Genomic DNA, 60,948 nt, shown 5'->3' with positions numbered 1-60,948 from the left:
GCAGCCCACGAGCGAGCCACCCATCTCCACGTACCCACCCATGCACGTGGGGATGGACCGGTGTGAGGCCGGGGCTCTTTCGGCCCTCCACCACACCTGACCTCGCCCGGGCCTAGCGCGGAGCGAAGGTCCCCACCCCCTGCTCACGCCCCCTCCTCGCCCTCCCTCCCCCCTCCGTCACCTCGGGCCGGGGCCTGAGCCCCGCGGGCCGAGGCGCCGGGGGGTGGGGGGGGGGAGAGGACATCTTTCTGGCGGGCGTGTGTGGACTCGATCTCAGCTGGGCGCAGCTATTTCGCTGTGTTTCCTGATGCTCTGGCCGGCAGTCTCTGAGCCTCAGGCCCGGCGGACCCCTGACTTGTATGGTGGGGATTCTACTGCCATAGAAGTGAAACTGAAAAGCCTGGGCCGTGGCGGGAAGGTTGTTTTGTGTGAGTGTGTGTGCGTGTGTGTGTGTGTGTTTTCTTTCCCTCGGCAAAGGGAGTCTCTGAGGCATTTGTTGGGAGAGGGCCCGGGCGCTGTAGGCAGCCTGCAAGGGGAATAGTGTGGAGAAACTGCGAGATCTTTCCCTCTCCTCGCCCGCCCTCTGCCTTGGAACAGTTTTCTGGAGGGACAAGGCCTAGGGACTGTGGGTCAAAGGCCAAGTGAAAAGTCCAGAGGTGGGGATGGGGGTGGGACCTCTCCTCCTCTGCCTCGGGCTGCCGCTCTCCGTGGCGTCCTCGCGTGGCCTCGGAAGTTGAGCCGGCTGTCTACCCTCCACCTTCCACGCTGCAGCCACACCGGAGGCCCGAGGTCGCCCCTTCAGAGGCCCAGGCTGAGGAAGGGTGTTGAATGTCCAGTGCCAGGGGCTCGGAGTTGGGTGAACCACGCGTTCTGGAGCTGCCTGGCCGGGCATGAAGGGCAGAGCCGAGGGTGCAGCTCCCAGGGCGGGGTGGCGGTGGTGGTGGTGGTATCACAGGAGACATGGTAGGAATCCAAGGCCGGGGCTCCCTGCCTGGTCCACCCTGGGTCCGGCCCCCCGCAGTCCTAAGCGAGGGGTTTATCTGTGTGTGACTAGGAATCGAGGGGGTCGCTGCTGGGGGCAGTAGGAATAGGGGAGGAGCGAAGCCAGCTGGCTGCTTCTACCAAAGTGGGGGCAGGGGACTCTGCCTCGCGCTCCTCTCGGTGATGCTGGAGGGAGGACCCCAGAGTTGGCCCCGGCTGGGCTAGGGTGCCTGCGCGAGACCTGGTGGGGCCCGAGCCTTACGGGCAGCGTGCGCAGGAGGGACGCGGCCCAGGCTGAGTGAGTGGGACGAGGGATCCGGGGGGGGGGGTGCGCGCCCGGCCGTGCGGAGGGTGCGGGCGGAGTGGGTGTGTGTCCGCGCGCTCGCGGCGGGGAGCCCCGCGGCTCGGGCTGTGCGTGAAGCGCGGGAGGGGACCCACAGCCCGTCTGGAGGGCGCGCCAGAGAAAAGGGCGAACGTGGAGGGGCCACGCGTGCCAGTGCGGGGCGAGTGTGCCAGCGGGGGGTAGGGCGCGTGCCTGCGCTGGGCGAGTGTGTGTGTGTGTGTGTGTGCGCGCGGGGGGGGGGCTCCCAGGCCTGGCGCAGGCACGCGTGCCCTCCCGAGCGGGCTGCGCGTGCCAGGCGCGGGAGCGTGCCCCGGCGGGGGCGCGCGGGGGCCGTGGAGGGGAGGGGGTCGTGGCGCGCGGCCGCGGAGAGACAAGGCGAGCGGGGGAGGGGAGCCGGGGCGCGCGCGGCCGAGCGGGCGCCCGCGGTCACATGGGCGAGGGAAGGAGGGAGGGAGCGCGCGAGGGAGGGAGGAGGATGGGGGGGGTTAAAGCCTCCGAGAGCCGAGGAGCCGGTGCAGAGCGGGCGGCGGCGGCGGCGGCGGCGGCAGCGGCAGCGGAGGCGGTGGCTCCAGCCGGCGCGGCGCGGCGCGGCGCGGGGTTCGGCTGTGGGATCCGACCGCGGTGCTAGCTCCGCGCTCGGGGCTTCGCTCCCTACCCAGGGGCGGACGAAGGGCGCGGCGCGGAGCCTTGGTGGCCCGAGGGCGCGGTGAGTACCCCGCGGCGGGCTGCGCGAAGCTTGGACCCTCGAACCCTTCCAGGCGGACAGACCCGCGGATCCGCAGCCCTCGCTTGCACGACAAGAGTGAGGGGAACACGCGTGGGCCCCTGGCCGGGGGGGGGAGGCAGGAAAGTTCATGAGAAACTTTGCCCGCAAACTCGGGGGCGGGGGCGCAGGAGAAGCGGCCCCCCACGTCCGCGCGCGCCAGGGGTTGGGCGTGGTGGTGCTGCTGGTGCTGGTGGGGCTAGACAATCGGCTCGAGGGAGGTTCGTCCTAGGGTCCCTCTTCTTCCTCCCCTTCAGCCACACGCTCAAAGGTCTGCGAACATTCCAGAGCTTGGTGGGTCGCCGAGGCCCCCCGCGCACCCAAAGGCGGCTTCTTTCTCGGCCACGGTCTGGACTTCAAAGCGCCCCGGGGTGTGAACGGAGGGCTGCGCGTCTGCTGGTGTTGTGTGTCCGTGCTGATTCGGCTCTGTGTGTGTGTGTGTGTGTGTGTGTGTGTGTGTGTGTGTGTGTGTGTGTTGGTGTGAGCCTGCCTATGGTTTCCTCCTGAGTCCGCCTGGATGTATCTCCACGCAGTGGGTCTCCTCCGGCGTGTCTCTTTGTAAGTCCTCTGGCGAGTGTGATTCCGCCTGTGTTGTGTTCCCAAGTGTCTCTTTGTGAGTGTGCCCCTGTTGTGCCTCCTCCGGTGCGGATCCGTGTGAGCCGCCCTGAGTGTCCCCGTGTTGCTCCGAGTAGTGGATCTCCCCGTGCGTGGGGGGCTGGGCCGCGCGGAGGTCACCAGACGGACAGCTCTCCTGCTCCGCTGCTCTCCTCTCCTCGCCCGAGCCTCCCATCCAGCGTCTCGCCCGCTTGCTCGGCTCGCTCGCTCGCTCCCTCGCTTCTCTGGGCCCCCTCCCCCTCCAGTAGCTTCAGGCGGGCAGGACTATTTCACGCCTTGTTGAAAATTCAGGATTTTCTTTCTCTTTCCGTCTAGTCTCTCTCTTTGAGAATCGGCTGTGTGTGTCTGTGTGGCTAGCAGCTTGTCTGCAACCCTGGGTGCGAGTCTACATGCTGTTGTAAGGAGTGTGTCTGAAACACCAGTTGTGTTTTGCATGTGCTACGTGGTATATTTGTGACTCTGTGACTGGGGGGTGTTTCTGAAGCTGTAATCACCGAGGTGGTGAAAGTCTGAAATGCTGGGCGTGTTTGTCCATCTGTACTTGTTAGGAGTCTAGGGGGGCCTAAAACCGGGTGTAGTTTTCTGTGTCTAACCCGGCATGGGATGCTGTGCCCTTGCATGTGTGGGGATGGGGCTGGAACAATTGGATATTCCTAGGGAAGTAGGGATGATCTGAACTTGAGGAATGCCCTTGTCTATCCTTACAACCCACACAGATCCTTTCAGCTGGCTCCTGGGGCTCTGGTTGGGATTGGTGAGATGGTTCATACTCTGTCAGAACTGATACTCCAACGGGGACCCTGAACCTACACAAAGCCTAGGAGTTTAAAGCTCATATTCAGTACTGGGGGTTGGGGGGCTGGGAGCCTGGCTTAACTGGTAAAGCATTTGCCTAGCAAACATGGGGTTCTGAGTTCAATCCTCAGCAACTCTCCCCTCCCCGAAAAAAGACATCTTGGGGCTCTGGGAATTCATACTCAAGATTCACAGTGAGGCAGACACTTAAACTCATTCCAAAATCTTGGGGTTTATACGCATAGTTACATGTGCATGTGTTCAGAATTACACCAGGACAGTGAGGCTAACACGTGGATTCACATTTACATTCTGGGGTTCACATTCAGATTGGGGTTCTGTCATCACACTTGGACTCACACTATAGGATCACATGTAGACATTTCTGTTCTTTAACTTACAGATTTACAGTGTGACTTAGAAGCTCATTGGGGTTCTAGGCTGGATTTGCAGACCTGAGAGCTTCCCAAGTTCATATTTACATTCTGTGACTGAGAAGCTCCCACTCAGACTCACAAAAGCAATGTTGGGTTCATATTTGAACCGAGGACTCCTACAGGATACTGCTGCTACTCATCAAACTCATGCTCCTATTTGACATGCACACTCACTTTTCCCCACTGAGTCTCAGGTTCAAAGTTCACAGGGACTCTGGTACTCATTCAGATTCATATTAGACCTTTTGGGTTACACATATATGCAGAGACTAGGAGTCAAGTGATTTAGAGCTCACACTTAGACTCCTGTCAGGATCTGGAGGATTCCAACAGATCCGGAAGTGCTGTGACACACTCATATTCACATGAAGGTCTTGGACTCACACTCTGACATTTGAGTGTTCACACCCAAAATTCTGATTCTATCTAGGATCATGTAGCTGTCCACTAGAGTTCTCGTGTTCACACTCAGACTTACATTGGTACAGTGGAGCTCACACTTAGACTCAACAATATAATTCATATGGGACAGTTAGTTCATAATCATAATGTCCTCAAGCTAAGGGCTCACTCTCTGACTATAATTCTAATACTTCACACTTACTTGTTTGGGTATCCTGGAACTCACAGCTATATTCATACTTCTGTCTTTGAGGAGTCACATTCAGACCCACACTAAGATTGTGACACAACCCCAGAGGAACTTAAGGCTCAGTCAATGTACCCATGATTGCCTTTGATTTGTGGCATATGTTAGAGTAATCGAGGTAAGGAACCAGACTGGAATAAGAACTGTCCCCTCTAACAATGGAGAGGAGATGGGATACATATTTAGTCATATTCTTCACTTGGGCAGATGGAGGGGGTGGGGAAACAATCCATCAAATCTTCTTGACTTGCCTTCCACATGAAGACTTGGCACTTGGCAGGAAGTTCTGAGCGCCTTGTTGTACAGTGTCACAAGCCCTCAGAGTCCTCTGTGTGTCACACACATCCCCTTAAGTAGTTTCTGGACACCCCTTCTGAAGAAGAGAGGGAAAGGTGTAAGGAAATCAAGCACATATCCTCCCAAACATCTCCCCATCTTCCTTAGAATGAAGAAGTGTGAGGCTGACCTCTGGGCTCCAGAGAGCATTCCTAGATACTGAAGTTGTGATTCTAAAAGCGATGGTAGGCAGCCTTGTCTATGTGAGAAGGTAGTTGAGAGGGGAGACTGGACAAGAACACATTCTCTCTTATCTCTCCTGTCCAGACTGGAGAGAGGTAGGGGCCATGTTATGTTATGTTATGTCTCACAGTATTCCTGGAATGTCTGTTGAGCCCTTACCCAGCTCCAGGGCTTGCCCAGGGATCTGCCTTCTACTTTCCAGAAGAGAAGTATTCTGGAGGGAGGAGGAGCTAGACTGCAGCCAGCCTTGGACTCCACCTGCCTTAGGGACCTGGGCTTGGACTTCACATACCCTCGTGCTATGGAGACAGGAGGGTGAGGCCACCTGAGCTATCCTATACCTCCCATGGGGGCTCACACAGTAGTAACCTGGCCTATAGCCTCCCACCCGCAAGCTGAGATGGCTGGGCTTTAACTGCTCCTGGTCCCTGAAGGGGACACATGCTCTCCAGCCCCCCTATGGGGGTGAGGGACTTGGAGGCAAGTTGCTCTGCTCTCTGCCCCCCCATGGTGAGTTGAAGTGTAAATGAATCGGAAACATATGGAGTAGATTTTCTTTGAAATGCAGATGGGTTGGGGGGGACCATGTGTGCCTGGTTTTGAGGGGGGGGTCCTGGGAAGCAAAGAGGCTGAGAAGAGAGAGCTGACCCCTCCTCCAGATCCACTGTGGGTTGGGGGAGTGAGGGAGAACTCAGCTGTGTAAACTCCTGTGGCCCTGGCTGACCACACCCACAGGGACTCCAGCTCCCCATAGGGAGAGGCTGGGGAGGCAAGTGGTCCACGTGAGTGGAGAGCTCGCTCTTGTCTCCCTTCACCTCTGCAAACCAGCAAAGGGAGCTCCTAAAGCACAGCAGTGTTCTGGGTTGGGGGGTCACCAGAGCCAGGAACTCTCAGGGCCGAGGACTAGAAGGAGGAGCTAGAGTAGATGGGGTGGGAGGCGGGAGAGAAGAGTTCAACTCTGCTCTTGTGAGGAAACAGCTTCCAGAAGATGGAGGCAGGGACAACTCAAGTTAGACAGTGAGGGTGACTGTCAGCGCGAGGACCCATCTGGGGTTTAGGAAGGGACCAAAGAGTCCTCAGTTCTGCAAGAGAACAAAATATTCTCTTTCTCTCCCTCTTACACACACACACACACACACACACACACACACACACTTTCTCTCTCTTTCCTCTTCTCTCCTCCTCCTCCTTCTTTGTGCCAGTATGGGGCTTGAACTCAGGGGCCTTGTGCTTACTTGCTTGCCTGGTTGGTATCCTACTACTTGCATCACCTCCAGTCCAAGAGAACAGATTTCTGTAGGCCTAGGGCACCCCAACACCCTACTTACTCATTCCTCAACTAACACTCAGCAGGGTGCATAGTTGTCTGTGAGGTTGGTAGGCCCCCTCTCCCCTGATCCTGAGCCTGCCTTCTTCACCACTGACCTTTGATCTGGACACAGACCTGGTACAAAGTAGGAGGGCAGTGTTTGAGTGGGTAATATCCCTTTTCCCCTTCCATCAGACACAGTGCTCCATTTGGGCTGTGTCCTGAGTTCCCTGTACAGTGCATGGCAGGGAATAGATGCCGTGAAGAATGAATACAAGGAGAGAGGAGACTCAACGGCTCCTCTTGTACACCTCTGTTGGCTCAAAGGAGTCATGTTCAGGCTGGATACAAAAAAGATTTTTCCCTTCATGCAAGAAAGGAGTGCAAAGGATAGACAGACACCCTCTTCCTTGGGAAGGTCAGGGTGGGGGAAAAATGGCAGAGAAGTAACCGGATTCTGTGGCAGAAGATGGAGCTCATTCTGCCTTCTCATCAGCTTTAGAATTTTTCCGAAAGTGGGAAAACCTTCATTCCTCTGAGGTGGTGCGCGTGCCCCTCATTCTCTCTAAATCTTACTAAAGTGCAAGAACTCTGGGCCTTGGAGGCTGTGTAGCTGCTGAGGGCAGCATGGACTGTCTGGATTGGTTATTAATGTTGTCTGAGAACACAGGGTTCAGATCCTAAAAATACTCTATCCTGCCAAAACTCAAGAGTTGCTGGTGGGGGCTCATATAGCATTAGAGAGAGAGCAAAAGAGTGTGTGTGGAGCAGGGGGGGAGAGACATCCAGATTATATCTCTGGGAAGTACTGTGTGTGAGCCTGGGAAACTGAGGCAAGAATCGATGGGGAATGCACAGGAGACAGATTTTTATTTATATAGAGCAAAGATCGACAAAATTAGTGGTGCCAATTAGTCAAATTATGGCAATATTGAGGGTAATTGGTGATCATCCTACACTGCAGAAAATTTCCTTCTTAGAGAGTCTGGAGACACATCTGATACTAGACATAAAAATCAAGTAGTCGGTAGGAACCCTTTCAAGTCTAGCTTCAGTGTGTTCCAAATAAGTATGTGGCAAAGAAACCAAAATCTTCCTTAAGTGCTTTTTTCTGAGCCACTGCCCCATTCTAGCCTCTTCTTTACAGCTAGAATCCCAGTGAGGGCTTTCAGACCCTCTTCTGTAGACCTCCACCTTACTTCTGATCCCAGGCACCTCTTTTCCAAGAGAAGGGACTGCATGGTGGTCCTAAAATGCAAGAGGAGCCCAGCATCAGAGGGCAGATGCCATGTGACCTTGGCCCATGAGTTGACCTTTCTGGGCCCCTCCATGAAATCGAAGGATGGGGGGTGGCAGGGGGCTGAGCCCTGGCCCAGGCCTGCAGAGAAGGCGGTTTTGGCACCCATCCAGGCCCCTGACGTCAATGACTCTCCAAATAATGGAATCAATATTGGGGGGGGGCGTGAACCAGGCCCCAGCGATTAGAAACAGATCAGCACAAACCCGCAGCTGATTCTGATAGAGCTGGTTTGGAGCTCTAGGGTGGGAGGCCTGGAAGGGATGTAGACCTGAGGGGGTAAGGGAGGGGGGCCCCTCAGGAATGGGGAGGTGGAGCCATCCAGTGTCCAAAGTAGGGTCTTAGCCAAGGCAGACACCAGTCTGTCTGGGATTGATGTGATGGGGTAGAACGCCACCCCCCACCCCTTCCCACCCCCCTTCCAGTTCTGGTTCCATCCTCTTTTGAACCGGTGAGATTCCAAGGCTAGGTGGTTTGTACATGGAGATTTCTTTCAGCCAGTGAATGGTAAAGACGGGGCAATGGGAATTCATCTCCCTGCAGCCCAGGCCTGGGCCTGTAGGCCTTGTTAGGGGTTATACCCAGATAGGGGGAGAGGGTTTCGAGTGAGTCCTAAGTGAGATGGAGCCAAAGGGCATTTTCACTTCGTGTAGAGAAATGAATATCTGACCTCAGACTGGGAGCGTTACATCCAGTCAGCTCACATTCTCTGGGCCTCCTAGAAGGCAGCAGGTGAGAATGGAGTAGGTCATGGGGTCCATGGGGGGCTGGCCTGGCGGCAGCTGACAAAAAACACAGGAAGAAGGGCTGGGGGGAACTGCTGTAATTACGGAGCATTTATTATTAATCAGATGAAATTGCTGGAAGCAGCTGGTGTAATGTGCGTAGCAATACTGCATGCTTCCCCTCAACATGCACACACACACACACACACACACACACACACACACATGCCACACACACAGCCTGAGCCTGGCTTGTTTTCACAATTTTTTTTCCTTGTGAAGGTCAGATGGATCTATAGGGGTCTCTGTGTCTGTGCTTATTGCCTCTGCTTACCAAGTGTGTGTCTGTGTTTTCATGTCAGCCTGTAGCTTCTTCTACCTCTGTTGTCTCATTTTCCATCTACTTGTCATTCTTGGATTGATATGTGTCTTTGTCTTCTCTGTCTCCTGGCTTTGGGCCTGTGTCTTGATGTGTGTGCGTATCCCTCACTACTAGCCAGCCTGTTTCTTACATTGTTTTAGCTTTGAGCTCTCTTTTCCTGATTTGAAGTATCTGCATATCTGGGCAGGTTTCTCGTTGGTATGTGGTTAGCACCTAATCACCTTTGCTGATACATCTAGGACCTGTTGAAGAGCAGCGGAATCCTCAAGATTTCCTGGGGACTTGGAGAAGGCGAGGGGCCTGTTGAGTGGTCGGATTTTGTTGATGTGTTAAGATGCTACTGAGTTCAATGCTAGCTCATTTAGTTGTGTGACTTTGGGAAAACTGATTATCTCAGTGTCCTCATCTGTAAAATGGAAGCAGGATTACCTCTGAGGGAATGATTCAGTATAAAAATCTAAGTAAAGGGCTTATTACAATGGCTGACTTACAAAGGACCTGAATAATTACTACCTGTTGGGACTGGGGTATATCTCTATGGTAGAGTGCTTTCCTAGCACGGGTTTGGTCTCCAGCATGATTTTTAACATGATTTTTTTTAAAGCAATTCTTTTTTTTGGGGGGGGGGTCCGGTTGTGGGGCCTGAACTCTGGGCCTGGGCGCTGTCCCTCTGCTCTTCAGCTCAAGGCTAGCGCTCTACCACTTGAGCCACAGCACCACTTCCGGATGTTTTTCTTTTTGCTTATGTGGTGCTGAGGAATTGAACCCAGGGCCTCAGGCATGCAAGGCAAGCGCTCTACCACTGAGACACCTTCGCAGCCCTTAACATGATTTTTTTAACTTCTTTTGATTGTGGGACTTGAACTTTAGGGCCTGGTCACTGTCCCTGAGCTTTTTTGCTCAATGCTAGCACTCTATACTTGGAGCCACAGTGCCACTTCTGGTTTTCTGGTGGTTAATTGGAGATAAGACTCTCATACTGCCTGGGCTGGCTTTGAACTGTGACCCTCAGATCTCAGTCTCCTGAGTAGCTAGAATTACAGGTGTGAGCCACCAGCGCCCAGCTTGGGATTTTTTTCAGAAAATGCTGTCTGTTATTGGAAAGGCACTGTGCAGTGGGCAAAGTGCACTGTGAGTGCTCCAGGGGCAAATTGGTACTATGGAAGGCTTTGGAGTTAGCTCCGGATTGCAGTGTGGGCTCTAGGATTGATTTGGGCATGTTACTTCTTTGAATTTTAGTTTGTATGGCTTTCACATGGGCAGAATAGCAGAATCTACTTCATGAGGAAGTCAAAAGGATTAATTAAGATAACATATAACTTGCCTAACCGTCACGGCTCATGACAGATGCTCAGTAAGTCATAGTTGTGACAGGGAAAAGGATGTTATGATGGCGGATGTTGACGCCCTGCCTCTGACCCTGTCTCTCTGTGAGTGTGAGTGTGAGGAAGTGTGTGATATGGTGGTGCTTGACTCTGCAAACTGCTTGTGTGAGGATTTTGGATTGTATGCAAGGGGTGTCAGGCCACTGACTTCTAGCCTTTGACCTTGTGCTTCGAAACTGAAATGGGGGTGTGGGAAGGAATCTGTACCATCCTAACTTCTCTTCCACCTCAGCCTCCCCTTCTTGCAGTGGGTTTGTAAGCTTGGAATGAGTTGGATTAAGACCTGTGACTCCTCTGTGACCTCTGATGTGTGCCCTTTGCCCTTCTAGAATCCAGCCTTGTCACACCATCCTGCCTCCTTGTTTTGGAAGTCCTGGGACAACTTTGGGACTTTGGTCTGGAGGAGGAGGAGGAAGATTTTGATGTGTGTGGAGTGTGGTTGGTAGAAGGTAAGTGTGTAAGTGCTAGGGACCCAGGTAGATAGAACTGTCTCAGGGCACTGGCAGGTGCATTGGGGCTGTACATCTGGGGGCCCTGGGTGAAAGACTGAGAGATCTTTTCCCTCTGTTCCCTAGGCCATCCTCCTAAGATGTTGAGTTTAGTATGGCTGGAGGCTTTTCAGGCCTCTGTGCTAGGCCCAGAGAAAGGAAGAGACTTGCCCATGATAACACAGGCAAGGGCAAAGCCAGATCAGAAAACAGTTCTACACTGAAAGGGTGTGGAATCTCAGATGTGGGAATGTTTAGGTTTTGGAGCCTTTGGCTTTTCTCTCTGCCCTCCAGACATCTCTCTGGCTTGATTAAGGGAGCAGCTGGGCTTGAAGGAGGTGGAATGGCAGGTCGGAAGGTCCAGAATCTTCTGGGGCCAGCTGTGGGTCTGAGTCTGCCTCTCTGCCTCTCATTCAGTCCAGGCAAGGCCCCTGGATTGGCAGCCCCGGGGTGGGGGCATCCAAGGAATCGAAGCACTGGAGCGGAACGGAAGGGCCTATTGTCCAAAACCCGCCCGAGGCCCACAAAGGCCGGCTGGGCTTTTCATCTCGGCTCCCAAACAGACTGGCCATTTTCCCGGCCTGGGGTGGGAAGGTGGGGGCACTAGCCCTTTAGAACTAGGAGTGGGGTGTTGTTGAGTGTGGAGTGGGATACCCCAAATTGACACATGGCCTCAAAAGGAACTTAGATGGAGTCAGGGCCCTGGAGAGCAGGGAAGAACGGTTGGTTATAGAGAGCTGAGCTTTCTACCCCACAGTTCCCAGGGGACCCAAGGACTAGGAGTGAGGTATGTGCTAGCAGTTCAAATGGGATGCAACTAGGAAATAGATTTACAGAATGATAGATGAGATTAATTGGGGGTACACCTGGGAGCTGGCAGGCTTACTGGGAAAGTGGACTACTGAGCGATGAGGGCATGCAATCCTCCTCTCCCAAGTTGGGAACACAGTTAGGGAGCTAGGAGAGAGACTAGAAAAGAGGGAGGAGGGCTTACAGGAGAGAGTGAGTTTCCTGCAGCAAGAGGGACTGAGGCCAGACAGCAGGAAGGACTTCCTGCCAGTGAACAGTAGCTCAGATGCCCTGACCCTGTCCCTGGGGATCTTAGAGGATCTCAGAGAGCAGGGGAGCTGGAGACACCCCAGGGGCTCAGGCTGAGGCAGCTTCTGTGGGGGCCAAGGAGGAGGCCTAGGAGGGAGGACTTGGCAGTTTCATCTACCCTCCCCTAGCAGCACCTCCAGCACCACTTTCAAAACAGCTTTTTAATTTAACAAAGTGGATGAAAAACTGTTTTTGGAAATAAAAGCTATCTGCCGTCTCCCGGGCTAGCACTCAGCCCTTGCAGAGAGCCTCTCTTTGGGTTTCTCACTGCTGCCGGTGCCTCCTCTCCTCCCTCTCTGTCTCCTTTTGTGTTTGTGTCTGCTCCTTAGCCCCCCCACCCCCTTCCTTTTGGCCTCTCATCATCTTAGCCTCCGCAGGAGTTTCATCCTCTGTCTCTCCCTCATCTCGGTTCTCTGCATCTCCTCCTGTCTCTCCTCTCCCAGTCTCTCTCTTCCAGGGCATCTCTCTCCCTGATTTGTCTCTGTCTCCTTCCACCCCCCTCCTTCTCCCCCAACCCCAGCTCTAAATGGGTCTATTTAAAACGCCCGACGCTGCCAAGTCAGAAAAGCGTCTCCTGATAAAGCGCATTAGGCGGAGGGAGGGAGGAGGAGGGAGGAGGGAGCGGCAGGCGGACGGATTGATCCAAGCCCGTAACCCCATTAATCAGGCAGCGTGGATCCCCCCCCCCCCAGCTTCAGCCCCTTCGGAGCTAAAAGCCCCTTAAATATTTATCACCCCTCCCCCACGGGGTGAGGGGAGTGGCGTGTGGCCCTTCCCCTGAGCATCCCCAGCTGCCTGATGCCCCCCCCCCGTGTGAATGTGTGTGTGCCTGCTTGAGTGTGCATGTGCGCGTGCTCCTGTGTACATGGACTGGTGTGCATCCCCTACAGGCCTAGACCCCGCTGGTCACTTGTACCTCCACCATCTGTCCTGGCCTCTGGGGACCTCAGGAGTCCGGCTCTAGATATGAATGAGGTGTAGGAGACCCCTCCCCACCCCGTCCGTCGAGGGTTCTCACGTCTCCCCCTAAATGCAAAGGAACGGGAGGACGGGGTGGTTGGCCTTGGCGCCCTCACTCCCAGAAGTCCAGAAGGTGGATCTGTGTGCAGATTCTGCGCGATTCCCAGTGCAGGAAGTAATGCGTCCCCAGTCCCTTTCCTGAAGTGCTCCTCCGAGGTGGCTGACGCGCCCCCTCTCCTTCCCCCCCCCCCGTTCTTAGAGTGCTGGACTAGGGGGTGCGTCGGCGGGGGGGGCCTTCCTTACCCTCCGAGACGTGGGAAGGTGAGCTGGGCCCGCGGAGTGGGGGGAGGTCCCGGAGCGGGGACGCCGCGGTGCGGCACGCCGCGGCTCGGGACGCCCGGGGCAGCGGAGGGCAGCGCGACACCGCCGCGCGCCCGGGCTGGCCCCCGGCAACGGCGCCTCGGGCGAGGGGAGCGGGGCGGTGGCCCTGATCCCCCGGGGTGAGAGGAGGGGCCCAGCGGGAGCCCGGGGGTCCCTCCCCGCCCCTCCCCCAGCATCAAGTGCCACATCTCCTCCTGACTCAGACAATTAGATTCAGAAGATGACCTCACTGCGCGCCGTCCCTCGCCCGCTCCCGGCGCGCGCCGCGTCTCCCTCCTCCCGGCCCGCTCGCCCGCAGCCCCGCTGCCCGACCCGGCCCGCCGCCGGCTCCCGCGCTCGCCCGCTCCCTCGCGCGCCGGTTCGGCCCCCCAGCGCTCCCGGCCCGGCCCCCCGCCAGCCAGGATTCTCCAGTGTGGGGGGGTGGGAGGGGCCGCTCCGGCTCCCCCAGCCCGGCTGGGACGAACTTGGACCCCGGTCTGCAGCCCCGGGGACCCGATGCCCGCGGGCGGTACCCCTGGGGTTCCCGCACGGGGACCCCCGTCACCCCGCCGCCGCCGCCGCGGAGACGCCCCCGCCCGCGCCGGCCCGCCAGCCCGCCTCGGCGCTTCCCGCTCCCTCCCCGGCCCCCGCCCCCCGCGGCTGCTCGGCGCTCCCCCTGCCAAGCTGTCTCTCTTCTCTTCTCTTTCTCCCCCCCCCCCCGCCCCCCTGCCTCTGCAGCCGGTGGGAGGGACTGGGACTTCCTGAGGTCCCAGGGATGGGGCCGGGGCCCATTGGCTGCAGACGGACCAGGCCTGGGAGAGGGAAGGGGGCTCTGGCTGTGTCCATTGGCCTGGGGGAGGAGATCTCTGCCTGGGTGGGAGGGGGGACTACCGAGAGAGAGGCCCAGGGTGTAGGGGTGACATCTAGACAAGGGGATGAGCTCCTGATATCTTCCTTTTCTCACATCCTGTGGGCCTCTTGCCTAGTTTCATTTGATCCCCCGAAGCCTGGCTTCATTTGTCCACACCTCCTAGCTAACTTGAATCCCCATCGCTGGCTTTCATTTGGCTCTGCAGCCTATCTGGTTTGGGGGCCCTGTCACCTGGTATCCTTATACCCCACTGCCTGTTTTGTTGTTAGTTTGGTTTTGTTGTTGTTGATCGCACAACAGCTTTCTCCAAGACCCTATCATCTAGCTTGTATGGGAATGCTCAGCCTGCTTTTAGTTAGATTAGGTCGTGGTGTTTGCCTGTTTTGTCTGGCTTCCAGAGAACCGTATCAGGCTCCTTTTAGGATCGAGGCGTCAGGACCCCAGCTACACCTGGAGTGGCAAGCGGTAAGGTTGCCAATTGTTCCCCAGTTGGGGGCTGGCCAGTATAGCCTAGCTTCCATTCTGCCTGGACAGCGACTCAGCGTCCCCAGTGCCAGGTGTGTATGGCTGCAGGGTCCAAGATGCCTGAGGACTCTTGTCCGCAGTGATTTGTTAGGGGAGCACCATCTTGCCTGCTGCTGGACATCTGCTCCCCCCTCACAGTGATGACAGGGCTTTGGTGGGAGAAGAGCAGGACCTCATTTCCCTCCCTTTCCCTGCCCCTTCTGCATAGAAGGGCCTGACATGTAGGTGCCCTCCAGACAGTTACCAGCACAGAGAGGTTTCCACGAGGCCTAAAGCTATCCAGCATGAAGTTAGGCTGAGAGCTGTTACTTCTTATCCTGAAGAAGGGGCAAGAGGGGTAAGCAGAAAGGCCTGGGAAGCAGAGCCGGGGGAGGGTTCTGCCTCCTATGCTCCTACTGCTATCAGTGCTAGCATTTCTACTCTCCTGGGACCTCTTTACTACCCCCAGCCTCACCTGGATCTCCCCACACAGCCTAATGCTGTTGAAAGCAGGATTAGTGGAGGGGGAGCTGCCTGAGGAATCATTGCCTATTGTTTTACCTTGAGGAACCAACAAAATTTCTCCTTTCCCTTCCTGCCTTGAGCCATCTGGCTTTCTCCCTTTTCAGCACAGTGAGGCAACCTGAGGCTCCAGCAGGGTGTGACTGCCTGTGGATCTGTGTACTTCCCTTCGTGGTGTGAGGATGTGAGAGGCTCAGGGTGACTGGGAGGTTCTGGGTTTCTGGAAGTATATAATGGTGTCTGTGTGGAAGGTTGAATGTTGGGAGTTTGTGATGGTATCCATATGTGAAATCATGACTGTTTGGTGTGAGTGCGTATGTCTGACTATAATATGTGTGTGCACACAGACCAGTGTGTGTGAGGCAGTGGCACTGGTGTCCACGTGGGAGGCCATGATGGTGAACCAAATAGCAGAGTGTGTGAGCTGCCTGGGTGTGTCTGCAGAGCTCTGGCTGTATGGATGAGGAGGTGGGGGTGCTCTGAAGAGCACTGCTGGGTAGCAGTGAGAGTAATGTGTTTCCTCTTGGGTGAAGTGAGCATTGGGTCCTGTGTGACCTGCATCGATGGGGTGTGCACGAGCATGTGTGTGTGCATACTCATGCCTGTGTTTACCCATCAGGAACAGATTGCTCTGGCTTTCCCACTGTGAGGGAAGGGGGGAAGGGGAGGAAGGATGGCTTGCTCTTGCCCAGCAGACCAGAAGGTTCCTCAGAAATAGCCTGCAGGGTGCACATGCATGTTATCGTGGCAGAGAGAATGGAACAAAACATTTATTCCATGAAGATGGTCCAAGCTCTATCCCCTCACTCAAGTCTGGCTCCCTGGAAAGGCTGTATTTTTAGTTCTTTTTTGTTACAAACCCATGCTTCATATGTATTGGTGCTCCTGCCCCTTTGTGTGTGTGTGTGTGTGTGTGTGTGTGTGTGTGTGTGTGTATATGTGTGTGTGTGTACTCAAACTTGCACACATGAGTTTCTGTATGTTTCAAGGACGTTGTAGCAGAGATGGGAGAGGGAGATGCTGAGGCAAATAGGTTTTTGAACCATCCTCCAAGTCTGGAGAGCTGTTCTATTCATCCGCTGTCCACCCAAAGGACCCAGCCTTGCAGCCTCCTTCCTGCTCCTCTTTACCTACAATAGGTTCCATTTTGCCCCATGTTACCCCAACTAAGGGAAGAATCATCATACCATATTGCTCTTCCCATCCCCCACCTCCCAGAGAGTTCTTCCAGCTATCTAAGCTGCTACATCGGTAAGGGCAGCATCCCTCTCCCCCCACACTTGATCTGACTGGTAGGAGAGCCTTTCCTGGGTGGAGGGATCCTCCTAATTCTGCTCAAAGTCAGAAGAGACTCTGAACTGGGCTTGGGGAGTAGGGGATTTGGCACCTGTGCTTTAATTTCTATGAAGCTGTCCAGAGCCATGGGCCCAAAGCGAGGATATGAACTTGTGAGGGAGAGAATGATTTTTTTTAAAGGATAAAGCCCAGGCCTTCTACATGTAAAAGAGCTGTGTGTACACAGGCTGGTGTGCGTGCATGTACAATCCTATGCCTGGGTCACCACAGCTTGCAGAGCCCCAAGTAGGCCTCCACATGTGGGCACAGGCTGGTGGGACAGATTCCCATCTCTAGGACACCTTCCAGCTGCCCAGCCAGGCTCATCACAGGAGGGCCCCAACATGCACACACACACACACACACACACACACACACACACACACACACACACACACGTGCAGCAGGGCACGCACATGCTGAACTCAGGGTCCCTACGGTGCAAGAGGCTGGGGGTGGGGGCTTGAGCATTCAGAGTCCAGGCTGCTGCCAAAATCCATCGGAATCTTGTTGTCCCACCCCCCAGGCCCCCATCTCCGGCTGTGGAGGTCACAACAGCAGGTGCGGATACCCACCCCCCCAACTCACTCACATTGGGCCGCCTCCTTTTCCACAACTTCAGCCAGCGGCTGGAGCTGGGGGACCTCTGGCCCAGCCTCCCTCCTGGCCCCCCTCCCGCTGGCGCTCAGCTTCTCCTGCCCCTTTCTAGGAGGAGGAGGAGAAGGACTGGCTTCCATAGGGTACTTTCCCTAGAGCATTGAGGCTTTGCCCTTAATGAAGGGGGAATAGTAGTGAGAAGGGGGGTATGGTAGCTTGAATCCTGACCCCAGCCTCAGTTTCTGGATCCCATACCACTGTAAAGGTGGTAGTACCAAGAGCTGAGAGGAAGAGCAGGTTTGCGTTCAGAGAGGAGGGAAGGAGAAAGGGCCAGAGACTAGAATCAGAGTGACAAAGGAGATCACAAGGACTGTGGGCTTGTCTGTGGCCAGCCATCCTAAGCCCAAGAACTGGCCCCTGACCTGGACCCACATCCTCTTCCTAGTGGGGGGCCTGCAGGGCCAGCTGCCAGGGGCTAGGCTTTCCTCCTCAGCCTGGTTCCCTCCCCAGCCTCTGGGCTTCTCAGGCCTCTGCCCCCCTTCCCGCCCCACCCACGCTGTCCAGGCTGCCTAGGCCTGGTGGGATCTGGGGGCCTCCCAGCCTCAGCCCCTCCTCCTCCTCCTGGAGCTTCCTATCTGTCCGGTCTCTCCCAGGCTTCCTCTTGATAAAGCCAGGGCTCTTTCTCCCTGCCTACCATGTCTTTGTCCATCTTTGCCCCTGCTCTGCTTCTCATTTTCTTTCTCCATCTTCAAGTGTATGTCTCTCTTCCTGCCTCCATCCCAATTCCTCTGTAGTTTTGAAGCCAGCAAAGATCACCAGACATTTGGATGAGTTCCTTCATTCTGGGTCCTGATTTTACTCGCCTCTGGAATTGCTATGGGTAGAGGGGAAGAAGATGGGACCTCAAGGAAAAGGGTGCCCTTTTTCTTCATGTCATGGGATTGTAGAGTCGGGGTTGCTGGAGGAGACTAGAAGCTGTGAAGAGTCATTTCAACCCTGCCCTGGGCCAAAAGCCCTCCATCAGTTGAGTATGACTGATTCTACCCTCTTCCCCAGGAATGCTGGATGTCCTAACCAGTGACCTTCAAATCTCCATCCCCCATCTTAAAAGTAGACTGGTAACCTTGCTTTGGCTCACCACAGTGGCCTACCTGTTCGTTGTCTAGGCCAGATTGGGTCTACCTGATCCTCATATCAGGCTACCCAAAGCTCAGAACACATGACTTCAGATCAACACTTGAACATAGTGGTGCTGAGACCTAGCGAATGGTGGTCATACCCCTCACCCCAACCTGATTGTGGCAGGGACTCCCCAGGCTTGCTCTTGGTAAGCCCAAACTGCTGCTTACAATTCTACAGGATAAATTGAGGCTTTCCCAAACTCAGCTCTTGAGCCTTGTACAGGTTCTGCATTCAGTTGAGCAGAGGGTAAGGAGGGCACAGATAATTGGGACATTGCTGGGGCTGATAACAGGGAAAACCGGGCTGAGTATTGGTGGCTCATGCCAGTAATCCTAGCTACTCAAGAGGCTGAGATCTGAGGATCACCATTCAAAGCCAGCCCAGGCAGGAAAGTCCATGAGACTCTTATCTCCAATTAACCACTAGAAAACCAGAAGAGAGATCCTCCTAATTCTGCCCAAAGTGAGAAGAGACTCTGGACTTGACTTGGGGAGTAGGGGATTTGGAACCAGTGCTTTAGTTTCTATGAAGCTGTCCAGAGCCACGGGCCCACTTCTGAGGGAGAGGATGATTTTTTTGAAGGAGAAAGCCCAGGCCTTCTACATATAAAAGGGCTGTGTGTACACAAGCTGATGTGTTTGTTGTAGAGCACTAACCTTGAGCAGCAAAAGCTCATGGACAGTACCCAGGCTGAGTTCAAGCCCCAGGACTGACAAAGAGAGAGGCGAGGGGGGGGGGAAAGGGGGGAGAGGGAGAGGGAGAGGGAGAATTGAGTTCTGTATCCTGAACCAGACTCTAAGATTTGGTGATTGATCTAATATCTATCAATATGGCTTGTAGTGTTGCTAATGGTAGTGTCAGCCTCCATGGGAGTCAGTATTGTTGTGGACTGGACCAGTGTCATTCTGTGTGTTATGGAGTCTATCAACATCCTTGAGTCATTGTGTCACTGTTATTCTGTGTGACTGTCAGTCTCATTGAATCTTTCACCTGAAGTTCCTTTCACTACAACTGTGACATTCTCAACAGGCATCGTTACCCTGTTGGTATCACTGTATGTGACTGTCAATCATTGCATCATTTCTTGTTATCCTGGTGATTGTCAACAGTGCTATTGTATAATTTTCACTGAGTGTTGTCACCACGTAATAGTGTCTTTGTGACATAATGGCAGTAATTTGTGGTCCCAGGATTTGTCTTAAATAATGATAACAGTGGAGCTCCATGTTGGAATCAGTGCTGGACCCTTACTCTGTTGGGCACTAGGTTCCCTTCTTGCTGGTGGGGTGTCCTCCATTCCCTCCTCATTCTGGGGCTGACCTCTTCAAGGGGCTTTCTTGGAGCATGCCATCTGCATAGCCCTATGTGGGATCCTATAGCATTTTTCACCCAAACTTATCCCAGAGTCCTGGGGTGTGGACTTGGAAAATTCCTGGGACTGCCCTGGGATGGAAGCCTGAGGTGAACCAGGGTAGGGCAGTTGCATGTGTGGTATTTTTTGTTGTTTTAGTGTGTGTGTGTGTGTGTGTGTGTGTGTGTTTGTGTGTGTATGTGTGTGTGTGTGCGTGTGTGTATGTGTTTATGCCAGTATGGGTCTTGAACTCAGGGCCTGGGTGCTATCCTTTAGCTTTTTCCACTTAAGGCTGGTAATCTACCATTTAAACCACAGATCTGCTTACAGATTGCTTGCTTGCTTGATCTCTCTCTCTCTCTCTCTCTCTCTCTCTCTCTCTCTCTCTCTCTCTCATTCTTCCATTCTTCTATTCCTCCTTCCTTCTTTCATGCCAGTCCTAAGGCTTAAACTCAGGGCCTGGGAGCTGTCCCTGAGCTTTTGTGCTCAAGGCTAGCTCTCTATCACTTGATAGCTCTCTATCTGCCTTTTTTGGTGGTTAGTTGAAGATTAAGAATCTTACGGGCTGAGCACTGGTGGCTCACGCTTATAATCCTAGCTACTCAGGAGGCTGAGCTCTGAGGATTATGGCTCAAAGCCTGCTCAGGCAGGAAAGTCTGTGAGACTCTTATTTCCAATTAACCACCAGAAAATCAGAAGTGGTGCTGTGGCTTAAAGTGGTAGATCACTAGTCTTGGGCAGAGCTGAGGAATAGAGCCCAGGCCCAGAGCTTAAGTCCCACAACTGACCCCCCCACCCCCGCAAAAAAAAAAAAAAAAAAAAAAAAAAAAGAATCTTATAGGCTTTTCTGCCTGGGCTGATTTTGAACTGGGATCCTCAGATCTCAGCCTCCTGAGTTGGTAAGATTACAGGGTGATCACCAGCACCCCTTACAGTGGCATGTTTTGGATGAATGGGTCCAGCTAGGACTCTAAGGAAAGCAGGGAATGAAACTGCCTTAGTACTTTCAGGTCCTCAGAGGATGCAGGATAGGGACAAGGTTTCAGTCTCTCTCTCTGTCCCTCTCTGTCTCTCTGTCTCTGTCTCTGTCTCTGTCTGTCTCTCTCTCTCTCCTGGTCCTGGCTTGAACTAAGGGCCTGGACACTGTCCCTGAGCTTTTTTTGCTCAAGGCTAGAGCTCTACCACTTGAGCCACATCTCCACTTCCAGCTTTTGGGTGGTTCATTGGAGATAAGACTCTCATGGACTTTCCTGCTCTGGTTTGCTTTGACCTCAATCCGCAGATCTCAGCCTCATGAGTAGCTAGAATTACAGGCATGAGCCACTGGATCCTGGCTCAGTTTACTTTTATCCCCTGGGGCTGTGCTCCTAGATCCCTAAAAATCCCTCTAGCCCTAGATGGGCCCCACATCAGTTCTTGATGCACTGACCATCTCTCTCTCTCCAGCTAGAGGAGCTGAGTGGGCTTCCTCAGATGCTTTGAGGGTGGACAGAGACCCTTTGGCTCTCTCTCCTCCCTCTGGAATGCCTGACATCCTTCATATGCCTCGTCTTCTTCCCTGCATCTATTCTTCCATTTCTGTCTCTGTTGCTCCTGGTCCCTCTGGGTCTCTACTCAGCGCTCTACCCCTCTCTCTGCTCCCCTCACTTTTGCCCAGGCTCTCTGCCTTTTCTGGGTGCCCTGACCTGCAGTGTCTGTCTTGGTACCCCACCCCCACTCTGCAGCTCTAGCTTGCTCTCAGCAGCGCGTCTCCTGTGGCTGCAGCCCTGTTGGCCCAGGGCCCGGCCCTTACAGTAACTCATCGGGCTGATGGAGGCGACTTTGATGAAGAAGCTACCCCTCCCCCACAGAAGCCTGAGTTGAGTGTGTGTGTGTGTGTGTGTGTGTGTGTGTGTGTGTGTGTACAAGTCCATGGGGGTATTGCTGTGTACATGCCTGGCCATCTTTCCCCTCTAACCTGGCTGAGACCCAGAAGGCTCAGGGAGCAGAGGCTCTGCCTTTCTCTTCTGGCACTTCCATCCTGTCAGCTAACCTTCATCCACACTGCCGGCTTGTCTGCTGTCTAAGCACTGGTTCATGCTTCTATATGGTGGACAATGAACTTGGCCTGTTGGTGGCAGGTGTTCCTCATTGTGAGGAGAAAGGCATGGGCAGATGGTGGAGATTGAAGGGGAAGGAAGGTCTGAGGGCTACTGGCAAGGGCTGAGGTGCAGAAGCAGGTAAGTTCTCTAGAACCAGCTCTGAATTCAGAGCTTCCTAGCTTGCTGCTGTATGACTTTGATTGTTGTCTTAAATTCCAAGGCCTGAAGAGTAGCTAAAGATGGGGAGTGGCTGAGGATCAGAAGGAGTTAGACTAACTGGTACTTAAGGCCTCAGGAGTCACTTAAGCAGGAATAGTGTCCAAGGCCACATGGGCAGAGGGATGATTCCCCTCCCCAGAAGAGAGACAGAGCATCTGAACTGTGACCATGTGAACAAGCAGGTTCATAGAACCTTCTAGACTTTTCCTGGGATGGGTAGAGAGTAGCCAAGGGCAGCGGGGAACCTTTTCCCCTTCTCCCCTTCTTCTCTCAGCAAGTTTGATTTATTCTGCCCTCCAACTCAACTGCTACAGGTTGATGCCCACCTTAATCTCCCCACCGCTATATCCTTGTCTGTACTGACTCTAGCTTTTATCTGCAGTTTGTGTCTCTGGCACTTTCTCAGGGTGTATCTGGCAGTGTGTCTCTGTCAATTACTCTGGCCGTGGGTCTGGCTGTCTTTTTTCCTGGCAGTATTTCTAATGGTGCCTCTGATTGTTTTGCTGAGAGTGTCTCTGTCAGGGTGTTTGGCTGTGTGTCTGATGGTGTCTCTGGCAATGTTTTTAGTGGTGTAGATACTTCCTGACTGAGCATCTGGCTGTGGTTCTGGCTTTTTCTGTAGCTGTTTGTCTGGGTGTATGCCTGTGTCTCTCAGTTCCTCTGGTATTTCTCTGCTTGTATGTCAGACAGTTTCCCTGGAACTGTTTCTGACAGTATCTCTAGCTCTTTGGCTGTGTCGCTGATGGCTTCTTTGCCTGTTTTCCTTGCTTGTCCTCTGGATGTATCTGCTCAGGTATGGCTGTGTTTTACAGTGTTTCTGGCAATTCCTTTTATTGTATTGACTGTTCTCTGACCATTTCTCCAGTTATCTGGGTATACCTACTTTTGTCTGATGATTTCCTCTAACAGCCCTAATATGTGTGTGAGGCAGTGTCTCTGGCTAGTATCTTTTCTCTGAGGCTGACTGTATCTGACTGGGAACCTGGTTAGATTATCTAGTAGTGTCCCTTGTTTCTGTATCTCTGTTTCTGTGTGATTGACAATCCCTCTCTTTCTCTCCTCCACTGGGGAGGAAAAGTTGTCATTTGGGGCAATTTCTGTAGGAAATAGTTGCTTCCTTGCTCTCGGGTATGAGTGTATGCTAGATCAGGAGTGGGAGCAGTAATACCCTCCCAGGAGGCATGATTCCATACGGTGGCCCCTGAACCCCTTCTGGCTTCATGGGAATGCATCCTCGGGGCACTATGTACTTGCATGGATGCAGATAGACACTAATATACCTCTGCTAGTGGGAGTACCAGGCTACTGGGGAGCATGTAGCTAGGGTGAAGAAGGGCCTGAGGTCCCTGATAAGGACTGAACGTATAAAAACACCTCTGTTTTCTCTTGCACAATAAAGCAAAAACCACATCTAACCTGGCTCATGTGCCACTGCCCGGGTGCTCTGTGTTTTTCTTAACACAGTGGCCAGGCTCCCAACAGGATGGCTAGGGACTAACAAGAGATCCAAGGAGCTCCTGAGCATCCAGGTTTCAGGTTTTATCCCCATGGGCACAGCAGGGGACCTTACATTCAAGGCAATTTAGAGAAGTACAGACCTCCAAATAAAACATTACTATTGCATAGAAATGGAGGGACAAAGGGTGAAAAACACAGCAGTGGCACTCATGAGACACTGTTGAAAATGAACTATACAACATGTGGGTAGGAGGGAAAAACTGGGAAAGAGCAAGGAAAGAGGTGACATTGTCCAAAAAGAAATGGACTCTTTACCTGACTTATGTAACTGCAACCCCTCTGTACATTACCTTTATAATAACAATAAAAAAGGAACAACAACAACAAAAACCCATTACTCTTGCACTGGTGACATGCCTATAATCCTAGCTAGTCAGGAGGATGAGATCTAAAGATTATAGTTAAAGCCAGCCCAGGCAGTAAAGGTCTGTGAGACCCTTATCTCCAATTAACCACCTAAAAAAAAAAAAAAATCAAAAGTGGAATTGTGGCTCAAAGTGGTAGAGTATTAGCTTTGAGCAAAAAAAAAAACAAAAAACTCAGGGACAGTGCACAGGCCCTGAGTTCAACCCTAAGACCAACAAAAAATAAATTAAAAAAAATATTCTTTCATTTTGTAATGTTCATAGCTAACTAGCCAGCCTCACCAGTAAAGTGTATATGTGTGACAGAGAAAGAGAGAGATTAGAAAAATGGCCCTGGCATTACCAATATTCTATTAGTCATCTGTGGTTGACCCTCTACAGCTAGAAGTCTTATTGAACAACAAACCACTACAGGTTTTCTATTATCTTAGGTAACGTTTGCCTACAGATGCCAATAATGTTGTTTTCCATTGCTTGGAAGAGGATCCTGAGCCCCTATTAAGAAGGGCATTTGGGGTCAAGATGTCCTGACCCCAAATGGACTGGGATTTCCCAGTCTTGCCTGAGAACAGGGGGCTCCCCAGGAGGTTCCTGCTTGGGCTGATGCTGCCTCTTCCCTCATTGTTTCTTCCAGCAGATGGCTGCTCCTGTCCCGTGGGCCTGCTGTGCTGTACTTGCTGCTGCTGCTGCTGTTGTCTACACCCAGAGACACAGTCCACAGGGTGAGTAATTGGGAGGAGCTGGGTGTGAATCCTCATTGGCATAGCTGCACACTGATACTACCCAAGAGTCACATTGGCACTCAGTGGCATTGTCACCCCTGGGAACCCTGAGGGAGATGTCATGTGACATTGATATGCAGGGTGACCCATGGATATCTCATAGACACAGCCTTCCACAGTTACGCCTGGGAGGTCACATGCTACTCAGACCTCTAGCTTGAAATGTTCTGTCTCTGTTTTCACTAGGGAGGATTAAGGTTGGGAATGGGTGGGGTAGGAGCTGGGAGTAGAGCTAGGGGCAGTGCTCTAGTGCAGTTTTTGAGCAAAAGGGGATATCTCCTTCAGGAGATATGTGGGGGGGGGTGCAATTTGGGGCACTGATAAGAGGCCATGGGCAAGCCTACTGGTCACATTCTACCCTCAGTCTTGTCCTAGAGGAAGATGGGAACAGAGCTGGTGGGACAGGCAGGGGAACAGATGGGAAAGGGCTGTTGGTATCCTAAGGATGAGATGCGGTTATCCAGAATGATGGGAGGACAGAGGGACTGCTCAGGGCCAGGACTATGGACCGCCTTACTGTTCTTCTTTTACTTTTTTTTTTTTTTTTTTTTTGGGTCCGGTCGTGGGGCCTGAGCTCTGGGCCTGGGCGCTGTCCCTCAGCTCTTCAGCTCAAGGCTAGCGCTCTACCACTTGAGCCATAGCACCACTTCCGGCTTTTTTCTTTTTGCTTATGTGGTGCTGAGGAATCGAACCCAGGGCCTTAGGCATGCAAGGCAAGCGCTCTACCACTGAGCCACCTTCCCAGCCCTTCTTTTACCTTTTTTGTCCAGTGAAGTCTGAGTCTTTCCCACAGCCCATAAGACAAGGAACTGGCCCCCTGCTGGGGAAACATGGGCCCTCTTCACATCAGTCCCTCTACTACATTTGAGGTAGCACAACCATGCCATAGGTCTGAACTTGCTTCAAGCTCCTTCAGGGTCCCCTTTGGGGAAAGTGTCAAAGACAAAGGGACTTTCCCAAGTCCACTTTGGCTGAGATGGGTAGAAACAGGGAAGGAAGGGGGCATCTCCAGGGCTCAGGTATAGAGAGGGCCCTGATAGTTGAGCTCTGCCATCCTTCCAAGCTCCAGGTGTCAGAGGGTAAGAGGTGAATGCTTCTATTGCTTCTTTCTTATGAGACCACAAGGAGGCCCAGAGAGAACCTAGGTGGACCTAGGGATGCTGACTGGACCTGTCCAGGCCCTACCGGTGGTTTCTACTATTGTGTGCAAAGGTCTCTACCTATGCATAGAGGGCTGCACATGGCCAAGGCTCTGGCATAAACCCACATCTCTGAGTGTATGAGACTGTTCACTTGTGCATGTAAGGGCATGTCCCTGCTCAAGGTGGTGTCTCTGTATGGCTGTATCCTTGTTGGCCTATGCCCACATGTGTGACATTGCCTGTATGGACAACCATACTCTTTTAGGGCTGTATTCTTGTGTTTGAAGCTGTACTCCACATGTGATAGCTTCTGTTTATCTTTGTGTGTTTGTGTCCCTGCTAAACTACATCCCTGTGTAACTTCCTGTCCTCACCAGGTGTAACTGTGCCTCTGGGTGGCAGTGGCCTCCTAATGCATACATGTCATTGTGTGTCGGGTGTTACCATCCCTGAAGTCTGGTCCAATGCCCTTAGTGCCTGAATGAATGTATGATTGTAACCTTGTCGATGGATGATTGTCCCATGTGTGCGTCTTCTTTGTGGGCAACAGTATTCATCCTGTGTATGTGGTGTGAAGTGCTTAGGATGCCCTGGGGGGGCTGTTTCCGGCATGTGGTCCCCATGTGAGCCTGTGCTCACAGGTGTGAGGGGAGCCGTCAGCTCTGTCCCTCTGTGTTCTTCATGTCTATGACCTCATCCTGTCTCTGTCTCTCATCCTGGCTTCTAACAACCTTTTCACAGCTGATTCCTTTGGAGCATTTGTCACCATGTCAGGGCCAAGAACCCCATCCTCCCCCTGCTGCTTGATTTAATTTCTGAAATGGACAGCACATCAGTAGGGGCACCCAAGGGGCGGGAGGAGAGCTGTCCAGAAACAAAGGATTAAACCACAGCCCTCTTTGAAGCTGTTGTATGGCTGTGTGTATTTCCATTGTTGTGTTATTGAAGCTGTTGTGATCATCATGTCATGTTGTCCCTTCTGCTTCTGCATTATGGCTTGTAGTTTTCTTTGTCGTTGTGTTGTCTTTTTTTCCCCTTCCTGTCCTATCCTTCTATCTTTGGATTGTCATTGTTGTATGGTTGTGTTTCTGTTTCTTTTGTGAGACAAAGCATGTTATTCCAATACTGTTGTATTTGTTGTGTTGTTGGTTTGCTAATTCCTCATCTGTGGCTGTACCTGTCTCCCAGTAAAGGGCCATACTGAGTCCGTGTTAGTTCTGAGCCGTTGTTGGTCAGTGTTGATGTGTTGCCTATGGACCCTGATGGCCACACCCCCTCCTCAACGGTCAGTTTTCAGCTTCTTCCTTAGGCAGCTGGATGCAAAGTCTCTGTGGGGGGGTTGCAGAGAGGGGCTTGGCATGTTTCCTGGAAGCTCCAGGTTTTTGGAAGGGAGACTGGAAGGGGGCTCAGTGGCCGGAGCTTGTGTATTGGTGGGGGGGGGAGGGAATGACTCGATGGCCTGAGTCTTGGACACTGGGCCTCTTGGTCAGGGGGAGGCCCCATTCAGCCTCACAGCTGTGGCCTCCAAGGCCCCCAGCCACCGCCCTTCCGCCCCGTTCATCCTCTGTTCGGCTTGTCCCAAGCTCCACAGACAAGTGGTCAGGGCTGGCTGGGTTTCCTGCTTCCCTCTCCTCTGACAGGGACAGAGAGGCTCAGAGAGGGGCAAGGCAGAGACAGGCAGAGAGGGAGAAAGACACTGGAGACACGGAGACCCTGGCTCAGGAAGGATGACAGAGGCAGCAGATAGGGACAGATGTTCCAGCACAGAGCAAAGCAGCCCTGGGGAGGGGGTTGGACTGAGGGGGAGGGGCAGCTGAGGGGCTCAGGGGATCACTGCCCCCCCCCAGTCCTGGTGGTGTTAACAAGTCTAATTAAGAGGCCACTGGCCCAACTTAATTGGCTCGTTAACAGGAATTGCCTCTGAAAATCCCCCAACTCAGCGGGGTGGCTCTCTGGAGGGGAGATGTGAGCGAGTGTTAACGAGGGATCCCGCAGCCCCCCTTACTGCCCCTTCCCTCTCCCTTTTCCCCTCCCACCCTCACTCCACAGATCTGGCTGGGATGAGGGAAGCATCTGTCCTTCCAGGCTCAGGGGGCAGGATGAGAAATGCGCGTGGTGTGTGTGTGTGTGTGTGTGTGTGTGTGTGTGTGTGTGTGTGTGTGTGTGTGTGTGTGTGTGTGTGTGTGTGTGTGTGTGTGTGTGTGTGTGTGTGTGTGTGTGTGTGTGTGTGTGTGTGTGTGTGTGTGTGTGGTAGGGGGTGTCCTTAGATGACGATTTCACTGGCTCTTCATGCCTCCCTCATGGCGGCGGCTGGTGGATCTGCCTCTCTGACTTGTTCTGTCCCACTCACTGCTGCCTCCCCCACTGGCGCTGCCTCTGGACAGGTGCTCCCTTCCACTCTTCTGTCTCCAGTCTCCTGGGCTCAGTCCATCACGCCTGGGTTGCTGAGGCCAGGGCTGAGGTTTGCTTTGGCTCTGACAGGCCCCTCCTGGGGGCAGGAGAGGAATGGTCAGAGCATTCATTCAGTCCCAGCCTCCTAACCCCCGAAGTAGTTCTTGCCTTGCAGAGTTGACAGCTGCCAGGAGTTCCCTAGGGCTCACTTTAAGGCCTGCCCTGTCTCCCTTCATCCCAACTCTTGCAGAGAGTGAGAAGGGTTTGGGCAGAATTGAGTTGAGGTGACGGTGAAAGAGATAGACAGTCAGACGGACAGTGAGTGGCACCCCTCAGCACCAACTTGCCTAAGTAACATGTCAGTGGCTGGGGCTAGCTTGTTAGTAGCAAGAGGATCATAGGAATCAGGAAACTTTCTGAAGAATTCAGGGACTGGGTAGACCCAGGTTGGAGGGGAACTGGATTTTCACTGGAGACTAGATCCTTCCAACCTCTCTCTCTCTCTCTCTCTCTCTCTCTCTCTCTCTCTCTCTCTCTCTCTCTCTCTCTCTCTCTCTCTCTCTCTATCCTCCCCCTCTCTATCTCCCTCTCCCTTCTCTCTCTCTCTCTCACACACAGCCCCCTTATACATGTACACACATACAAAAATGAAAACACTCATACCTACATACTTGCACAGCTACAGAGTTTTGCATAAGCCCACCTTCATAGGCTTATGGACACTCACATGGTCAGCCACAGAACATCTCTGTGACTCTCACTTATGCCCCTCACAGAGCTCATCTACACACTTTCATCAGGGGTTGCTAGGCAGAGCTCTGACTTGTAAATTTTGTCCTGTGCCCCCGTACCCCTTCAGAGACACCCCATGTACAATATGAGCGACTGGGCTCAGATGTGACACTGCCCTGTGGAACAGCAAACTGGGATGCAGCTGTGACATGGCGGGTGAATGGGACGGATTTGACCCCTGACCTGCTCAACGGCTCTCAGCTGGTGCTCCGTGGCCTGGAACTGGGCCACAGTGGTCTCTATGCCTGCTTCCACCGTGACTCCTGGCACCTGCACCACCAAGTCCTGCTACATGTGGGCTGTAAGTGTTGCCCCTGACCCCTTTACCCCTTTTATGACCTCTCAACTTCCTCCACACCCAGACCTCTAGATCAAATTAAGTTCTCTTTTGAGTACGAGGCAGGGGAGGAAAAGAGGATGTGCTTCGTTGGGATCTGAGTTTTGCTAGAATAACCAAAGATGAGAATTTGTAGGCAAACAGTTTATTTGACAGGCGATGAAAACTCCATAAAGGAATGGGAAAGTTATTAGAAAAAAGAAGCTAAGCTAGCCAGTAATGCATGAGTTATTAAGATGATGTTCCTTGACAGCTAGAGGTATTTTTGAAGGAGTTCTGGGTACAGAGAAGGAAGACTTACTTCAGAGGCATAAAGGAGCTGGAATTTTTGTATGTTCATTCCTGCCATTATTTGTGGAAGGGTTCTCCTGACATGGGAGGGAGGTGGTGTCTTAATTCCCCAGAATTTTTGGCCTGATACCACAGCAGGCAAAGCAGGCCTTGGTGACTGGAGAAAGCTGTTAGATAAACTGGGCACCAGTGACTCACTTCTGTAATCCTAGCTACTCAAGAGGCTGAGATATGAGGATCACTGTTTAAACCTAACCCAGGCAGGAAAGTTTGTGAGACTCTTCAATCAACCACCAGAAAAATGGAAATAGAACTGTGGCTCAAAGTAATAGAGTGCTAGCCTTGAGGGACAGAGCTTAGGGATAGCGTCCAGGCCCTGAGGTCAAGCTTCTTGATAGAACAAAGAAAAAAGAAAGAAAGAAAGCTCTTAGGCAAATTACTGCAGAAGTTGGCAAGGAAACTGCAGCTCCATAGATGTCTTCTACAGATATGGTGGATGGAGAGTCTTTGGGGAACAATTGGGACTTGGTGACTGGTAGTAAGTGGATGAGAGGGTTTAGGGTGAAGGGAGAAGCTTGTGCTGGAGATAGACATCTGGGTGGTTGTCAACTGTGTGACTGTGACTGCGGGGTGAGATGGGCAAAGGAAAGATGGTGGGATAAGATGACCCAGAACTGTGCCCTGAAGACCATCCTCATGTAAAGGATTGATGAAAAGAAATGAGCCACAAAAAGAGTAAAGGAAGAGCTGGTAGGAAGGTAGAAGACCAGGTAAGTAGTATGATTTAGGAGAGTGGTTTAAAGAAGGCATAATGATGAAATAAACATGGACAGAGGCACCCACTCACGCAATAAATGCTCAGAAAACCTGTTCCTTTACTCTTGAGCCAAAGATTCAGGCTCCTCTGGGCTAGTTCCATTGGGTGTATTTTACCCCACAGCTGAAAGATAGTTCCTTTTATTCTCTGGAAGCTATCTAGGAGACAGAGGATCTGTCCCCCAGACAGACCCATTGAAAGGTTCTTGTCCATTGTCAAGAGACTGTACAACCATGTGAGATGTTAGACTGAAGAGTTGCCCACAAAGTACTGACCCACCTGTGGGAATGAATGAGATACACAAAAAATACATTTTGGTAGGATGTACCTTTCCTCAAGGAAATGTGCTTGAATTGAAGAGATGGCATTCACGCTCTTCAAGTTGCAAGCCAAGGGTGGAGTGACCCCTGTTGGTCATATCGAGAAATGCAGGACCAGCTTAACTGAATCCTCCCTTGCCCGCCATGGGGAATCAGTCTATCATGAGTGAAGCACTTAGTTTAGCTCCAAGGCTGTTTCCTGAGTGTGTGGAAGAAGGATGGGGCCATCTTAGCATCCACCAGTCATTCACACTCTTGTATTCTCAGTTAGGCTCCCCAAAGTCCTCCAGATGGATGAGGTTGGCAGTGATAGTTGCTTAGTGATCCTAGGACTCTTTTCCTGATGTTATAATCTTCTTTGAGAAGAAGCTGGAGGGGAATCCGGTCTTTTAAAATGTCTATAATCCCTAACAGCAGGTCATACTCACAGCTTCCCTGTCGTGACCAGAGCCCAGATCATTTAGATACAGTGCTCACTACTCTCTAAGCCTCACCCCTCAGGGGAAGACTGGCCATGCGTTGCCAATGGCATTTGTAACAGGTACTTATCTCTCATTGCCTTATTTCCTTCTAAAGTCCTGGTCAGAGGAACAGGGGATATTAATCACGATCATCTCAGTCATTTTATATTAGTAACAAGGGACTGGGTTTGGCAACACTCAATATCAAATTATCTTTTCTTGCCAGGTACCAGAAAACAGGACTAAGTTACTTCTGACTTGTGGATCATTCAGACCAAAAATTATTTACTATTTATACTAAATATGTAAGATTTTTTTTTGTCGGTTGTGGGGCCTGAACTCTGGGTCTGGGCGCTGTCCCTCAGCTCTTCAGCTCAAGGCTAGCGCTTTACCACTTGAGCCACAGCACCACTCTGGGTTTCCCTGCTTATGTGGTGCTAAGGAATGGAACCCAGGGCTCATGCTTGCAAGGCAAGCACTCTACCACTGAGCCACCTTCCCAGCCCTGTAAGATGTTTTTGTGCATATGTTTCCGAGGGAATCTGGTCATAATGATACTCTGTTGGAAGTCTCCTTAGCCTGAGCGGTCCCTCACTGCTTCCTCCCTGTTTACCTTCTTGCCTTCAGGTAGATTCTTATACAGCTCTAAGGACTCTCCTACTGAGGGTGATGAAAGGACCCCCACATTAGGAAACAGGATCACAATGTTCCTTTTAGTAGCATCGTTTTGTTTACCAGACACTGCTGATTCAGTATCATTCTGATTTTAAGCTAAAACAAACCAGAGATTAAAATAATTTTAAATGGACCGTTTCTTGTCCAGTATTTAATTTTTTTTTCTTTAAGAGTGGTCAGGATAGAAACTCCACACTGGTTCAGCACTGCTTCTCCCTAGCCCTGCTTGGCTGGGAAGGAACAAGTGGAAGGGAGAGGACTGTGGCTGATGATGACTGGAGAGAAATCATGAGTAGGGGGCCGGAAGGGGTATTTGAGAGTCCAGAACTTGGGATGCCTCCAGGAAGGCCACAAGGTAAAGTTGAGAAGAGCCCTGGGCTTTGAGTGAGGGCCAGGTTGGAGGAGGAGTGTGGGTGTGGTGTGGGCAGGGCTAGAGCCAAAGGGTCACCCTGCCTCACCCTGCCCTGGCCTGAGCTGGCCCAGCCCAGGGTGTGGGTAGCCTGCCCCCCTCTTCTCTGGGCCAGCGGGCAGGCCTCATGCGTGCTGGGGGCTCCAGCCCAGGCAGGCTGGCGAGATGAAAGGAAAAACATGCGGTTTGGTGGGCTGGACATGGAAAAACAAGCCAATTAGGAGGAAAACAAACAAACTTCAGGCCAGCAGGGGCACACGCGCGCGCGCACACACACACACACGCACGCACGCACACACACACACACACACACACACACACACACACACACACACACACACACATGGCCCCACATGGGACTCCCTGACACAGTCACTTAGGCATCTCAGGAACCCCTACCAGGGGAAACTTAGGATGCCTGGGCATCTAAGAACATGCCTGTCTGCCCAGAGAGTGCTCTTGTGATATGAATGTGTACAAGCTTTTGCTTCCATACTCCCTCTAACATCCTCTCACAGGGCGAGACTGTCCAGCTCCAGTGTGTGGACATGCTGGGAATTTAGAGCATCTTCCCACACCCAGTTTGAAAAACATGCTTAGGTTTAAGCTCCATCAAATACACAGTGTCTCATGTGCAGTATAGCACATCACCAGTCACAGAGGACAATCTGCAGCTGAACAACTTCACCCCAAGCTACACAAAACAGCTATTCAGTGTCTTCCTGTTGCATGGCTGCTCAGAGTCTGGCCCATGAAGTCTCTCAGAGATGTACATAGCGCTGCACAAGCACAGTGCCTTAAACACAACCTCCCCCCACACACACACAACTCACAACCATGCTCACCACAGGCTTCCTGATCTCCACTGTCCTGCACTCTCACAGCACCCCCATCTCCACCCACCCGGCCCCTCAGCTGGGCTCCAGCTGCAGCAAGTCACTCCTTTTCTTCCTTTGCTTTGTTTTTCTTTCCTCCTTTTCCCTCTGAGAAACCTGGTCCCTGTCAGGAAACCCAAGCCCTTCCCTGCTTAGGGCCCAGGGCCAGGCAGGAGTAGCCAGATGACAGACAAAGCCCCTTCTCCCCGCCCCCCCCAGCCCCTGTGACCTGCCCAGTGAGAGGGGGGAACTGGTTTGAGGGGGGAGGTTAAAGAGGAGACTAGTCTGAAGGGGAGGAGGGTCAGAGAAGAGTGGAGGAGACTGGTCAGTGGGGAAGCCAGCCGGGAAGGGGGCCTGTGAGTCCAGTGCCATGGCCTGCTCTGCCCTCCAGAGTCCCAGGCGGGCAGCAGGGAGCTGACTCTGCAGTTTCACCCCCTCCCCCAGCGCCCTTCTCCTTTGAAGTGGGGGTAAGGGGGGGTGGCGGCAGGAGGGGGGAGTGGAGGCTTCTCGGCCGACCTCGGAATGTCCTTTCCTCCTGGAGCAACTGCCAACTCTGGCTTGGCCCACAGGCCCCCAGAAGGCACTTCCTGTGTCCTTGGCCACCCCCCACCCCACCCCCAGGCAGCGCTTGATACTCGTGGGCAGATAGGAAGGGAGACCAGCACAACACGAAGGCTTCCTAGGGAGACAGGCAGCAGTGGGAAGACTGCAGCGTGCCTTGGGGGTCTGAGCTGGTGCCTGGCTTTCCTCTGCAGCCTGGGGGAGCGGCACCGCCTCTGCCCACAGCAGTGCCATTCCACCTGCTCTCCACTGAAGCACTCCTGATGCCTCTCTGCCCCTCATCTCTCATGCTGCAAAGCCAGATCTGGAGTCCAGGGGTTGTGGCCCAGTCTCCCCCACACACCCCAGCTTCATACATACAGGACACAGTGGATGTGTCCACACAACCACAGTCCCTCCATATCACGTGTCCATCATGGATGGAAGCCCACAGTTCGTGTGTCACCATGGCCACTCTACAAGCATAGACATGTACTCCTCTTCACCCTTCCTTGGCTTATTGAGCTGCCCCCTCCCATTTCCTGTCCACCTGTCAGGCGGGGGGTGGGGGGGCACAGAAGGGAGGTGTCAGTGTCCCTGGAGCCACAGACGGACATTCCTTGCCTGGGTCAGATCACAGGAGCAGCCTCCTTCCAGGAACTTGAGCTGCCTGTCCTTACGCCTTGCCCAATGCCTGAGGGCGGGACAGCTGAGCCAAGTGCTCACAGCAGCAAAAAGTGTGGTTAGACAGCAGAAAGGACTTCCTAAGTAGGTTGGTAACTGTGGCTTGCTGTGTGAGTCTAAGCAGATCCCTCCCCTTCTCTGGGCTGTCTTATTCCAGAGTGAAAGCAGCTGCTGGCCATGTCATGGGCTTCTTAGGGGATTTGTGATGGAGGAGGGGGGAGGGAATACCCCAAGGAAACAGCAGCTTCCTTCCAACAGGCACTTATGCACACGTGTGCACATACATACACACGATCATAGGCTGACATGCCCTTCGAGAGCTACACTCATGCACACACAAATTCACGTATGCTCTTCTATGCCACCAATCACTTGTTCATATAGACATGCATGAAACAGGCATATAGACACACATGCACATGACTAGCCCCCAAGTATTGCCACTCTTGGGTAGCCACCAGACCCATCCTGATGTCTCTGACTGTACTTAGGGAAGGCCTGGGGTGATTTTTACCCAGAGAACATACCCAGTCAGCCCAGAAGTCAGAAGACCCATTCGAGACCTGAGAGTGGACATAGTGTGGCAGGGGCTGTGGGCTAGGACGGATTCCCCCAGACATCACCTCCATCCTGTGATTGATGAGGCCCACAGTCCCCTGCTCCCCACAGTTCCTGCCTTCATTGAGCAGGTGGGGGGGTGCTCCTCCACAGGCCCTTGTTTTTCTTTAATTAAACATCTGGCTCTCTGTGGCCTGGGAAGCCTCAGACCTTCGCTGACAGCCCTCACCCCCCACCTTTGGCATCGATAATGGGTTGAGGCGGGGAGAGCTGGGGCTTTGGGGCCCACCTGTCCCCACACGAGTGCAGAGGACTAGAGGCTCCAAGAATGCCCTGACCTTGCTGTCTTCATCTTCAGTGCCACCGCGGGAACCTGTGCTCAGCTGCCGCTCCAACACTTACCCTAAGGGCTTCTACTGCAGCTGGCATTTGCCCACCCCCACCTACATCCCCAACATCTTCAATGTGACTGTACTGTGAGTAGCAGCACCTGTGACCAGTTCCAACCCTGACCTTTGACCTCCCCCAGCTCCCCATCATGCCCTGCCTGAGTCCTGACTCAAGCCCAGCTTTTGGCTTGACCTTTCCCCAGCCTGTCCCGTCCTATCTGATCCTTGAGTTGGTAATAATGCCTGGCCCTTATTCCTTCCCAGGCATGGCTCCAAAAGTATGGTGTGTGAGAAGGACCCAGCCCTGAAGAACCGTTGTCACATCAGATACATGCACCTGTTCTCCACCATCAAGTACAAGGTCTCCATAAGTGTCAGCAATGCCCTGGGTCACAACGCCACGGCTATCACCTTTGACGAGTTCACCATTGGTGTGTGTAGTAGAGAAGGGGGGGCATTGTATTGAGTATCCCTACTGCACCTTCCACTGAGAGTATATAAGTGGAAATTTGTCAGAGGTGTACATGAGCACTGGTGGGGATATTCACGTGTGTGCCATATATATATATATATATATATATATGTAAAACAGACATGCCTGCACACTGGTTTATGTGGTTTGTATATACATGTACACACATGTGTAACACGCACCTGTGACCATGTAAGTGAATGTTACTAGCAGCTCTTTCTGTCATCTCTGTGGATCCCAGAGCATACTATAAGGTGGGGGGGGGGCAGGTTGGGCCAGACCCTTGCACAGCTGCAGCCTCCCCCCTAACCCATGCTAATGGCTTCCTTACGGCCTGTGATGAATGAGGTGTCAGAACAGGAGACATGACTGGGACAGATACCGATCTCTCCCTGAACACCCCCTCTTCCCCATCCCAGCCAGACCTTCTGCTTGCCTTTGCCCTATTCCAGGAAGGCTCTGCTTGCTCCTACCTCATCCCAGGCCAGATCCTATGCCATCTTTCCCATCCCAGCCAGGCCCTCTCCTGGTCTCTACACTCTTTCAGATAGAATTCTGCCTTCCTCTGTTCTACCTTCATCAGAAGCCCAGCCTGGCCATTGTTTCCCCAGACTCCATAGTTAGATCCCCACCCAGACTATTGCTTTATGAACTGGACCTTTAGATGCTCTCATCAAATACCTAGCATCCTTTAGCTAAGAACTGCAACAACTGTGGACTGTCTTAAACCCATACTTCCAAAGGAGGTCAAGTATTGATAGCCGGTGACCTTGGCTATAGTGACCATCATTAGTGAGGATGGACATGTCAGAGGAAGGAAGGTGATGTTTTGGTTTTTTTTTAAGTTGTGATTGTTGCCAGGAGCCAGTGGCTCACGCCTGTGTAATCCTAGCTACTCAGGAGGCTGATATCTGAGGATGGCAGTTCGAAGTCAGCTCAGGCAGAAAAATCCAATCTCCAATTAACCACCAGAAAACAGGAAGTGGCGCTGTGTCGCAAAGTGGTGAGCTAACTAGCCTTGACAAAGCTCAGGGACAGTGCCCAGGCCCTGAGTTCAAGCCCCACGACCAACAAAAAAGTAAAAATAAATGAATACATAAATTGTGATTGTCAGAACTCACAACACAGAAGGATAGTGACCATGATGATGACAATGGTTGGCACTAGAACAGATCAACATGGTGGTTGGGGTTGACAATCTGAAATTGTTTTCAGAGATTAGTGCATTAATGAATCTGTATCTCCTGAACAGTGAAGCCCGATCCTCCAGAAAATGTTGTAGCCCGGCCAGTGCCCAGCAATCCTCGCCGTCTGGAGGTGACATGGCAGACTCCCTCAACCTGGCCTGATCCTGAATCCTTTCCTCTCAAATTTTTTCTGCGCTACAGGCCCCTCATCCTGGACCAATGGCAGCATGTGAGTGCCTTGCCCTGCCCTGCCCCTCCCAGATCCTGGGTATCTGAATCAGATGCAGAAGGAATACCCATGCCCCACGTGGTAGCATTCTAGTGTGGGACCCAGTGAAAGGGACCAGGTGGGCCTGGGAAAACAGATAGTGCCAAGGGAGGTACCCTTACGGAATCTCAGCGAACTACGTTAATACAATAGGAACATATCCGGCTTTATGGCACCCCAACGTAGTGAACAATATTTACCTCTCTTTACCTGTCAGCCCTGATGAAACATTTTTCTTTATACTCTGGCCCAGCATCTGGATGTGCTGAGTCCTAGCAGGCAGGACTGTCTCTGTCCTCAAAAGCCCACAGATGAGCCCAAGGGGGTAGGAGCAGGCATTGGATTCAAGCTTGATCTGGGGAATGAACTCAAGCCATGATTATCATCAGGCTCCAATGTCAGAGCTAGCTTAGAGATCAACTGAAGGTTATAAGTCAGGTGGTGGCCTGGGCAGGGAAACCAACAGTGGACCATCAGTCTGGGGTCAAGCTAGAAGAGCTCTGGGGAGCAGTTAGAGGCTTTTGGCATAATTGAAGGTACTCTCATATTGAGAATCCAAGGCCTATCAGGCTGTGGGTATTCTGTGTGGGTCACAAAGAATGAGCTAGGATTATGGTTGTAAGGGTGCTTCATGAGGCAAGCTAGGCTGCCTCCTGGGGGTCAACTTGTACCCCCACTACATTTACCAGGCTCCAGGCTCCTTATCCTCATCTCCTTATGTCCCCCCACTCCTGGTCTGGCCTTTAAAGTGAGTAATTTGATTCCTGGGTGCCTGTCCAGGTTATGGGCCTGGCCCCTACAAAGGCTGCTCACACGCTCATGTGTTCCTTTACAGAGTCCGGAGTCCCTCCCGCCTGGCCAGCTGCCCACGCCTAATGCATCGCTAATAACCAGGGTCTAGTTTCACAAGCCCCCCTCCCCCGCTAACGAGCTACAGGCAGCAGCCCTGCGTGTTGCAGCGCACACGCCTTGCAGTGGACCTGGCACACTGCCCACCACACACACACACACACACACACACACACAGGAACATGCACACACACACACACAGCTCCCAGCAGGAACCATGTTCCATTCATGCATGGGATTGACATGCCAAGACCATGCGCTGGCCTGTGCAAAACTGACCCCCACACCGACATGTGGCAAGAACATGTGTGATCTAAGTCACGTCCTAGCCCTGTTCCATGTCACATTGGTATTGGCATTGGTTTGATTTATGTCTCTTTTCAACCCAAGTTTTGCTGTGAACAGAATCTATTCTCTTCTATCCTTGATCTTGGAGAGAGAAAGGTGTATGATTGAGAAGAGGGAGCAAGAAAAACATCACTTAGAATTTTATGAGGAAAATATAGACCAGTGTTTGCAAAAAAATGATTATAATAATAATTGCAAATACAAGCCAGGATTTGCTCACATCTGTAATCCCAGCTAATCAGGAGGCTGAGATCTGAGGATTGTAGTTTAAACAAGACAACCATGACACTCTTATGTCCAGTTAACTACCAAAAAGCTGGAAGTAGAGTGTGGCTCAAGTGGTAAAGTACTAGCCTTGAGTAAAAAGCTCAAGGACAGTGCCAAGGCCCTGGGTTCAAGCTCCAGAATCGCGAGCATGCATGCACACATGCACACGCATAAACACACACACACACACACACACACACACAACCAGTAGGGCTGGCAGTGGCTGTCCCGCATGGACAAGGGTGAAGCAAGTACTGGGACCCAGTGTGAGTTCCTTGCATCACCTGCTCTGGCCCTAACTCAGCCAAGAGGCCTGGTGGAGTATGTCTGATATTTGCTGCAGCTGACTAGGTGGAGGATTCCAAGGTGAGGTGGTTGGCAGTGACTAAGTTCCTGCCAATTGAGGAGCCTTTCTCTTAAGGGATCAGATTAAAGGATCAGTGACAACTTAGCAAGAAGGGTCTGGTCTAGCAGTTGTAACTGCCAGATCATTGGCTCCCTGGGTCATATTCCTAGATGCATGGTGCCATGAGCCCACCAATGAGGTAGCCATTTGAACTGCTCCCCCCACTTTATTTTTTTCTCAGTCTTTGAGGAAAAACAGATATAGAGGCCTACAGACAAGGAAGGAGGGAGAAAGGGCTCAGAGAGCTGAGACTAACCAGCCAGAGGGGTACTTTGCAGAGCAAAAAGAAATTGGTGGAGGGAAGAGATTGGACTGAACCCTCAGCTTCAGGAGACGAGAGTCTTTAGAGCCCACCTATCTCTCAGGGCTGGGAATAGGATTTACTGGACTAGAGCTTGGGTCCAAATGTCTCTCAGCATGACCCTGCCCTTTACTAGAGCCTCCTACATCAGAAGCACAGACTCAGCTGGAACTGGGGGGGAGAAAGAGGACTTTCTGCTCTGCTTGAACCGAAATGCACACATGTGGGCACATGGCCTCAGGGCCTGTCAGGTCAGGTAGCCCACACCCCAGTTTTCTGGGGGAAAGATTGGAACAGGGACCAAAAAAGCCCTAAAGCCAGACGTGGCCTACAGCGGGGGCCCCCTCCTCCGCCCCCACCGGCTGCCCCTGTTTACGAGGCGGCTTAATGAGGCAGCGGGTGCAGCTGAGATGAACCAGAGCCCAGCCTGGGCCTGGGAGGGGCGCCGGACAGGCAGGCCAGCCTGGAGGGGGGGGCAGCAGGATGGGGCCAGCCTTTGGGGTGGGGTGATGATGCCTCCAGGAGGAAATGGAGCAGCTGTTCTGCCACCCCAGGGACTGCCTCCACCCCTTTCTGCCTTAGGCAGGGTGATGACCACGTGAAGGCCTCCTTGGGGGAGGTCCAGCTGGGGCCAGGAGGGTGGGTGTACCAGGCATCTGGGAATATGGGCTCTGTACTGGAATCTACGATGACAGTGCTTGCTTAATTCTGTTTGGTGCTTTCCCCATTGCTTAGTCCCTGTGGTCACCCTAAGAGGTAGATACTGTTGTTAATACCAATGCTAAGCCATGGAAGCCAAGTAGCTAGTGAATAAGGGAGGGAGCCAACATTTCAACTTGGGAAGCCTAACACCAGTGTCAGTGCTCAGAACCTTCTCCTTGAGGAAAGGGGAGGGGAGAGGAGGAAGACACACCACCTTCCTTTCTCCATCACTCTTCCCTAGGTACCTCTGGGTGAGGGCTGAGCTCAGGCCTCAGGGTGGGGCTTGCAGGATGGCTGGGGGTAGCTGGGACAACGGCAGCATCAGAGCTGCTGAGCAAAGTCTTCCTCTTTTCTGCTAGGGCATCCTAGTGTCCTTTGAGGTTTCAATGCTCTCCTCCAGGACTGAAGTCCCTTGGGAGTATCCTGTTCAAGACGCTCTTACTTTCCCTTATAGATTTCCTCTCTTCGGGAGGTCTTATTCTGTCCAGGGGTGCCTTCATTCCCCTCTCCCCAGAGGTGTCCTTGCTTCCTCTGGGGGCACCTCATTCTCATCTGCAGAGGTATCTTACCCCCCCTCTTCCTCAATCCCATGATTTGGCTGCAGGTAGAGCTGTCGGACGGCACGGCCCACACCATCACGGATGCCTATGCTGGGAAGGAGTACATCATTCAGGTGGCAGCCAAGGACAATGAGATTGGGACATGGAGTGACTGGAGCGTGGCTGCTCATGCCACACCCTGGACGGAGGAACCACGACACCTCACCACTGAGGCCCAGACCCCGGGTGAGCCAACCCTTTGCCTCTGTTCCCTGTGCCCTCATGGCCTACCGTGTTGCCTGCTTCTCTCCTGCTCCCTCCAGCTCCCACCGGAGTGCAAGCCTCTGCTCTGTACTCAGATCATCCACATTCCCATCTGTCTCTCTAATCCCTGCATTCCTGGTCCGTGTTACCTTGACATCCTCGGTAGGATTCCTAAGTTCCTGGGTGCATGGATTATCAGTGACCCTTAGGAAATGGGATCTGCCTGCCGGGAGAGGCAGGGAGCACTAGAGAAAGGAGACAGCCATCTGCGAGGGTAGGCAGCGCCAGTCTAATGTAGGAAGCAGGAACAGCGTGCCTTATGAACTTCTAGATCTGCGTGGGCACCTTAGCCGTGTCCCTGCCCTAAGTTTCCTCCATGTTCCCCAGAGACCACGACCAGCACCACCAGCTCACTGGCACCCCCTCCCACCACGAAGATCTGTGACCCTGGGGAGCTGGGCAGCGGCGGAGGACCCTCAGTACCCTTCATGATTGGTGTCCCTGTCATTCTGGCCCTGGCTGCCGCTGCTGCTCCTGCCAGCAGTCTCCTGATCTGGTAATGCTGAGCAGGGCTGAGAGGCACGGGGAGTCTGAGGGGAACCTCCATCCCAGCCTTATCCCTCACAGCCCCCTACTCTGTCTTCCCAGAGCCCGGCGTCCCATGAGGACATGCCAGAGCACCTGCAGAGGAGCAGGAGGCCGGAGCTGAGCCTGCAAGACCCCGGTTTCTATTTTGCACACGGGCAGGAGAACCTTTTGCATTCTCTTCAGACACAATTTGTAGAGACCCCGGCAGGCCCGGGCCTGCCGTCCAGTCCCATACGTAGCCCCACCACACCAAGCCGGCCCTCCTCCCTCCCTCAGGGGAGAAGGACCATGCAGCTAACCCACCCACCAAAGACCCCCCCCCTTACCCTGGCCCCTCCCTTGGGCTGGATCCTCCAATGCCAGCGACTCCCAGGAGCCCTTGGGGGGGGGCCTGAGGGGAGCCCCTCACATCCAGTTTCTCCTCCTGCCCCAGCCTCCTGTCTGTCCCAGGGTCTCTGTTGCCACCATCAGATTATAAGCTCCTGACGCTGGGGGGGCCCAGCCATCCCCCTCCCCCCAGTGCCCATACTTTTCAATCCCCCACCTCAGTCCCCTACCTGTTTTGTACAACCCTCCCCTGACCCTGTCCTACGCCCAGTATTTAATGCCCCCTGTCAGTCCCTCTAGTCTGACTCAATGGTAACTTGCTGTATTTGAATTTTTTATAGATGTATATACTGGGGTGGGAGGGGTGGGGGGGTTCTCATTAAACGTCATCATTTCATGAGTCCTTGGAGCAGAGCCACTTTACAGGGGTAGTCTTCCAATGACCCTCCCCTGGAGGGTCTGGAGGAGGAAAGGGAAGATGGTTGAGGAAGATGGGAAAGCAGTAGAAAACAGTGTGCTCTACTACTTGAAGTCAGGCTTCCCTGGAGTACATAGCCAGAAACAAACTTGTGTGAAGTGGGTCCTCATGGAGACTGAGCCTACAGAGGGGAAGGGTTGCTAAAGTCCTCAGCTTTAGGCTCTTCCTTTCATGTGTCATCTCTAGAACTGCTTTCCAGGACTGTCCAGACAAAGATGGAAGATGATGGGAGGCCAGGCCTTATATGTAGGAACGGGGGGTCAAGGGGAGGGGGTGCATGCGTGCTTGTGCGCATGCACCCATGTGGGTGTGCAAGAGGAGAAAAACAGAGAGGAAGAGAAAGAGAGACATCTGGGACCAAGGGGCCAACAGATTGGGCCTTGGGTTCAGCCAGACCATAAAGTCTCAGAGCAAAATGTTGTGGGACTAGCCATTCAAGGAGACCACTTGAAGAAGGAGACTGCTTAGAGTGTGACTAGGAGTTAGATTTATGTTTCATCCTCAAGTTATGGGATACAGGGTTGACCACTGGGTTTAGATGAGAGTTAAGACTCAATGTAGAGCCAGAGAGGATAAGACTTTGGTTACAGAGTGGTCAATCTTTTTTTTTGTCAGTTGTGGGGCTTGAACTCTTGGCTTGGGCTCTGGCCCTCAGCTCTTCAGCTCAAGGCAAGCACTCTACCACTTGAGCCACAGTGCCACTTCTGGTTTTCTGAGTGGTTTATTGGAGCTAAGACTTTCACAGGCTTTCCTGCCTGGGCTGGCTTTGAACAGTGTTCCTCACATCTCAGCCTCCTCAGTAGCTAGGGTTACAGGCGTGAGCCACCAGCCCAACTCAGAGTGGTCAATCTTTAGTCTAGTTCCATACCTTTATAATCCCTAAACTGGGGTCCAAAGTCCTCTGACTTCCGGTTTTCCTAGGCCTTCCAAAGGCCCAGGACTTCTCATAGAAGTCACCTCACTGAGATTTCTTAGATGAGAGTGTTCTGGAACCAGTGCCAAGCTGGCAGACTCATTAACCTGGAGGTCAGGTAAGGAAGTGGACTCTAGCCCCTGGCTGCAGAGCCAGGCTTGGCCTTGCTGTTGGTGAGAAGTGGACTCAAAACCATGTGCACAGTTGGGCACCCTAGCTACTCAGGAGGCTGAGGTCTGAAGATCACGGTTCAAAGCCAGCCCGGGAAGGAAAGTCCATGAGACTCTTATCTCCAGTTAACCACCAGAAAACTGGAAGTGGAACTGTGGCTTGAAGTAGTGGAACACTAGCCTTTGGCAAAATTGCTTAGAGACAGGGCCCAGATCCCCAGAGTTCAAGCCCCATGACTGACAAAAAACAAAAACAAAAACCCATGTGCAAACTGACATGTCCACAGATAAGTCCGTCCTAACACACAGACCTCGCAGTAGGTTATAAGCACTATGTAATCCCTAACACCATCACAATCCCACCCCAATTCAAACTCTTCTCCTTAGATCAGGTGTAGAAGCTGGACACTCCTCCTGCCTTGCCAGGCCAACCTGGGCCCCTGAGAGTCAGTTTGGATGCTGCATGTCCAGGGTATGCTGCCGCAGCCAGGCCAGAGTAGAAAGGGTATTCCGGATTGGAGACATAGGAGGAAAAGGCCTGGCATCTAGGAGACCTGCAACCTTTTCAAGCTGAACAGCCCCAGTGGCGGGAGCACATGGCTCCTCATTCCCAGGAAGAAGATCCCAGGATGGACATCCTGAGAAGTGGCTGTGGGCCTTTCCTTGTGCCCAGAATTCCCAATTTTTCCTGTCTGTTTAGACCCTGTGAGATATGGCTCAGGCAAGAACCTGACTCCAGGGCCCAGCAGGGGAGAGAGAGCCAAAGACAGAAGCTCTTGCTAAAGCCATGATTCCTAGGATATATTAGCTTCCAGCCTTCTCTATGCTTAGGATGGATGAGCTGAAGTTACAAGATCTCTGGCCTGCACTGTCTCTCCCCTGAGAGCCTTGGTCAGCCTTGACCCACTCACCGCCCACCCAGGGCTTGGGCATCAGCAATCTGGCCTCCATTAGCAACATGGGAAAGCAATTATGTGGGGCCAGGAGAGGAGGGGGGCCTACTGGAGCCTTGGAGACTGATGGAGGAGACAACTGGGGTATTTCCCTGCCCCCAACCCTTTCCCGAACTCTGCTGGCTGCAGCATTGCCTGTGGAGTGGGCCTGGGGGTGACTATTCCTCCTTGCAGGTCCTGGTCCCTTCTCACAGAGGTGACCTTGGAGGGTCTTGGCTGCTGTCTGCTGCTGCTTCCTTTAAGTATATTGTCCCTCCACATTCTAGTTCCAGGGAGCATGGAAGGGTTGGATCCTAGAACCAATATGCACAATGGCCCAGTGACCCAACCTCCAGCCCACTAGCTCTATTCACTCCTCGAAGGGAAGATGGGAACACAAGACATGTCTTATTCTATCAGCTCCCCTGGCCACGTGATTTCTACTTTCAGGGTGGCTCAGTCCCATTCTTACAACTCCAAACCCCTCCATCCCTCTTTCTTTGAACCTATTCCCCCATCTCTTTCTGTTTCATCCCTGGTTTCTTCCTTTGTATTAAAAAAAAAATTCCATCTTTGTCTCTCTGTCTCAATCTTTTGTCTCTTTTCTAGTCTCCTCTATCTTTTCTATCTTATGTCTCCACCCTTATCTTTTATTCTCTCTTTTTAGCCTTTATCTTCCCTTTTTCTGACTTGCTCCTTATCTCTCAGTGTGTCTGCATCCCTATCTTCACGTCTTTTTGTGTCTCCATGATGATCTCCATTCCCATTTCTATGTGTGTTTCTCTCTATCTCCATCTCTCTACACGTATCTTCATCCCCATCTCTGTTCCTCTCTCTCTGCATGTATCTTCACCACCCTTTCCATCTCTGTCTCATCCCTTCTTCCTTGACTCTGCCATGTCTTCTTTCTGCTTCCTTATACAAGTTTCAGCCTTAGTCCAGACCCCAGCCTGTGGCCTCTGCTCCTCTCTGGCCTGAGCCAAGGGCAGTCCTGGATTCTGCTGCCCCCTCTCGGCCACCTGCCTGCCCTTCATTCTTGCTCCAAGGCTGATGGCTATCAGCAGAGAATACCCTATCAGTGTTCCCAAGCAGCCAGCCAGGAGAGAGGGAGCCACTAGGTAAGACTCCTTTCTGGGCAGCCACAGCCCTGAATACACCATGTATGGAGCTCTCTACCTCTGTAAGTTGGAACTCAGAAGATTTATTCCTACATGTAAAAAAGAGTGCTTGACTCAAAATCTTAGCTATATGGCTTTTTGTCCTGAGGCCCATATGTCTTTGTACCTCAGGCCCAGAACTACTGATCCTCAGAAGGAAACTATCAGGACACAAGAAGGAGTGCCCCCACTTCCCTCTCTCCAGAGGAGGGGGAAGAACAATAAGGACCGTTATCTAACAGTGTTAGGGAAGGTGATAGGGAAGGCAAATCTGGAGGTGAGTGGGTCTAAGAGGACTCTGTGGAGGGTCAGTCTGAGGGTGCTGGTCTGGGGCATGCATGCTTTGCCAAGGATCTTATTTGAAAGGAACAGTCTGAGGGGGACTCATCTGAAGGCACCTGTGTATAACAAATAAGTTCTCCAACTGGTCCTTGTTTGCCCAGGACTAAATAACCCCAAGTCCTGGGAAATACTCTGTCCAAGGACATCTGGGACCATTGGTTATTTTGAGATGGCCTTGCTGACCGTACCAGTCTGAATGGGCAGGCTGGTCTGGAGGATGTCTGAGGGAAGCTGGTCTCAGGTCACTTTGAGGGAGAGACTCTTCAAGGCCAGAAGCTTCCTTGGTCAGAGACTAGACCAAGAAAAAAAAGGCGGGGGGGAGGGGAGGTAGAGGGCACTGGCTTGGGGAGTGGCCACCAGGGGGCAGGGCAGGTTCTCAAGAGATTCAAAGGCAATGGCCCCAGAGAAGAAGCCAAGACTCTGTGGGGCTGTATTCAAGGGACATCCACAACAGCTAGTGCCACAATACCATACCATTGCCTATGTAGTGTTGGTGTCAACCACGCACTGTGCACTGAGGACCCACCTATGTCCCATTAGTGAGTGGTTTGTGATGGACAGTACTGATGGAGCCATGGCTGAAGCCTTCTTCTGGCTCTAGGAAAGACCTTGGGGTTCACCAAGACAAGAGAGGGATGAGAATGGAGCAGCCCTGATGTTTCCCCAGAAAGGGCTGAGAATGGAAGAAATGGCACAGAGAGAGGATTATGTACTTGCACCTGCCCTGACGCACCAAGATTCCCTGGTGTTCCAGGTACTTAAGTGCTTTGGTCACACACAGAGCAGCCTCTGGGCCAGCCTGCATTGTACCTGCCCACCCACCTTGCCAGCTTCTCTGCTGCTGCTTCAGCTGGCACTCCTCCGGCCATTGTTCCGGTGTGCTCCTTCTCCCATGCTTGGTTAGTGCTTCTGCCCAAGACAGTTTTGTGAAGCATCTGACTTCCTTCTAAGGCTGCCTCCAGGAAACACTCCCTGTTCATTCCTTTTCTATCCTGGACCAAACAGCCACCATGCTGAGGTTCACTTCTGCAGGCTCTTATCTCATTCCAGGGACCTGAAAGTGCTAGGAGCAAGGGCTTCCAGAATTTTCCCTAGAGGAAGGGATCTGAGGGAAGAGGAATGGACAAGTGTGGGATGGGACAGCAAAAGTGAAGACATCAAAGAATCTCCCTTTCCTCCAATGAAAATGAACAGAAGCAAAGCTTTAAGTGCTACTACGAACTCACCAAGTCCAAAGAAATCTTTTTAACACCAACCCTATACACTAAAAAAAAACCCACAAAGTAACAAAAGATTCAGGTATAATAAGTGAATGGTAAATGTCATATCCCATTCCTGAAAGACGCTTGTGACAATGTGAACCAGCAAACACCAAGCGTTCTCATCACTAGCCTGTAAGCTGAGAGAAGTGGATCATTGTGTGAATTAGAGAATGTTGGGGAGCCTTTGGAGGAGGTAGAGGCCTCAATGTTCCTCCATGACACTTTAGCAGAAGCAAAAAGAGCTAGGCATCTTCCATGGTATAGGGCATCTTCCATGATATATGCAAGGATCAGGCCAAAGCTACAGAAAGGAAATACGCTCCATCCTCCAGTTGGAAGATGTCTAATAGGAACTCGGGAGAGAGGAGAGTACTTAAATGCCATCAAGGTCATCAGGCAGCCCCAACCAAGCTATCTCTGGCCATAGGACTAAAAAGGGGCTGGGGATTGTTTAAAAGCAACAGTCAACTTCTAGGGGAAGATAAACTAGTCCAGAGAAGATGACAAGGAGCTCAAGGACACTCACTCCAGGGCAGGGAAAGTTCTGCAGTTCTGCTCAACGTGAGCCATGGAAGTTTCGTAGTAAGAAAAAAGGACATGGCATGGCCTTTAGGCACTCAGACCACAAGCAAATTATAAGTAGATAGGAAGGAAAGAGGGATAGCTGGAAGAATGGAAGGGATACTGAATGTAAAAAAGAAATGAAGAACCCAATCTGGAAAGAAATGCAACTGAAGGAATAATAGCAGATTCCTGGAAAGGTATTCCTGTTGTAGAGGCCTTATTAATAGTATGAAATCAATACAACAACAACAACAACAAAACCCAAGGCCAAGATGATAAAACAGCATAATGCAGTGAAGAGGGAGATTAGAGAACTAAGGGAAAATAATGGAAGACCAAAATAATACTAATACAGATGTGACAAATAAGCTAGAAACAGCAGAACACACAGTGGATATAGCTAAAAATCAAAGTAATACTGTGTGGGAAAGGCACATGAGATATCAAGAGTAAATGTGTTAGGAAAAGATAAAGATATTAAAGAAGTAGAGAGAAGATAATAGGACAAAGGAAAACAACCATAAGCATAACTATTAGCGTCCTTAAAATGAAGACTCTAAAACTGGGACACAAAAAGATCTTAATGTATGAAATACAGAAAAAAAAACTTCCCCAAATAAAGGAAGAACTGAATATTCAGTTTGAAAAGGCACATACCACATACTAGTAGAAAATAACACAGAACAATGACATAAAAACATTGATTCACTTACTAAACCTTAAGGACTGTTAGATTACATCAGGCACCAAAAAAATCAAGTCACTTACATCCAGTCTCTTAAACTTCTTTATGGTAATATTTGACAACGAAAAATAATGAAGAAATATCCACAACATTCAGAGGGTAAAAAACTATAACCAACAATGTTGATCTCAATCCTGAATTTGGGGCTAAAGAACTCATGAACATTTCGGGGGTGGGGGAAAGGGGAACCCTATTCCATAACAAAATCCAGTCAGCCAGGAGATTAATCAAAACCAGAAGCAGAGGAAGAGAGATTCATGGTAAAAGGACTGATGGTGACATTAATTCCATTTAGGTTAAGATTAAACTCTGGAATTTTAGTTGCAGAACAAAATGTAAATATTATAAATCCTGATGAAGTTACAAAAAAAAACATTGACAAGATAATCTGGAGTGGAAAGGAGGGCTGGGAAGGAGGACAGTACTAATCATCATATTTTCTTTTATACAGGGTAGTTCAGAATCAATTAATAATGTATAAAACTGAAATCTAGTGGTAAAAATTCTACTTCAACATCTTAATTAAAATCATTTTTTCTAAACTTGAAAAGGTCTTTTTTTTAGGTGAAGAAATAATTGAGCTTAAGGTCAGCTATTTTCTCCTTCAGTTTCTTTTCCCTCTCTTAAGTTCAAGGAAAAATAGATTGTCTACTTTTGATTTTTAAAAAATAGTCTCAAGCCAGGTGCCAGAGGCTCGTGCCTATAATCCTAGCTACTCAGGAGGCTGAGATCTGAGGATAACAGTTCAAAGCCAGTCTGCACAGCAAAGTCCATGAGACTTTTATCTCCAATTAACCACCAGAAAACCAGAAGTGGCGCTGTGGCTCAAGTGGTAGAGCACTATTCTTGAGCTGAAGAGCTGAGGGACCACGCCCAGGCCCAGAGTTCAAGTTCCAAGACCACAAAAAAAAAAGCGCCTCCATTCAAGAGGCTGAGATCTCAGACTGGGAATGTGGCTTAGTGGTAGAATGCTTGCCTAGCATGCATGAAGCCCTGAAGTCCATTCCTCAGCACCACAGAAACAGAAAAGGCTTGAAGTGGAGCTAAGGCTCAAGTGGTAAAGTGCTAGCCTTGAGCAAAAGAAGCTCAGGGACAGTGCCCAGGCCCTGAGTTCAAGCCCCAGGACTTTCAAAAAAAAGGGGGGGGGGCTGAGATCTGAGGATTGAAGTTCAAAGCCAGCTCAGCTAGTAAAGTCTGTGAGACTCATCTCAGTTACAAAAAGCTGGAAACCAAAAAACCGGAAGTGGAGCTGTGTGCTCAAGTGGTAAAGCACTGGCCTACGGCACAAAGCTCAGGGATAGCATTTATGCCCTGAGTTTTAGTCCCAGGACCAGCATAAAAAAGCCTCTACAGTATGTTCCATTAGAACTATAAGAATAGTATAATTCTTAGATACATTTCTACCTGTCTGGCTCCCTCTCTATCCCTCTCTATTGCTGTCTTTCTCAATGCTGCATTCTCTACATATGTATCTGTTTACTAAATCAAATGCCAGTCATTTCTGGGTGGTGAGATTGAGATTTAGTGATTTAGTTTTTTCTTTTCGTGGTAGTACTGAGACTTAAATTCAGAACTTCGTGTTTGCTGAGCATCCATTCTACGTGAGCCATGCCTCCAGTCCTTTTCACTTGGGCTACTTTTGAGGTCGGCTTTTTGTTAGGGCTGGCCTGAGCCACAATCCCCTATTTATACATCCTTCTGTAGTTGGGATGATACATGTATACCACCATGCCCAGCTAGTGGTTCATATGGGGGTTTTGAATCCCCTAATCTCAGTCTTTTTTTTTTTTTTTTTTTTGTCGGTCGTGGGGCTTGAACTCTGGGCCTGGATGCTATCCCTCAGCTCTTCAGCTCAAGGCGAGCGCTCTACCACTTGAGCTACAGCGCCACTTCCGGTTTTCTGGTGGTTTATTGGAGATAGGAGTCTCACGGTCTCTCCTGCCAGGGCTGGCTTTGAACCGCGATCCTCAGATCTCAGCCTCCTGAGTAGCTAGGATTACAGGCGTGAGCCACCAGCGCCCGGCTTAATCTCAGTCTTTTAAGCAGATAGGATAACAGGCATGAGTCACTGGCACCTAGCCAAGATTGAGTGAGTTCTTGCATTTTTCTTTGTATTATTTTGTATGGTATAGGTAACTTAAATAACAGCATGCATCTTTTTCAGTATTTTAAAATATTTTTATTGTAAAGATACTGTACAGAAGGGTTCAGTTAAATGAGTAACTTTTTCAGTATTTTATATTTATCTATCTAACTACGTCTAAGGAAAAAATCACTTAACTTCTCTGAGCCTCAGATGCTCATCTTTAATTTCAGGACAACTAATTTTATACTAGAGGGCATTTTGAAGATTGTGAGATAAATATGCCATCCTCTTTGTAGTAATCTGAATAATGACACCCAGATATCCAAGTCTTAATTCACTGGACCTGTGACTATTACTTAATATGATTTTTTCAAAAAAAACTTTATAAATGTGATTAGGTTAAGATCTTGAGATGGGAAGATCAACCTGGATTATCTAGTTTGGCCTGATATAATCCCACTGATTCTGAAAGGAAATAGGAGGGTCTGGAGTAGGGGATTCAAGGGTAGCAGGAGAGGATGGAGCAATGAACTTTAAGGATGGTCCATAAGCCAAGGGACACAGGCAGACAAGAAAAGCTGAAAGGGAAACAGATTCACTCCTCAAGGAACCAGCCTTGCAGACACCTTGACTTTAGCCCAGTGAAATAGATTTCAGACCTCCAACCTTCAGATTGTCAGAGAATAAGTCTGTGTTGTTTGATGCCATTAAGCTTATAGTAATTTTCTATGCCTGCAACAGGAAACTAATAGTTACCCCTTCTTATGTGCTCTTTTCTTGGCTCAAGTTGGCCTCCTCTTCCATATCTTTCATCTAGCCATCTCCTTCTTGTTCAACATTTGACTCAAGTTTCCCTGACAATGTCCTACTTTCTGATGCTGCCGAGAGTTGATGACTGTGCTCTAGTGCAATACTTGCCACTCTGGGTCGTAGTTGTTCGTGGATAGGTCTCTCTCACACATACAGGCTGTGCCCTGCAGGTGACCCAGCTCAGGAGCTGTTGAATGAATGGGTGAGAACTGCACAATACCAGATAACCATTATTACTCTCTTTCCTTGGTGTCAAACTCTTCCCTACTTTCTATTTTTACTTGGTTTTTCTCTCTTATCAGCCTGTCTTTCACATCCATTCTTTCAATCTCTAGAAAACAGATCAGTGTTATTGATTCAAAACACATCTGTAGGATCGCTGTGATTCTGTTAGTAAGTGTATCTACATTTGTTTGCATGTTATGGAGACGCACAGTCCTCCCGGCTCACTCTCCTGAGAGTTGGGATATTCATGTACCACCATGCCTGGCAGCCTGTGGGCCTTCTTTATGTTTGTTTTCCTGTATATGTGTAGTGAGTGTTAAACATGTGTCTCTGTGGAGGATGTGTGTTCTCACGTGCATGCCTATGCCTATGGGTCTATTACTGCCTTTACACATGTCTTTATGTGTATAAATGCCTGTCTGTTCTGTGGGTGAAATGTATATCTAGCTATCAGGATATACAGGTAAGTATACCTTTTTGTTTCTGCTTTCAAAGAGCTTGACTGCCTAGAAATAGTGTGCCAAGCCAGATGTGGGTGGCTCACTCCTGTTATCCTAGTTCTTCAGGAGGCTGAGATCTGAGGATTGCTGTTCCAAGCCAGCCTGGGCAGAAAATCTGTGAGACTCTTATCTCCAATTAACTACCCAAAAATGGGAAGTGGTGCTGTGACTCAAAGTAGTAACCTTCCGGCCTTGAGGGAAGAGCTTAGGGACAGCACCCCAGCCCCACAACCAACCAAAAAGAAAAGAAAAGAAAAAGAAATAGTGTGCCAAGATAATGTACTGAGATGTCAACTGAGTTTGGTCTCATGTAGAGAGTAGGTGGCTTTTTCCCCTCCCTTTTGGGAGGAGGGAAGTTCTCAAACTCCGGGCTGAAGACCATGCAGACATCTGCCTGACTCTGATCTTCTGAAACCTACATTTCTTTAAGGAGAGAAGAGGCAAACCAATTCAGGTGTTCCTTCAAAGCAGAGGAAATCTGCATTTTCATAGGCAGGAGACATTCTACATCCACTCTAATGATGGCGTGGGGGCAGGGAAAGTTTAGAAAGGGGGATCCTGGACATTGAGCTTCCAATCTAGGGTATCTCTGAAGAGATCACATGATCATTGCACAGCTGGGGAGGTGGGATGAGGAGGGGCCCTAATAATGCCTGTCTAATTAGCAGAAAGCCAGGGGAGTTGTTGTATTTAGTTTAGTTGTATTTAGTTTAGTTTCATCTTACTGTTTCAACATTCTGAATTGTAAAGTTCCACAGAGGCAAGCACAATCACATTACTGGGCAACCACGTATTTAGATTTTATAAAGTGGAAACACACTACTGATTTTCACACTTGGACACACACACACACACACACACTGGGTTCAGTGTCAGTGGGAGGTAGACTGGGATGCAGAGAAGCAGGGACACCCCCTGCTATGGGAGCGAAGGGCATGGGGGAGGATGGGAAGCCAAGGCAGGACTCTGTGGTGCAGATCCTCCTGAGGTCGGGAATAGGCTGGGTGGAAGCTGGGGCTTCAGAGCAGGAGGGTCTGTGCTATGGATTTTTGGAAGCCAAGCTGGAATTTTGAAGCTTTTGTTAGCTTTTTTCCTTTTTTTTTTTTTAAGTTAAGGGCCTACAGGGGCTGGAGAGACCCGGTCAGCTTTGTGTTTTGGAGAGACAGCTCTAGAGGGTCCTGTAGAGGAGGGCAAGGGGGGAAGAGAACATGGCACTGAGCAAGCTTGAGGGAGACACTGTAAGTGATTGCTATAGAAGGCCCAAGAGTAGCTTCTTGCTATGTCCAGGCAGGAGAAGGCCTGGGACTGGGCAGTGAGAAAAAAATCCTCATGACTCAGTGATGAGCGGTGAGGGAGGAGGGAGAGCGAAGGGTTTTGTATGATATTGTTGACTAGAAAATAACAGGGCTGTTTTTGGACTAGTCATCACAGAACATACCTTAGGCACATAGCAGGGAAGAGGAAAACAGGTTCAGAGGTAAGTGTCAAGTATTTAAGTGTGAAGTATTAGAAAAATCTCTTGGTAGAGGGCATCTAGTCAGCAGTTAAGACAAGGCTAAGCCAGTTATGGTGGTTTATACCTGTAATCTCAGTACTAGGGAGGCTGAGGCAGGAGGATCACCAGGCTAGCCCAGGCTATACAGAAAAACCTTGTTTCAAAAAAAAAAAAGACATTGATCCTGATGCTGGGGCCAGACAAGCTTGGGGCTCTTGTTGATCTTGTTGGTATAAACTGATTAATTTCTTTAATGCTCAGTTTCCCTAATGGAAAATAGGATAACAGTTTCTGCCTCACAGGATTTTTGTAAGGTTTTAATAAGATAATGTATGTAAAGATATTGGCACAGTGCCTGCTATGTTGTAACACTCCATAAATCTCGGTTCTTAATAACAACAGCAGCAGTAACAACAACAGTAAATAGCATCTGGGACTTGGAAGTGCGATGTGGGTTAGTGTTAAAGCATTGTCAGCACAAAAATGGGCACCGAAGCCACACAGGAGCTCAGCTAAGGAGACAAGGGAGGGGAAGGCAGGGAGGGAGGAGGGAAGAAAGGGAGAGGGAGGAAGGTGAGCAAAGAGAGATCAGCCTACCAAAAGTGCTACCAAGGGCCAGAGAAGTTAGGCAAAAAACATGTTGGAGATGAAGGCAAAGCAAAGAATCCAGATTCTCACTTGTTGCTGTAGGGTCTTAGAAAAACCACTTGGTTGCCTGGAGCTTCGGTTGGTTCATTTGTTTCCTCCACCTGTCTTGCATTCAGGTGAGCTTAGCTGTAAGAACTGAAAAACAGACTCCAGGTGCTTCATAAATAAGAATTGTTGTTTTTAGAGAAGGAATAAATGTTACTAGAAAAAAGCACCTGCAAGAAAGACAAGAGAAGATAGCTTCAAAAAGGAATCACCAGCCTTCATGCTGCCCAAGCAATCAACAAAGACCAAAAAATATGCATTGGATTTGACAGGGAGGTGAAAGTGACCTTGGCGAGCCAGCTTCAGGGATGCTGAGAGCAGAAGGTGGGGGCAGCCAGGGAGCAGCTGGGAGGTGGGGAATGGAGCTGAGAAGCAAGGTGACAGCTTGGAGGGGCTGATGAGTGAGTAGGTGGGCGTTGGACAGCAACAGGCAGAGCTCTGAGATGGGGAACAGGGAGTACCTGACATGGAGCTGCTGGGTGCCCACCCCGCCCCCATCCCCCAGTGACTGGCTCTGGGACTCTGTTCTCTCTACACAAGGCCTCTCTTGTCTGGGTACAATTCCAGGTCCCCAGGTGCTTTGTCGGCCACAACGTGGTCACCCAATGTTGATGCCAGGCACCTCCTCTCTGCCCTACTTTCTAGTGAAGCCTAGGAAAAGTTGAAATAGCCACATCTCCTACTCAGCTTTAGCTTCTGTCCCTGAGCCTCTTGCCTGGATCTGCACAGCCCAGGGGAAAGAGTCAGGGGTATTAAGAACAACTATCATTACATCCTTTATCCTGATTCCTTCATAGCACTAATTCATGTAAGAAACAGGTGAGAAATGTTTAGCTATTAAAAACATCTTCCATACTTCCTAGTATTTTAGTTAGTTCTTTTGAATCACCTATATTGTATCTTCTTACCTTTCTAACCCAGATTGGCTTTGAACTGTGATCCTCAGATCTCAGCCTCCTGAGTAGCTAGGATTATAGGCCTGAGCCACCAGCTCCTGGCTCTTTTCTCTTTCTTTTTTTCTTCCTTCCTTCCTTCCTTTCTTTCTTTTTTCGTTCCTTCCTTTTTCTTTTGAAAGAGTTTTCACTGTGTAGTTTAGACTAAACTAGAACTTGCTTTATAGCCTAGGTTGACCTTGAGATTATAATCCTGGATGATTCCTCCTTTCTTCTTGAATTGCTGCTCTTTCTTGGCTTGTATAAAATTATGGTCCTTCCTAGTTTTCCTTTTACCTGACTGACAGATCCTTCCCTACCTGCTTTATAGATTGACCTTTTACTCCTGTATCCAGAAAAATTAGTATGGGTGTATTCCTTATTTTGTATGGATGGTACCCTACCCCTTTCATTCATGTGACAATCATGGAAGACACCATTTCACCATTTTATGACACTCTCATATACTACACACACACACACACACACACACACACACACACACACACACACACACAGATAATTGGTTGTAGGGAAAGACATCTGGCCAAGGCTAGGCTGATGAGAGCAAATCCCTAAGAATTTGAAAGTGAGACTAATGAGCCATAACAGAACTGAAATTGAAGATAGTTACTGGATTATAATCTGTGAAGCTTAGGAATCTTCAGATGGTTAGTTTATTATGATATGGACTGGAGAAGCACTGGAATCTAGTCTATCGAGTCTAAGAGGAGAGGAGGAAGGAGGGAGGGTGGAACTTGAAGAGAAGGAAGGAAGGAGAGAAGGAGGGTGAGAGAGAGATTGGGGAGGGTGGGAGGGAGATAGGCAAGCAGAAAGGATCTGAGATGACAGGGTCCCCGTGACATTCAAGCTTCCAGATCCAATTGTTCCCAAGTTCCAGTTATATTCTTGCATGGATTCCACGAAACACCACTGTTTTCTGAAAATTGACTCTCTTTATGCCTAAGCTAGTTCAAGTTAGGTTTCCTCTGTCTTGTAACATCACTGAAATTGGGTACCAGGAATGAAATATTCTAAATGACAGACCTTAAAATGAAGCACTAAGCTGAGGAGTATAGAGGGACAGCAAAGGTCTCTCAATGCCAGCCTGAGCATCTGGAAGTCCTTTCATGTGTAGTAAAGCTGTATCCTGCTGGTTCCTGTCTTACATGGTAGGCCAGTGGAAGCACATGCACTTGAAGACACAGCAATAAAAGTAAGGATAACAAAATAGGTTATGAAAAATGGATAGGATAACAGTTAAAAACTATAGTGTAGCCAGGCGCCAGTGGGTCACGCCTGTAATCCTAGCAACACAGGAAGCTGAGATCTAAGGATCACAGTTCAAAGCCAGCCCATGCAGGAAAGTCTGAGACTCTTATCTCCAATTAACCAGAAGTGGTGCTGTGGCTCAAGTGGTAGAGCACTAGCCTTGAGCGGAAGAGCTGAAGGATGGTGCTCAAGCCCAGTGTGCAAGCCCCACAACCAACAAAAATAAAAAATAAAAAAATACTGTGAATGCATTTGACTTGGAAAAGAAATTTATTTTAGTTGTGTATGTATGTATGTGTGTGTGTGTGTGTGTGTGCACGCGCGCATGCATATGTGTTGATACTAGGACTTGAACTCAGAGCTAACTTGGATTTTTCACTCAAGGCTGTCACTCTACCACTTGAGCCACACCTACACATGTGTCTTTTTGGTGGTTAATTGGAGATAAAAGTCTCATGGACTTTCGAGCCTGGGATGGATTTGAACCACAGATCTCAGCTTCCCGAAGAACAAAGATTACAGGTGTGGGCCACCAGGACCTGTTTAATTTTTATCTCAGATTGTTAAGTATTAGTTCGTTATATGCTTTCTGAGTTTCAGAAGCTGTTATTTGCTATTCTTAAGTGAAAATACCCTTTTAGGAACTGTGAAATCTTAGCAATCAGGATGGAGACACACTGCAAGACTCAGAGAATTGGAAAGACCCCCCCTTCTCTCTCTCTCTCTCTCTCTCTCTCTCTCTCTCTCTCTCTGTGTGCCAATCATGGGGCTTGAACTCTGGGCCTGGGCACTGTCCCTCTGCTCTTCAGCTCAAGGCCAGCACACTACCACTTGAGGTACAGCACCACTTCCAGTTTTCTGAGTGATTTATTGGAGATAAGTGTCTCACAGACTTTCCTGCCCAGGCTGGCTTTGCACCGCGATCCTCAGATCTCAGCCTCCTGTGTAGCTAGGATTACAGGCATGAGCCACCAGCACCCAGTGGGAAGCCCTTCTTGCAGTCCCTACCCTGCCAGGCAAAAGTGTTGGCACCTCTGTCATAAAGAGCATTGACTGCACAGGATGAGACAAGAGCACATTTCAGGCAAGATGAAGAAGAAAGGTTGTCAGCCACATAAGTGCTAGAATGGGAACCTCTGAACTCCCCTTAAACCATAAGGCATAGTTATAGAGACTGAGAGTCCCAGACATGGTGCAGAAAAAGTGAGATCACTCTAAAAGCTTGTTCAGGCTTTGAATCTTCTTGAAGGTTTAGAGAGCATGATTCTACAAAATGCTAGTGTTTATGATAGAAATCGGTTGCATTTATGGGTGTTCTTTAAAAAAAATTTTCCCAAGCCCGGCGCTAGTGGCTCATGCCTGTAATCCTAGCTACTCAGGAGGCTGAGATCTGAAGATCATGGTTCAAAGCCAGCCCAGGCAGGAAAGTCTGTCAGACTTATATCTTCAATAAACCACTGGAAAAACGGAAGTGGCACTGTGGCTCAAGAGGTAGCACGCTTGCCTTGAGCTGAAGAGCTGAGGAACAGCACCCAGGCCCAGAGTTCAAGCCCCATGACCGACAAAAAAAATTTTTTCCCATGCTGGGAAGGTGGCTCAGTGGTAGAGTGCTTGCCTTGCATGCATGAGGCCCTGGGTTCGATTCCTCAGCACCATATAAGCAGAAAAAAGTCGGAAGTGGCGCTGTGGCTCAAATGGTAGATGCTAGCCTTGAGCTGAAGAGCTGAGGGACAGCGCCCAGGCCCAGAGTTCAGGCCCCATGACCGACAAAAATAAATAAATAAATAAATAAATAATGTCCCTATATGGGGAAAATTCCATTAAAAAATCCTACCTGAATAGTATAAAAGTCAGAAATGAAATCCTCAGTTTCCCTTGCAGCTTGTATACAGACATGATTCTTTACCCTGTGAAGCTTCCCTGTGAAAATGAAAGTTATAAGTGATACATATATAACATATATATATATATATATATATATATATATATATTCAGGGTGGGGCACTCAGGGCTCATGCCTTTAATCCTAACTACTCAGGAAGCTGAGTTCTGAGGATTGTGGTTTGAAGCCAGCTGGGACAGGAAAGTCTTTGATATTCTTATCTCCAATAATGACCAAAAAATCCTGGAAGTGGTTCTGTGGTTCAAGTGCCAGAGAGCTAGCTTTGAACACAAAAGCTCAGGGACAGTGCCCAGCTCTGAGTTCAAGCCCCAGCCCATCCCACCCCTACCCCGTTACAGACATACACAGACACATACACATTTCATCCATATTTCTGGCTCTGTTTCAGAGCATCAGGGAAACTGTTACCTTCCCCCCCTTCCTCCTCCTCCTCCACTTCCTCCTCCTCTTCTTCTCTTCCTCCTCCTCCTCCTTCTTCTCCTCCTCCTCCTTCTTCTTCTTCTCATTCCCCCCTCTCTCTTTCTCTCTCTTGCCACTCCTGGGCTTGAATTCAAGGCCTGGGCACTGTTCCTGAGCTTTTCCTCAGCTCAAGGGCTCTAACACTTGAGCATAGCTCCACTTCTGTTTTTTTTTTTAGTGGTTAACTGGAGATAGTCTCATGGACTTTTCTGCCCAAGCCGGCTTCAAACCACAAACCTCAGATTTCAGCCTCCTGAGTAGCTAGGACTACAGGCGTGAGCCACCTTAGTGCCCAGCACCTGTGTCTCTTAATGTGAGATATGGCCATCACATTTATTTTGATCAGTGCAATATGAGCAAAAGCCAGTGTATGCTTTCCCTCATTTCCTTCCCCTGCAACAGTGGACAGACCCTGAAACTCATGTTAAGGAGGTGACATCATGACTAGATGATGGAATCTCTAACAGCCTGAATCCTTCAGTGACTGCAGTGAGTAGCACAGCCCCACTCAACCCCATGCTGAAATTATAGCATGAAGAAGAAATAGATATTTATTGTTTGAAGCCAGTGAAGTTCAGAGGTTATTTGTAATTACTATGCTACCTGGATAATCCTGATCGATATAGGTAGAAAGTAGACTGGACACAGGGCTTCGATTTCTCCCATTGTTAGTAGTAACACAAGTGTCCAGCTTTGGGGGTGGTAGTAGCAAGAGCAGTGGTTTCACATTGCAATAATGAGTTAGTACTACAGAAGTACCATTGTAAAATTGGCAGTCAAATTGAGCTCTAGGTACTCAGTGTTCAGTGTGGCAGTGGCTGTGGTTTCCTCATCAGATCACGTGGGATGGTTTCAGCATTATTCCTAGAAGCTTAGCCTCAAGGCCATTTCCCCATCCCTCCTAACAATTTGCAGCTAAATAATCTCTTTTAACAAATCATTTTTTTCTGCTTCAATTATCCAGAGTGAATTCCACTATTTGTGAAAAAGAACCCCAACTGACAAAATTACTACTATATTTAAGAAATTTCAGATTCCATCGATTACAAGAGGCAAGTTATTTTGTGAACTCCTGAGGAAAAAAAAAAGAGACTAAAAATCTATTACATGTCATTACTTGAGAATCACATTGTTGTTTGAGCTGGGGGAAAATGCTCCTTAGAATCAATGAAATCTGTTCTTTTAGAAAGATTCTTATTGTTATTATAAAGGTGATATACAGAGGGGTTGAAATATGTTCTTAACAAATGAAATTCACCAAATGAAATTGATAGTCAGCTGATTGTGGTTTTAAGTGAATTGTATGCATATACATGCCAAGTTCTGGGTTCCCAACACACACACACACACACACACACACACACACACACACACACACACACACACACACACACACACACACACACACACACACACACACACACACACACACACACACACACACACACACACACACACACACACACACACACACCACTAATGAATCATCTTGAGCCAGACACTGATGGCTCATGCCTTCAATCCTAGCTACTTAAGAGGTTGAGGTTTGAGAATCATAGTTCAAAGCCAGTCTGGGCAGTTCAGTCCATGAGACTCTTATCTCCAGTAAACACCAAAAAAAAAAAAAAAGCAAAAATAAAGAAGTAGCATGGTGGCTCAAAGTGGTAGAGTCCTAGCCTTGAGAGCAAAAGCTCAGGAACAGCACACAGGCCCTGAATTCAAGCCCCATAACAACAACAACAACAAAAAAGAATCTATGCTCTGCTGGGTGCCAGTGACTCAAACCTGTAATCCTAGCTAGTGAGGAGGCTGAGATCTGAGGATTGCAGTTCAAAGCCAGCCAGGGCAGGAATTTCGTGAGACTCTTACCTCCAATTAACCACCAGAAAACCAGAGTGAAACTTTGGCTCAAAGAGCACTAACTTTGAGCAAAAAAGCTCAGGGACAGCACTCAGACCCAGAGTTCAAGTGTCAGGACTAGCACAAAAAAGAAAAAAGGAAAAGAAAAAAAAGAATCATCTTGGAATGAGAGGATCATCCACACCCAGTCCTCTTAAATGTGGAGATCTATGCTTGTTCTATCCAAGGATAATCTCTAACACTAGAAAGTACAGTGCTAATTAGAACAGTGTCCAACAGGAAATCCTCTGCAACCATCCTCTCAGAACACTCCAGGATCTTATTATCATTGTGGGAAAAACTGGAGGTAACCAGATTGGCTGACTGAGAAACTTCACAGCCCTTCAAAGAAGTAAATCAACAAACAGATGCCGTGAGGCTTTCTACTCCCATTATCGTCATTATTATATATAGTGCTGTGGATTAGTACACATTGCTTCCTTTTTATTTCATTTATTTCTTCCATTCCTAAATACCAG

At 50.4% G+C, this 60,948-nt stretch overlaps 1 protein-coding gene across 4 annotated transcripts; it reads left to right on the top strand.

Moving 5' to 3' along the window:
- Positions 1-1,216: 1,216 nt before the first annotated feature.
- Positions 1,217-42,033, top strand: Cntfr (ciliary neurotrophic factor receptor). 4 transcript variants are annotated; one of them, XM_070005652.1, is made up of 10 exons: positions 1,217-1,279; positions 10,530-10,649; positions 24,289-24,373; positions 28,826-29,059; positions 35,084-35,201; positions 35,379-35,545; positions 36,839-37,002; positions 40,519-40,699; positions 41,105-41,273; positions 41,366-42,033. In XM_070005652.1, coding segments are annotated over exons 3-10 (1,119 nt in total). In that variant the 5' UTR covers positions 1,217-1,279; positions 10,530-10,649; the 3' UTR covers positions 41,367-42,033. The 4 variants fall into 4 exon arrangements, with proteins under 4 accessions (XP_069861753.1, XP_069861752.1, XP_069861748.1 ...); XM_070005651.1 differs by lacking the exon at positions 1,217-1,279 and adding an exon at positions 1,875-2,030 and having other exon boundaries at positions 24,286-24,373; XM_070005647.1 differs by lacking the exon at positions 1,217-1,279 and adding an exon at positions 1,876-2,030.
- Positions 42,034-60,948: the final 18,915 nt, after the last annotated feature.

This window comes from Dipodomys merriami, unplaced genomic scaffold (assembly GCF_024711535.1).
Source record: "Dipodomys merriami isolate MVZ:Mamm:240054 unplaced genomic scaffold, mDipMer1.0.p SCAF_11, whole genome shotgun sequence".
NCBI lineage: Eukaryota > Metazoa > Chordata > Mammalia > Rodentia > Heteromyidae > Dipodomys > Dipodomys merriami.
Note: the sequence above shows the minus strand (reverse complement) of the source record. Positions and strands in the feature narration are given on the sequence as shown.

Coding starts and splice junctions, on each gene's coding strand:
- Cntfr (XM_070005652.1), top strand. CDS start 24,289: ATGGCTGCTCCTGTCCCGTGGGCCTGCTGTGCTGTACTTGCTGCTGCT. Junction 35,202..35,378: donor ATCTTCAATGTGACTGTACT/GTGAGTAGCAGC, acceptor ATTCCTTCCCAG/GCATGGCTCCAAAAGTATGG. Junction 37,003..40,518: donor TCCTGGACCAATGGCAGCAT/GTGAGTGCCTTG, acceptor ATTTGGCTGCAG/GTAGAGCTGTCGGACGGCAC.